General features: G+C 37.7%; 4 protein-coding genes across 9 annotated transcripts; 2 read left to right on the top strand and 2 right to left on the bottom strand.

The window, feature by feature from the left end:
* Nucleotides 1-25,305: 25,305 nt before the first annotated feature.
* LOC104113158 (uncharacterized) lies at nucleotides 25,306-38,545 on the top strand. 2 transcript variants are annotated; one of them, XM_009623263.4, is made up of 10 exons: nucleotides 25,306-25,886; nucleotides 26,629-27,385; nucleotides 28,307-28,925; nucleotides 29,862-30,033; nucleotides 31,630-31,990; nucleotides 32,794-32,904; nucleotides 33,968-34,328; nucleotides 36,127-36,352; nucleotides 36,956-37,177; nucleotides 37,818-38,545. In XM_009623263.4, exons 1-10 carry the CDS (start codon nucleotides 25,354-25,356, stop codon nucleotides 37,969-37,971), a joined length of 3,516 nt encoding a protein of 1,171 aa, XP_009621558.1. In that variant the 5' UTR covers nucleotides 25,306-25,353; the 3' UTR covers nucleotides 37,972-38,545. The 2 variants fall into 2 exon arrangements, with proteins under 2 accessions (XP_009621558.1, XP_009621557.1); XM_009623262.4 differs by having other exon boundaries at nucleotides 33,944-34,328.
* Nucleotides 38,546-38,751: 206 nt separating this feature from the next.
* On the bottom strand, nucleotides 38,752-51,430 carry LOC104113154 (tubulin-folding cofactor B-like). Its single transcript, XM_018776680.2, has 8 exons — nucleotides 51,324-51,430; nucleotides 50,905-51,056; nucleotides 50,617-50,735; nucleotides 49,442-49,503; nucleotides 42,393-42,434; nucleotides 41,362-41,495; nucleotides 40,096-40,165; nucleotides 38,752-39,242 (listed from the first exon to the last, which is right to left on the bottom strand). The coding sequence occupies exons 1-8, from the start codon at nucleotides 51,423-51,425 to the stop codon at nucleotides 39,195-39,197; spliced, it is 729 nt and encodes a 242-aa protein (XP_018632196.1). The 5' UTR covers nucleotides 51,426-51,430; the 3' UTR covers nucleotides 38,752-39,194.
* A 465-nt stretch (nucleotides 51,431-51,895) lies between these two features.
* LOC104113156 (uncharacterized) lies at nucleotides 51,896-58,948 on the top strand. Of its 4 annotated transcripts, XR_001972670.3 has the most exons (8): nucleotides 51,896-52,241; nucleotides 52,336-52,434; nucleotides 52,683-53,025; nucleotides 53,495-53,629; nucleotides 55,987-56,069; nucleotides 56,595-56,664; nucleotides 56,791-56,889; nucleotides 57,916-58,021. XR_001972670.3 is itself a non-coding variant. In XM_009623261.4 (7 exons), the coding sequence occupies exons 1-7, from the start codon at nucleotides 51,952-51,954 to the stop codon at nucleotides 58,215-58,217; spliced, it is 1,152 nt and encodes a 383-aa protein (XP_009621556.2). In that variant the 5' UTR covers nucleotides 51,896-51,951; the 3' UTR covers nucleotides 58,218-58,948. The 4 variants fall into 4 exon arrangements, 2 of the variants coding, with proteins under 2 accessions (XP_009621556.2, XP_070053471.1); XR_004511346.2 differs by having other exon boundaries at nucleotides 56,595-56,889; XM_009623261.4 differs by lacking the exons at nucleotides 56,595-56,664; nucleotides 56,791-56,889 and adding an exon at nucleotides 58,122-58,948.
* Nucleotides 58,949-59,282: 334 nt separating this feature from the next.
* LOC104113153 (NAC domain-containing protein 54) lies at nucleotides 59,283-63,265 on the bottom strand. 2 transcript variants are annotated; one of them, XM_009623256.4, is made up of 3 exons: nucleotides 63,008-63,265; nucleotides 62,539-62,819; nucleotides 59,283-59,931 (listed from the first exon to the last, which is right to left on the bottom strand). In XM_009623256.4, the coding sequence occupies exons 1-3, from the start codon at nucleotides 63,162-63,164 to the stop codon at nucleotides 59,638-59,640; spliced, it is 732 nt and encodes a 243-aa protein (XP_009621551.1). In that variant the 5' UTR covers nucleotides 63,165-63,265; the 3' UTR covers nucleotides 59,283-59,637. The 2 variants fall into 2 exon arrangements, with proteins under 2 accessions (XP_009621551.1, XP_009621552.1); XM_009623257.4 differs by having other exon boundaries at nucleotides 62,542-62,819; nucleotides 63,008-63,255.
* Nucleotides 63,266-71,788: the final 8,523 nt, after the last annotated feature.

The raw sequence follows: 71,788 nt of genomic DNA, 5'->3' as shown, positions 1-71,788 counted from the left end.
TAGAGGGAAATAGGGGAAAGGGTGTGCATGTAGCCATAAAAGGGGAAAATGGAAGCGGGGTGTTCATGTAACGATAAAGAACAAGGAAACACATTCATCAAAGAAGACTAATTCATATAGACCAAGTTCGCTATGGTAAGAGCCTAAAAATATCCCCAGCAGAGTCGTCATACTGTCGCGCCCCTTTTTCTCGCGAAATCGGGTTTCGACACGTGACAACTCTTTTAAGGAAGCTATTAAAAGAAAGAGTCACCACCTAACGGGTTTGAGGTGCGTTAGGGCACCTATTTGCAAATAACTCTGGTTTAACCAGTTTGTATCACCAAAGATCGGGTAAGGGCTCAAATTACCTCGAAGAGAAGGTGTTAGGCACTCTTCGAGGTCCACAACTGTGGGTCCCGGCCGAACTTGAATTATATGAATTAGTCAAATAGTCGGAGAGAAAAAATAAGAAGTTTGAAAAAAACACGTTATTAGAAAGTCCTTGAGTAAACACAGATAATTGGTTTAAAGACAAGATGGGGTGGGGGGGGGGTCCTAAGTTTTTTAGCCTAAAGGACCACCCCGTGCAATATAAATAATACTTTGTAACTCTCTCAAGGTGGGGTGTTAGTCGTATTATTCAGCGGGCACAGACTATCATCTCCTGCTACCCGATTACTATCTTTAAGTTTTTACCTAAAGCGCACTAGTTGATTCTAAATCATGCCCTATGTGTGCACTACCCGTCCCATGCCTATGGCCTAGGAGGCGTTTGGACCTCTATTTTGGATGGTTTCTAGACTTAGCTTAGGTTGCTCAGAAATGATAAAACTAGGCGACATACAAAACAAGTTGGACTTCATGTAAAAGCAATTAAGGGCTCAAGTTAGCCTCCACACTAACAACAGATGTACGCGAACAAATTTTCACATTAAACATTAGACAATTTCAGGATTGAGGCAAATTAAAGCCATTAGGCCCTATAGACATAGTTTTTATGTGACCTTGGGATTCAAACGTACAGGCAGTTTCAGATGCAAGATGCTACCTTTATAGACGTGATTTCTGAACAACTATACATTTTAGGGAATCTGGTATTGCGAGCTGATTGTTGAAATTATAGATTACAAGTGGTTAAACCTATATACATGATTTCTAGGTGATTTGCATAGTAGTTGGCAGTGATAACTATTAAAAATACTCAGAATTACCCAGTTTGATCCTATAGGCATGCTTTCTAATAGCGGCAGAGTTAAGCAATGAAACAGTGTTGAAAGTTTAATTTTAGCACTTAAAGCAAGATTTCTACGATTAGCGATTGAAACTGATTTTAGCTCCTATAGGCATGTTTCCTAAATGAGCAATTATAACAATAACACATTAACTAATTAAACCTTATAGGCATGATTTCTAAAATGCAGATTTGGTAGAATATAAATTAACAGAACCCTATGGTCGTAGCACCTAATGAATATATTGTAATGCACATTGAGACATTAGTTATTTTATTTTCTATAGGCATGACATCTAGCATGTAGAAACAGAATATATTAAACAAATTAAATACCTATAGGTAGGTTATCTAACACACACAATAGCAGAACATGTTCGAGCAAAGTAAACACCTATAGGCAAGATTTCTACCTATTTCATGCAAATATTAAAATAAACTCCTTTTCCCAATTTTACTAACACCCCAATTGTTATTATAACATTATTACAGGCCCAATGAGTGAAATAATATCTGAATTACAGAATAGCTATAGTGGGTCTAAGGATGGCCCAATGTATACCTAGTCCAGCCAGGCCTTCAATTACATATCCAACCGGCTTCACCACAGCCCAGAAGTCATAGCCAATCAAACCTAAAAAAAATAATCTTCATTTACACAAAATGTCCAAAATCCAGTAGCCAGAGCTGATCAACAACCATTTACACAAACCAACTGGTTTGTCCAGTAGGTAAGAAGAGGGGGAAAAGTTGAGCAATTAGGAAAAATGTGGCAAAGAAACTTGGACCCTAGTGTGTCAGAGTTCCCAAGGGCTTCAAGAACCCAGGGCAGTACTCACACTAGGGAGGTTGATAGAGGAGACTTAGGGGGGGGGGGGGGGAGGCTTTGGCTTTCAGCCTGCCCCAGAATTAAACAAGAAACAACCAGCGAAAATAGTAGTAGGGTAATAGGTTTGGAAAATATTTGCAAACTTGTAAGATAATCATATAATGAATTCCAAAAGCAAATTAACATACTAGGCAGGGTGACACATGATAAGGAACAAGGAGGCTGGGATTGCAAGTTAACATGCAATGGTATTAGACTATTAAAACCAAGTAATGCAATTAATTTAGGACTTAAGGGATCATATTATACCAAACACAAGAGTTAAGCATTATAATACAAAAAGGATCAGGTAACATAGAGAGTGTCAGTTAAGGCAGACTGGTTTTAAAGGATCACAAGTTGTGAGAGGTACAAATTGGATATGGCAAGAATACATAGGGTGATAACCATAGTCATAAGAGTATATAACATTCAGAGTAAAAGTCTTAAACAAGTTAGGGCATACTAATAACATCAAATTGGTCATTAAAAGTTCAGAATTAGGCAGAGAACATAGATTGAACCATATAGTCAAAATAGATTTTTCAGGTTATCACAAACTAAACTAAGCATGCTTCATTTTGTCTAAATTAATTAGGCTAGGTGCAAAGCATTATTAAGCTAGCAATCACAAGCAGAATTAGGCAGAAAAGAGTCAAAGAAATACATTAGATCATGCAGTTCAGAGAACATGCTAATTAGTACATAATAAATATTGCGAAAGTTAGAAACTAACCAGTGACTGTTCGATAAACAAGAAAAAGATTGTTGTAAGGACCCAGAGTCTTGAATGTGTCAAGTTCCAAGGGTTTCAAGAACACAGGCAGTGCTCACACCTAATAGAGGTCAGAAAAAGTAGAAGTCCGGTGGCCTTGGCTTTCAGCCGGCCAATAACCAAACAGAATCGAATAGTGAACAAGTATAGAGTAGAAAACTTCAGTTTTTAGTGAGAGAATAGTGATTCCAGTCCTGTCCAGAAAGGGGAAGGGGGATAGGTTTTTATAGTAGTAAAATTAAACGCACATACAATGAAAAACAATCAATCAATCTTAAAGAAAAAGGAAAGAATAGCATGCAGAACTAATTCAGAATCAATTTAGGAGAAGTCAATCAAACCCTAGTTTTTAGGAAAAATAAATATCAACGGAATATACACAAAAACGGCAACATAGGATGAATATAGACACAAATAGTACTAAAAGTCGGAGAATCGAACCAATTTTGGTCCGATTTGAAGAAATCTGAAAACCCTAGTTTTAGGGTAAGTAAGAATCGACAGAAAATACACAGAGATTCGTACCCATAATAGAACAAAGAATGAATATAGACGAAATAGCAGAAAGGACAAGGATTTAAATCGATTTTCGTTCGATCATGATGAGATCTGCTTGCCATGTTTAGGCAAACAGTATAGAAGAGTAACCAGTACCAGGGAGAGGCCGTATATGGCAAAGAATAGACATAGAATCCCATTTTTTTTTGGGATTATGAGAGATTTTAGGGGGGCGGCGGCTAGGGTTCTTAGGAGGGAGAAGGGAGGTGAGGATATGAGGGCGGCGGACGATGAGAATGAGGTTAGGGTTAGGGGGTTTGGGGTAATAAAAAAAGGGGGAAGTTGATGTGGGCCGTTGATCTCAGAGATCAACGACCACGATTAGAAAGGGGTTGGGTCGAGTTAGGTTTGGACGGGTCGCGATCGGGTTGTAGGATTGGGTTAATTGATTTGGGTTGTGGGTTATTTGTGCTAGTGTATTAGGTTTTGGGCCAATAATTGATCCGAAAATAGGTAGGATTTTAGGCTAGTTTTTTAAATACTCAACAAATAATTTATAAAAGTAATTAATAAATAATAAAATATTATTTGTGCACTGAAATGATTAAAAATAATTACTTAACATTATAAAAATATAAAGTGTCATTTTCGCATAAATAATGTAATTATACATGAATATGGGCTATTATTGCAAAAATATACAATTAGCCCTAGAAATGCAAATGTAATTAAATAAATGCACTGAAAATATTTAAAACATTATGTTGGTGTAAATGATAAGTTTAGATGATTAAATCATTATAAAAATAATTTGAAGGATAATTACTGGGTATAAAAATACGGAAATAAATCGATTTAAAGCCTTTACAAATTATGAAAAATACTTGTATATGCTTATAAACTAAATGATGATGCATATGTACTATTTTGAAAGTATGTATATATATATATATATATATATATATATATATATATATATATATATATATATATATATATTTAAAATATGAGGGAAAATTGGGTATCAACACCAGTTCTTGCCACTTGCGGAGTTTGCTTACAACAATAGTTATCAGTCTAGCATTCAAATGGCACCGTATGAGGCTCTATATGGTAGGCGGGGTCGGTATCCAGTGGGATGGTTTGAGCCGGGCGAGGATAGATTATTGGGTACAGACTTGGTTCAGGATGCCTTGGAGAAGGTTAAGGTGATTCAGGATAGACTTCGCACAGCCCAGTCCAGACAGAAGAGTTATGCGGACCGGAAGATTTGTGATGTTGCATTCATGGTTGGTGAGCGTGTCTTGCTCCGGATTTCGCCTATGAAGGGTGTTATGAGGTTCGGGAAGAAGGAAAAGTTGAGCCCTAGGTATATTGGGCCTTTTGAGATTCTTGAGAAAGTTGGGAAGGTGGCTTACAGACTTTCCCTACCACCTAGTCTCTTTGCAGTTCATCCAGTATTCCATGTTTTCATGCTCCGGAAGTATCACGGCGATCCGTCTCATATGTTAGACTTCAGTTAAGTTCAGTTGGACAAGGATCTATCTTATGTTGAGGAACCAATGACTATTTTGGGTAGGCAGGTTCGAAAGATGAGGTCAAAGGACATTGCTTCCGTGAAGGTTCAGTGGAGAGGTCATCCGGTCGAGGAGGCGACTTGGGAGACCGAGGAGGATATGCGCAGCCGTTATCCTCATCTTTCCACCACTTCAGGTATGTCTCTATGCTCGTTCGAGGACGAACGATTGTTTTAAGAGGGGGAGGATGTAATGACCCGGCCAGTCATTTTAAAAGTTGTATCCCCATTCCCTTATTTACTGCTCATTCTGTGTTTTATAACTGTTATGTAACTTGCCGGGGTAGTCGGTTCGGGTCCGGTGAGGTTTTGGAATAAATTGGAACACTAAGTTTCAAGTTTTAAAGCTTAAGTTCAAATAGTGATCGGATATTGACTTATGTGCAAACGACTCCGGAATAGAATTTTGATGATTCTAATAGCTCCGTATGGTAATTTTGGATTTAGAGGCGTGTTCGGAATTTTATTTGGAAGTCCGTAGTTAAAATAGGCTTGAAATGGCTAAAATAAGAATTTAAGTTTGGAAGTTTGACCGGGGAGTTGACTTTCTGATATCGGGATTGGAATCCAGTTCCGAAATTTTTTATAGCTCCGTTATGTCATTTATGACTTGTGTGCAAAATTTGAGGCCAATCGGACTTGATTTGATAGGTTTCGACATCGAATGCAGAAGTTGGAAATTCTTAAGTTTCATTAAGCTTGAATTGGGGCGTGAATTGAGATTTTAACGTTGTTTGATGTGATTTGAGGTTTCAAATAAGATCGTATGATGTTTTAGGACTTATTGATGTATTTGGTTGAGGTTCTGAGGGCCTCAGGTGAGTTTCAGATGGTTAACAGATCAAAAGTTGGACTTAAACAATTGCTGCAATTTTCTTCTGCTGGAAATGCAGAAATCGAAGCCCAGAAATCCAGCCCAGGGTCGAGGGCCATGATCGAACCCATAATCGAGGGCCATGATCGAACCCATGATCGAGGGCCAGGATCGAGGCAGGATTGTGGGCTGCCTGGGCAGAATTATAAAACAGAGGACTTCGTCCCATTTGCCATTTTTAACGAATTAGAGCTTGAGGAAAGGCGATTTTTGATAGATTTTCAAGAAAAAATATTGGGGTTAGTGATTCTAACTCGGATTTGGTCAATATACACGAATATATCATTATTTTCACCATTTAATTAATGTTTTGAGATGGAGGTTTGGAAAAAATTTAGAAATCTCATAGGAACGAATTTTTGAGATTTCAGTGTCGATTCGGAGTCGGATTTGAGTGAAACTAGTATGGATGGACTCGTAATTGAATGAGTTATCGGATTTTGTGAGTTTTGCCAAATTCCGAAATGTGGGCCCCACGAGCGATGTTTGAGTGAATTTCGGTTTTTTATTGAAAATTATAGTATTTTCTTATGAAATTGATTCCTATAATTTTTGTTGACTGTATCGAATTATTTTTGGCTAGATTCGATCCATTCAGTGTCGGATATTCATGGAAAAGACATTCTTACCGATTGATTGAGCATGGTTCGAGGTAAGTGGCTTGCCTAACTTTGTGTGGGGGAACTCCCCGTAGGATTTATACTGTTTGTGATATATGAGCGCCCTGTACGTGAGGTGATGAGTACGTACACAGGCTAATTGTGTAAAAACCCGATTTTTCTACTAAGTAATAACCTGATTTCCTTCTTATTTGAGTTCCATCAGCATGTGTGGTATCCGGCTAAACTAGAATAGCATACCTACTTGCCTTAAATGTTTACTTGAATTACGTGCAGCATGTTTAGTGAATTTACCTGTCTTTCCTTAACTGGTACTTAGGTTGAACTGTAGAATTTCGTGTCGTAACTATTGAATTCTATTCTTTGGCTGCATATTTACTTTCGGACTACGGAACGGTATTCCGGGAGATCCCTATGTATTGCATATTTACTTTGGGACTACGGAACGGTATTTCGGGAGATCTCATGTCTTGCATATTTACTTTGAAACAACGGAACGGTATTCCGGAAGATCCCCCTACACATTTACGTTTAGGACTACGAGACGATCTCGGGAGATCCCTTGTTGTTATCTCTATGTATTGAGCTGTTATCTTCTATGATTTTATTCTTATTAAATTTCAGTCTTTATTTTACTGCGGTATTTCATTTTATCTTATGTTATTATATATATACCAGTAGGGCCCTGACCTGACCTCGTCACTACTCGACCGAGGTTAGACTTGGCACTTACTGGGTACCGATTGTGGTGTACTCATGCTACTCTTCTACACATATTTTTCGTGTGCAGATCCAGGTACTCTTTATCAGCCGCAGTATCAGTGATCCGGGACAACTTTGGAGACTTCAAGGTAAATATGTCGCGTCCGCAGACCTCGGAGTCCCCTTCTACTCTTCCCCATATCCATTATCTTCTATATTTTCTTTTGATAGACTCTGATGTATAGAGACTAGATTTTCTTTCTATAGTTTGTGATTCATGATGTTCCGGGTTTTGGGAATGTTGTGTAATATATTGAGGAGTTGGTTATTGTACATGATAAGTGGCATGGTACTCAGTTATAGTGTTATTGCTACAGTTAGTTGTTAAATTTATGTTTTCATTTCATTTATTCTGCAAATATTAGATTTACCTAGTCAGAGAGACTAGATGCCGTTACGACGTCATACGGAGTGGAAATTGGGTCGTGACATTATTCTGGTAACAACCTTTTTAACTGTTCAACGCGCAGCCTATGCGGTACCGCTGTGCTCCTTTAACAGCGTTTTGTAGTCTTATTTGCATTTGCAGTTAGTCACTGAGTGGTGGCGAGGGCAACACGGTTTGAAGCAATATTTGCTTATTCTATTTCTTGAAGTGAATCCATACTCTGTTAGGAAACAACTTGGTCAGCAGACAAAGAAGGCACGAAATATCTCTATGAAAATAACAACGGCAAAGTTCCAAAAATACCTTTGTACTTTCGAAAATGGTCTAAGAATATTCATCGTTATACTATTGGGTTATCTTTATCCCTGCAATCATACTTTGAGTTCATATATACCCCTCATTTAAACGGAGGGACACGTGTCATCGTCTTGTTGGCTAATTCTAAATATCTCATAATTAATTAAAAAGACCCATTATTCGGTATCCGAAAAGTAATTTTCTAAAGTAATTTTTTTTTTGAAAAAACTGGAAAAAACTGATTTTTTTTTTACTAAAAACTGAAAAAAATGAAAGCAATATTTTTTTTTTAGTTTTTAAAGCAATATTTTTCTAAAAACTGGAAAAAAATATTTTCGATTTTTTCAGTTTTTAGTAAAAAATTATTCTGTTTTTTTCCAGTTTTTAGTTATTTTAGAAAATTATTTTTCAGTTTTTACAAAAACATTGTTTTAGAAAATATTTTCAATATTTTCGTTTTTTTCAGTTTTTAGTAAAAACAAATTCAATTTTTTCTAGTTTTTACAAAAAAAAAAAAATTGCTTTAGAAAATTACTTTTCGGGTACCAAATAATGGGTCTTTTTAATTAATTAGTAGATATTTAGAATTGGCCAACAGGACGATGACATGTGTCCCTCTGTTTAAATGAGGGGTATATTTGAACCCAAAGTATGAGTGCAGGGATATAGATAACCCAATAGTATAACGAGGGGCATTCTTAGACTATTTTCGAAAATACATGGGTATATTTGGACCTTTGCGGAAATAACAAACATCTCTATGACTTGTTAGGGGGAAAGATTTCTAAAAATAAGACATTAAATTTGAAAGGACTAGCTAATCTTGACCTTTAGTATCCTTTAGGACATAGAAACAACAAATAAACTACTAAATTGAACTGAAACTAACTAGTACCTTCATTAATAAGTCGTCTAAGCTCATCTAACGTTGCAGTAATAGCTAACAGATGTTTTGTGTGGACTGTGTTTGAGATTGTCTTGTGGACACTGGCTAACGTTGGTTGGAAGGAGCACATGTAACTATTAATGATGTAGTCTTTGCTTAAGACACCAGCTCTTTTATACCCATTGATCTCAGAATCATACACATACAAATGTCGAAGCTGTTTTAGGTGACTATCTTCCAGCTAGGAGAAGCACATGTTTGCTGTCAATCCAGATAGGGAAACCAACAAAAATGTCATGCCTCATTAAGTTGTCCAAAGTGTGGGAAACTCTCCAATTGCTGGTTACATTATCATAAGCAGCAACGACTATGGATTTCCTGAAGGTGCAAACAACGGTAAGTAAACCTTGTGCCAACCCTAACCCTGTATCAAAATCGGGATTAATTTTACCATTGATGGGATTAGGAGTGGCAAAATGGTTAAAAGAAAACAGTTAATCACCCATATTATCCACTAAAAAATGGGCTGGATAATGAACTTTTTAAAAATGGGTCAAATATGGATAAGAACCATATTATCCATTTAGAAAATGGATAACCAATGAATAACTAATGAGTTTAACTTTTATATCTGTTAAGCCTCAAATTGGGGTTCCTCAAGTTTGGGAGACTAGAAATTCTTCCAAAAGTGATCATATTCATGAAGTCATGGATAATATGGATTATCCATCGGTTAACCTGTTTTTTTATCCGTATTAAATATGGATCGGATCGAATAATTTATCCGTTTTTTCATTACTCGTTTTCGACCCGAACCATATCCAACCCGCCCCGCCTCGCCCCGTTTGACACTCCTAGATGGGATCATGATGACTGATGAACCCAGGAAGGTCAAGATTCGTAGCCTTTTCTCTTTTTGTATTAAAAACAAGAACACGACCCTCAGTTCTGAGCCAATGCAAGGAATCATTCACGTAAACAGGTTTAATACGGAGAGCCAAATTGCTGAAAGTCACTCTAAATTGGACTACATGCCACACACCAGATCGCTCGGATGAAAATACATAAAATTGATACCCTTGTTGTTTATCCAGCTTCCCAATGATTACCAGTTTATAATGATCTGAAGTGGGTTAATCAACGGCTAAGCCTGCATTAGCAAAAATCATAAACTCATCTATAGGCTTTGGGTATGATATCAATTGGTGCGCCCCAGTTATAGGATTGAAAACACAGAAATTCCTACACTTATAAAATTCAAAGAGAAGTAGACCCCTGCATGATGTCGAAACTAAAGAGGGAAAAGGTAAAAAAGATGTCTCATAGTGAGTGGTTGGGAAAGGAGGGTTTATATATGGAGATTTTGTGTAAGCGTTTGGGTCCATATGAATTATAGACGAATAGTGTTGAAGAAATCTTTTGATGTGGAAACCAAATTTGAGAAAATTTAAGATCAGAAATCCTAGTATTAAAGTACTTGTTTACAACTTTACATTGAACTGCAAGCTTCGAAGGCAAATAGGAGATGATTTCCACAACTAAGTCATCATTCAGTTCCATAGTCCCAAAATTATAGTAATATTTTGTTGCGTTGCTCGCCGTTTGTCTTGTACTTGATTTCTTCTTCTTCTTTTCGAGTATAACTGCAAGGAGGAAATCATATACAACAATAAAATCCTATAGGTCGGCGGAGGTAGAGGAGGAAATCATATATAAAACCTAAAACTTCTCTGTCTTCATTTGTATGGACCTTAGCAGCACGCTATACTTTTTCCGTACACAGTTAGGTAACTTTAAAGCCTATTACATGTATAAAGTTTGAAGTATTTTCACTTTTTAATATTTTCATTATGAACAAGGAATATAGTACCTAATAGAAGGTAACTTGGACTTTACTTTTATTCTACACAAATTATGACCTTGTCTATCGTTGTTGGGATTAAAAGATTGGTGAATGGGAAATGGATGAAAGAAAGTGAAGGAAAATTGAGCTCCTTTTTGCTTTGGAAAGAGCAAAGTGTTCCTCATTGGTCGTGAAAAAAAAATGTGAATGTGTTTATATAGAGAAAACACTTCTCTTGGTGTTAAATGGGTTGGAAAGAAAGTAAGCCTTGCGCCGTCATCGCTCGGCTCCGGCTTCGACTTCGGCCAACGATTGGTTGATTAATCTTTTTGGACAAAATTTCTTTTAATTATTAAATTTAATTAATTAATAAAAATTCAACCTGGAATAACCCAGGACCCGCGACACGACTCGGTCCGGTTCTTTCTCGGATTATTTTAAATCCCTTTTCCCAGAATATTTCAAACGTGAAATGTTCTCACCTGTTCCAACAGCCATGACTGTTTCTGAAAGCTTGCAAACCTTTTCAGAAACAGTGCCAGAAAATGGCTATAAATATGGCTTGATCCCAGAATCTTTCCTTACGAAATTTTCTGATCTTCTTCTTCTTCTTCTTTTGCACAAAAATTTCCAGTGTGTTTTACAACCATAAGTGGTTCACAGTTCATCAGAGTTTTGGTACCAATACACTAGTGAGTTAAATCGTTCTATCCTGGGAGGATAATATTCCAGCACCTCGGGTACTTTAGGGGAATAATTTCCTTAAGGACACACTGTGCATTCAGTGGTCTCGATTTATTCCGAAATTATTTTCAGATATTATTTCGATATTCTGTTGCTGCTAACTTTCTGTTTCTGTTTTCTGTTTCAGAAAGTTTACTATTTCATTGTTCATTATAGTAATATAGATTGGCTAACAATCTTAAGGAAATTACTTTTTTAAATTATAATTTGTATTCTGTATTTGAAGATTAAACCTGTGTGGTTTTCTACTTCTTCTTAATTTTTCTATTCTTATTTGAAGATATAAAAACTTCATGAGAGTATTAAAATTTAGAAACGATTTGAAGAACATAAAAACTTCATCATTTTCTGTGAAATAGTATATAAAAATTTCGGTTTTTATTTATTAAATGTATTATTTATCATTAATTACAATACTATTTACTGTTTAATTTTTTGCCATTAATTGAACTCTTCTGTTATTGACAGTGAGAAATGGCAATTGATAATGGAAATCCTTCTGCGACTGTTGCGGCAACGACGATAGCCTCGTCAAGCCGAACTACTATGCCACCGGCCGAGAAATCGGGAAATGTTTCTGGAGCCAACTTCAAAGGATGGCAGCAAAGGGTGTTTTTCTGTCTTACCACGCTTGGTACGCAGAAGTTCACAAGTGAAGACCCTCCAGTGCCTGCCGCCAACATGCCAAACAATGAGAAGTTTATGATTGTTGAGACGTGAAAACAGGTAGACTTCTTTGCAAAGGTTACATCCTAAGTGCTTTGAGGATGACTTGTACAATGTCTACAGTGCTATGAAAATTTCGAAAGAATTATGGGACGCACTTGAGAAGTAGTACAAGACTGAAGATGCATGTTTGAAAACATTTGTGGTTGCCAAGTTTCTAGACTATAAAATGATAGACAACAAAACTGTTGGAACCCAAGTTCAAGAGCTTCAACTTATTTTTCACGACCTTATTGTTGAAGGTATGGTAGTGAATGAAGCATTTCAAGTGGCTGCAATGATTGAAAAATTGCCTCCTTCATGGAGAGATTTCAAAAACTATCTTAAGCACAAGCACAAAGAAATGAAGTTGGAAGATCTTGTGATTCGTGTCAAGATTGAGGAAGACAACAAAACAGCCGAGAAGAAGTCTCGTGGAAATTCAACGATTATGAAAGCTAAAATCGTTGAGGAGACTGCTCCAAAAAGTAAGAAGAGAAAGAGGTCTTCTGGACAGACTAAGGAGAAGAACAAGAAGAAATTCAAGGGCAACTACTACAATTATGGAAACGCTAGTCACAAAGCCCCTGATTATTGTCTCCCAAAAAAGGATAAGAAAAAGGGACAAGCCAACATAGTGGATAAGAATGATGACATCGATGATCTGTGTGCAATACTTTCGGAATGCAACCTAGTTGGAAATCCGAAGGAGTGGTGGATTGACTCTGGAGCCACTCAACATGTTTGTGCTGTCAAAGAAGCATTTGTGACTTACTCTTCTGTTGGTCCCGAAGAAGAGCTTTCCATGGGAAATACTGAAATAGCCAAGATTGAGGGTTATGGAAAGATATTCCTGAAGATGACTTTCGGTAAGGTGTTAATGCTCAACAATGTTCTTCATGTTCCTACTATTAGGAAGAATTTAGTTTCAACTTCTTTACTTGTTAAGAATGGATTCAAATGAAATGTATGTTAGAAAGGGCTACCTTACAGAGGGCTTTTTCAAACTCAATGTAATGGTTGTTGACAGTATTAATAAAATTTCATCTTCTTCTTATTTATTGAAGTCAAATAATTTATGGCATAAGTTAATTAATTTAGAAGTATTGCCTAAATTCGAGTGTAATAAATCAAAATGTCAAATATGTGTTGAATCTAAGTTTGTAAAACATCCTTATAAGTTTGTTGAAAGGAATTCAAATCCTTTAGACTTAATTCATATTGACATTTGTGATATGAAGTCGACGCTATCTTGAGGTGGGAAAAAATATTTTATAACTTTTATTGACGATTGTACTCGATATTGTTATATTTATTTGTTTAATAGTAAGGATGAAGCAACCGAAGCATTTAAGCAATACAAGAATGAAGCGGAGAATCAATTGAATAAAAAGATCAAAATGATTAAAAGTGATAGGGGTGGAGAATATGAATCTCCGTTTGCAGAAATATATTTGGAATATAGAATTATCCATCAAACTCCTGCCCCCTACACACCTCAATCCAATGAAATTACGGATAGAAAAAATTGGACATTAAAGGAAATGATGAATTTCTTATTAATAAGTTCTGAATTACTGCAGAGTTTGTGGGGGGGACGCTATCCTTACAGCTAACCGAATACTCAATAGAATACTCCACAACAAAACGCAATCTATTCCATATGAAAATGGAAAAGAAGAAAACCCAACTTGAAATATTTCAAAGTGTTGGGGTGTTTAGCAAAGGTACAAGTACCTTTACCCCAAAAGGGTAAAATCAGACCAAAAACTATGGATTGCATTTTCATTGGATATACTACAAACAATAAAACATGTCGGTTTTTGGTTCATAAATATGATAATCCCGAAATTCATGTTAATACGGTAATTGAATCAGATAGTGCTGAATTTTTTGAAAGCATTTATCCATATAAAACTGAATGTGAGTCATTAAGTGAAAGATCTAAAGAAACACGGGAATAACCAAAGGAAAATACTTCAAGTAAAGAAGATCCAAGGCGTAGTAAACGTCAAAGAACATCTACTTCATTTGGACTAGATTTTGTGATATTCTTGCTTGAAAATGAGCCTCAAACTTTCAAAGCAGCTATGTCATTTTCTGATTCAGCATTTTGGAAAGAGACAGTCAATAGTGAGATTCAATCAATTTTGGATAACCATACATGGGAATTAGTTGATCTTCCTCCAGGAAATAAGCCTTTAGGTTCGAAATGGATCTTTAAACGGAAAATGAAAGCTGATGGCACTATTGACAAATATAAAGCAAGACTTGTTGTCAAAGGTTATAGACAAAAGTAAGGCCTTGATTACTTTGGCACTTACTCGCCAGTAACGAGGATAACATCTATTAGGGTGTAGTGGCACTGGCGACCGTGTATGGTCTTGAAATCTAATTGGAGGAAGAGATTTACATGGAACAACCTGAGGGTTTTGTGATTCCAGGTAAAGAAAAGAAAGTGTGCAAACTGGTTAAGTCGCTTTATGGACTTAAACTAGCACCCAAACAATGGCAAGTTAAATTTGACCAAACAATGTTGGCAAGTGGGTTTAAAATCAACGAGTGTGACAAATATGTTTACATTAAAAACACTTCATGTCATGAAGTCATTGCTTGTTTATATGTTGATGACATGTTGATAATGAGCAAAAATATGGCAGATATAAATGCTACTAAGTGCATGTTGGATAGAAAATTTGATATGAAAGACTTAGGAGTTCTTGATGTGATCTTAGGAATCAGAATTCACAAGACTTCACAAGGTCTAGTATTATCACAGTCTCACTACATTGAAAACGTACTTGACAAGTTCAAATATTTAGATTTCAATATTGCCAGACTCCAATTGACGTGAGTTATGCACTTCAAAAGAATGAAGGTGAAAGTGACTCACAACTGGACTATGCAAGAGTATTGGGAACTTTGATGTATATCATGAATTGTACGCGACCAAATATAGCATGTGCTATTAGCAAACTGAGTCGGTTTACAAGTAATCCCAATCAAATACATTGGATGGTAATGAAACGAGTTTTGGGGTATCTGAAACATACCCAAAATTATGCTTTGCATTATAACAAATATCCCTCCGTGATCGAGGGATATAATGATTCAAATTGGATCACCGGATCATCTGAAGTTAAATCCACAAGTGGATATGTTTTCACAATTGGGGATGAAGCAGTGTCTTGGAAATCAGCCAAACAAATGTGCATCGCCCATTCTACAATGGAATCTGAATTCATAGCTTTAGACAAGGTCGGTGAAGAAGCTGAATGGCTTCAGAATTTCTTGGAAGATATTTAATTTTGGCCCAAACCTTTGGCACCTATATGTATACATTGTGATAGTCAAGCGGCAATAGGCAGGGCAGAGAGCATTATGTATAATGGAAATTCTCGTCACATTCGACGGAGACATAATACCGTTAGACAACTACTCTCTAGTGGTGTTATCATGATTGTCTAAGTCAAGAGATAACGTATCGGATCCACTTATAAAAGGCCTATCTAGAGAGGCAGTTGAAAGATCATCGAAGGGAATAGGGATAAGGCCTAGGACAAGTCACCATGGCTGTAACTCTACCTAGCAGACTGGAGATCCCAAGATCTAGGTTCAAAGAGATCAAATAAAGTTATGAATGACGGTTGAACATTATCAAATAACTCAACCCATTCTCGTGATAAAGACAATGTTCAGAAATCAGGATAAAAGCATTAAGGCTTTTTGATGAGTCAATAAAACATAAAGCTTTTTAATGATTTGCTAAGTCTGGCAGGAAATGTTCAGATAGTGTGTCTATAGGATTACACGATTAGAAATCACCTATGTGAGTGTGAAGTGTAAGCCACTTCAAGGGGAATGAAAGTAAAGCCCATTCTCTAGGCACTCATGAAACCAAGCGGTGTTCATGACTGAAACGAACTCAACCGTGAGAACCATAAATGATTAAGAGTTGATTGTGTGACTTATGTTGTGTAGGTATATGACACGACCCAAATCAGAGGGCCACGCCTGGCACACGATACCTACTCAACCGAGCGCCACGTACCTTATATTTTTTTTTTTTATAAGACTCGTCACGGGCCATGATAGGCCACATCTATATATGTAATTAACAATATTAGAACTTAACTCACATAACTAATTCAAAAATATTTATATAGATACATAGGGGCCGACAAGGCCGTTGACATGTCATACCTAAAGCTATACACATGACACTGTTTGCAAAATCTCTAAGAAAACATGACTATAACATATAAGTCGGGACATGGTCCTTGACATCCTCATAAAACAAAGTAACATATATAAAACGTGACTCGGCAATACTCCAGAAAGATGTGGAGCTCACCAACCAAAAGCTGATATCTGGAGGCAGCCTACAGTGGATGGTCCTCACCTAGCCTATCTACACCTGCGTGGCATGAAACACAGCGCCCCAGAAAAAGGGGCGTCATTACGAAGAATGTACCGAGTATGTAAGGCAACAATGAAACCGAATAATAATAAGATTCTATCTCGGGGAGAGATAAGAGTCAACTTATAACTTCTGACTTGTCACTGAGGGCCGTAACATATAGAATAAAACCCATATCGTATATATAAATAAAACTATAATATAATAGTTCTAGTTACCTCATTTTCGTGACGTTAACTGCCCAACTGATTAGTGGTAAATGCCCGACCGGCCGTAGCTCGGTGGTAAATGTATAACTGCCCAATCGGTGGTAAATAATGATACATAACTGCCCAACCGGTGGTAACTGCCCGATCGGCCGTAGCTCAGTGATAGATGTATAACTGCCCAACCGACCGTAGCTCGGTGGTAAATGCGTAACTGCCCTACCGACCGTAGCTCAGTGGTAAATGAAGATGAGTATATCACAATACTATTAATATTAATATCTTTATAAAATACCTCAACAACGAACTAGAAACATACTTAGACATGCTTGAATATCGCTTTACAGGAATGAATAACGTAGACATCCTTAACTGTTAAGAGTAGAAACACTTATGAAATAGCATTACGTTTATGTATCGTTACTTGGATCATGCCAAAATAAAGGATTAGCCTTAATATACCCGGAGGAGGAATAAATCCGTATGATACTCTTGAAAAAGATTACACCGTACTCCCTTAATATTGCAAAATCTCAAGTTAATTAAGAATGGAGATGTGATTCTCATGTTGTTTAGACATATAATGCTTCTCTTTTACTAAAATGATGTGCGGCTCAAGCTAGACTTCTGCAACAGCCTATCCAATTCCAACAAAGATGTATGATAGTAAATCGTAAACAAACAAAAAGTAGAGGTAATAATTCATACGAATGATCTTGAGTTGAGAGATAGACTTTGGTCTAATGATTTGTATTGAACTATAAATATAGAGATCTCCAGATATAACTCACGTTATATGAATGGATATGATTCTTATGCCTTTAAGACATATAAAGATTCTTTTTTTAAAAGTCCAATTGATCATGCCACAAAAATCCCTTAAATTTTGCCACCTAATTCCATGAAATAATGAGTCATACTTTGGCTTTGATGAAGATTCATTGTGCTGCCACGTTTTGGATCATTACCCTTATCCAAAAGACTTTAATTACTCAACCATTAATTATTAATTAACTAGTTAGTTCCCCCATTACCCACTAATTCATATAATTAAGGATTATCTTAAAATACTACTCACTTTTAATACACTTTATATATCTTACTATCACGATCATAGGGTACCTTGTATGGTACTAGTCCATAAATATCGAGTATTATAGATCGGACCGTATGTTATCCCAAAATAACAAATTTCGGCGATACTCAATTTCTTCGATTCGTTAATCCTCTGACCTTTATAACACTTACTTATCACTTGTTACAAATAGCATAAATGCCTATGGTCTCAAAATAATCTCATTCCTGAGTCTACGTCGATTAACTTATGACGAAACTTTAACGTACGAAATGCGGGATGTAACATCCTTCCTCCCTTAGAAACATTCGTCCTCGAATGTTTAAACTTGCAAGATATATATACATACTCATCAATTATAAATGTATATATCTTCCCGGGCTATACTCCAATGAAACAAATATCAGGCTCTCACGGGGCCAGGACGCCGTCCCTCCCTAAAAATACTTCCTAATCCATTCGTCACCTACAATTCTGTTAATCTATCTTCTAGGCGCTGACACCTACTAGTTGTAATCTTAATAACCGGGTTCATACTTTGCTTTCAAGCTAGCCTTGGTTTCCCTTAACCCTTCAGACGTAATGCCAACTCAATCTTATATTAATCATATTAACTGGACAATTTGCGTTAATAAGATCGAATATTACCCATAGTCACAGTACCTCACACAACATCTGGTGCAACCTCTGGGTCCTGATGACCTGCCAAAGCATATATGCGATTCTGACTACCGCCGGAGCTGGATGCTCCACCCCTGCTTCTACCTCTACCAGTTGATGCCTGAGGGCCTCGCTCTTGATGGCGTACTAAAGAGGAGGAGACTGTTATAGATCTGGTGGGCTGAACCATCCCGCTTCTGTCATTTATAGGATAATCCCTCATGTAATGACTAGGGTCTCCACAGGTATAACATACATTAGACCACTGACGACATTGTCCAGAATGAGCTCTACTGCATTGACTGCATCGCGGAGGGGGCGCCCTTATTTGCGCTGAATCCCTCCGATTCTGAAAACCCAAAATTCTCGAGCCTTGACCTAACTCAGAATAGATAGATCCCTCATAATACGGCTTCTATAACTGTCGGACACTTTCAACAGTGTATGGTGACATAGGATCGCCCGAAAAATACTCAGGTCGCCTAGTAGACTTAGCCTTCTTACGCTGACCCTCATCACGATTCTCGTATTGTTGTCATTTCCGATCCTCCAAATTCTGAGCATAAGCCTGGATGCGGGAAATATCCATACCATCGAGCAGAGCGGTCGTGAAGCATTCATTAATCAGGTGCGGCCTAAGTCCTACCACAAACCGATGCACTCGATCACTCATTTTAGCCACAATCGAGGGGGCATACCTCGCCAAGGAATCAAACTGGAGGCTATACTCCCGCACACTCATATTTCCCTGTTTAAGAGACAAGAACCTGTCTACCCTTGCCTGACGAATCTCTACCGGCAAGTAATGACGCAAGAAAGCCCCTGAGAACTCTTCCCATACCGCTGGAGATACATTTGTCCCTCTAGACAATTCCCAAGTTTCATACCACTGAACTGCAACATCCTGCAATCGGTAAGAGGCCAATTCTACTGACTCAGTGTCTGATGCATGCATCACCCTCAAAGTCCTCTGCATCCTATCAATAAAGTTTTGCGGGTCCTCATCCTTATTGGATCCGGTAAACACTGGAGGGTCCAGGTTGATAAAGTCTCGAACTCTCGCGCTAATAACCCTGTTAACGTGACCAACACCTGTACCTACCTGTCGCTGAGCCTGAGCGGCTACCAATCTAGTCAACAACCGTACTGCACTCCGCATGTCCATATCCTCATCCTGAACAATAGGTGGGGGTACTGGGTTCCTCCTCATCTCCTCGGGTGCTGGCGAAATCGAAGAACTATGCGAGGGTGTCGTATTTCCCCTCGGGGCCTCACTTTGGTCCTCACTAAATATTGGTACTTTACTCATGCCCTCATATGCCACTACTTTACCCTTCTGACTAGCCGTAGCTTTCCTGGTCATAGACATTGCTGCATATATAAAAACAAGTTAAAGGTCAAGGGCTTTATTCCATATGACTCTGCTCTATTGCACGATTTAATGTCAAGAAGGAAGGGTAACCGGCCCCTAAATGCCCTGTAGTTTCTTGTTTATACAACGTGGTGCACAACACATTTATAAATAAGACTCTACTAGACACGGCTTGCAGACAACCCTAGGACAGAACTGCTCTGATACCACTTTGTCACGACCCAAATTAGAGGGCCACGACTGGCACCTGATGCCTACTCAACCGAGCGCCACGTACCTTATCTTTTTTTTTCTATAAGATTTGTCACGGGCCATGATAGGCCACATCTATATATGTAATTAACAATATTAGAACATAACTCACATAACTAATTCAAAAAGATTTATATAGATACATAGGGGCCGACAAGGCCGTTGACATGTCATACCTAAAGCTATACACAGGACACTATTTGCAAAATCTCTAAGAAAACATGACCATAACATATAAGTCAGGATAGGGTCCCTGACATCCTCATAAAACAAAGTAACATATATAGAACGTGACTCGGCAATACTCCAGGAAGATGTGGAGCTCACCAACCAAAAGCTGATATCTGGAGGCAGCCTACAGTGGATGGTCCTCACCTAGCCTATCTACACCTGCGTGGCATGAAACACATCGTCCCAGAAAAAGGGGTATCAGTACGAAGAATGTACCGAGTATGTAAGGCAGCAATAAAACCAAATAATAATAAGATACTATCTCGGGGAGAGATAAGAGTCAACTTATAACTTCTGACTTGCCGCTGAAGGCCGTAACATATAGAATAAAACCCATATCGTATATATAAATAAAACTATAATATAATAGTTCTAGTTACCTCATTTTCGTGACGTTAACTGCCTAACTGATTAGTGGTAACTGCCCGACCGGCCGTAACTCGGTGATAAATGCATAACTGCCCAACCGATGGTAAATAATGATACATAACTGCCCAACCGGTGGTAACTGCCCGATCGGCCGTAGCTCGGTGGTAGATGTATAACTGCCCAACCGACCGTAGCTCGATGGTAAATGCGTAACTGCCCTACCGACCGTAGCTCGGTGGTAAATGAAGATGCGTATATCACAATACTATTAATATTAACATCTTTATAAAATACCTCAACAGGAAACTAGAAACATACTTAGACATGCTTGAATATCGCTTTACAGGAATGAATAACGTAGACATCCTTAACTGCTAAGAGTAGAAACACTTATGAAATAGCATTACGTTTACGTATCGTTACTTGGATCATGCCAAAACGAAGGATTAGCCTTAACATACCTGGAGTAGGGATAAATTCGTATGATACTCTTGAGAAAAGATTATACCGTACTCCCTTAATATTGTAAAATCTCACGTTAATTAAGAATGGAGACGTGATTCTCATGTTCTTTAGACATATAATGCTTCTCTTTTACTAAAATGATGTGCGGCTCAAGCTAGACTTCTGCAGCAGCCTATCCAATTCCAACAAAGATGTATGATAGTAAATCGAAAACAAACAAAAAGTAGAGGTAATAATTTATACGAATGATTTTGAGTTGAGATTTTGAGTTGAGAGATAGACTTTGGTCTAATGATTTGTATTGAACTATAAATATAGAGATCTCCAGATATAACTCACGTTATATGAATGGATATGATTCTTATGCCTTTAAGACATATAAAGATTCTTTTTTTAAAAGTCCAATTGATCATGCCACAAAAATCCCTTAAATTTTGCCACCTAATTCCATGAAATAATGAGTCATACTTTGGCTTTGATGAAGATCCCTTGTGCTGCCACGTTTTGGATCATTACCCTTATCCAAAAGACTTTAATTACTCAACTATTAATTATTAATTAACTAGTTAGTTCCCCCATTACCCACTAATTTACATAATTAAGGATTATCTTAAAATACTACTCACTTTTAATACACTTTATATATCTTACTATCACGGTTATAGGATATCTTGTATGGTACTAGTCCATAAATATTGGGTATTATAGCTCGGACCGTATGTTATCCCAAAATAACAAATTTCGGCGATACTCAATTTCTTCGATTCGTTAATCCTCTGACCTTTATAACACTTACTTATCAATTGTTACAAATAGCATAAATGCCTATGGTCTCAAAATAATCTCATTCCCGAGTCTACGTCGATTAACTTATGACGAAACTTTAACGTACGAAATGCGGGATGTAACAGTATACAACAAAGCTCGACGGTTCAAAGATATCAAATCTACCGATTGTCCGAGTACATCCGATATAAGTGCACTACGGAAAGTTCAAAGGAAAACCTATTTATCGAGATGCAATTAATCCTTGCATGTAAATCACACACTCGTTCGTGCATTCCTTTGTCTTATAGCCATTCCCCATTCATGTGGGGGATTGTTGGGATTAAAAGATTGGTGAATGAAAAATTGAGGGAAGAAAATGGAGGGAAAGTGAGCTCCCTTTTGCTTTGGAAAGAGCAAAGTGTCCCTCATTGGTGGTGGAAAAAAAAGTTAAAGTGCTTATATTGAGAAAATACTTCTCTTGGTGTTAAATGGGTTGGAAAGAAAGTAAGCCTCGCGCCATCGTTGTCACTCGCTCGGCTCGACTTCGGCTTCGGATTCGGTCAAAGATTGATTGATTAATCTTTTTGGACAAAATTTCTTTCAATTATTTAATTAATTAATGAAAATTGATAACCTAGGACCCGCGACACGACCCGGTCTAGTTCTTTCCCGGATTATTTTAAATCCTTTTTCCCGGAATATTTCAAACGTGAAATGTTCCCAAGGTTGCAAACCTTTTCATAAACAATGCCAGAAAATGGCTATAAATATGGCTTGATCCCAGAATCGTTCCTTATGAAATTTTCTGATCTTCTTCTTCTTCTTCTCCTGCACAAAATTTTACAGTGTGTTTTACAACCATTGAGTGGTTCGCAGTTCATAAGAGTTTTTGGTACCGATATATTGGTGAGTTAAATCGTTCTATCCTAGGAGGATAATATTCCAGCACCTCGGGTACTTGAGGGGAATAATTTTCTTAAGGACACACTGTGTATTCAATGTGCTCGATTTATTCTGAAATTATTTTCAAATATTATTTCGACATTCTGTTGCTGCTAACTTTTTATTTCTGTTTTCTGTTTCAGAAAGTTTACTGTTTCATTATTCATTATAGTAATACAGATTGGCTAACAATCTTCAACACCATTTAAGCAACTACGGCTTCTTCTCGTGAGGCACTTTCTTTAGCTTCAAAATTCTCTAGTGTTATCTTTAACATCACCATTTGAATTATATGAATTTTCTGGATACATATTGTAATTCTGATTGTAAGATTATGAGTAGGCAGAAAACAATGCAATCTTCTTCTGGTGATCTATTTGTGATCTATTTTGACGATTGTGCTTCTTCAATGGCCGCAGACGCAAATCTAGTTTAACATTTTGTTATAGAATGTTATTGATGTAATAAACAATTAAATTTTCTGAAAAAATAAAACAGAAAGTTAGTAATACTTGTTTAACGAAATAAATTTTGAAAAAATAGAATAGGAATAAATCGAACCCCCTGAATACACAGTGTGTCCTTAAGGAAATTATTCCCCTCAAGTACCCGAGGTGCTGGAATATATCCTCCCAGGATAGAACGATTTAAGTTATCGGAGTGTTGGTACAAAAACGCCGGTAAACAGCGAGCCACTCGAAGGCTGTAAAATACACTGGAATTTTTGTGCAGAAGAAGAAGAAGAAGCAGCTCAGAAAATTTCGTAAGGAAAGATTCTGGGATTCAAACTCTATTTATAGAGTTGCTGGCATTGTTTCTGAAAAGGTTTGCAACCTTTCAAAAACAGCCATGGCTGTTGGAAAATGGTTGTTTGAAATATTGCGGGAAAAATATATTTAAAATAATCCGAAAAAGAAAACGGGCCTGACCGAACCGGGGGTCATGGGTTATTCATTGAATTTTTCGTTAATTATTTAATTAGATAATTGAAAGGGATTTTATCCAAAAAGATTAATCAATCAATCGATCTTTGTCCAAAAAGCCGAAGCCGAAGCCGAGCGACGACGACGGCGCGGGGCTTGCCTTTTTCTTAACTCTTTAACAGCTAGAAGAAGAGCAATTATATATATACCCATCAAAAACCTTTTCTTCCTCCGATATGAGACAATGTCCCTTTGCCAAGGGAAACTCAAATATTTCATTTTCCCTCCATTTCTCATTCACCCTCTTTAAGTTACACAAGCTTAAAATCCCAACAAATTTTACTTAATGATGATGTTGGGCATAGATTGATCAATATTTTTACATTTTGGCTTTATAAAATTTCTTCTTTCAAGGTCTTAGTAGACATGCTTCAAGTTAATTAGATCACACTTTTTTAATTATTGTTTACCAAAAAAAAACAAAAAAATTCTCGTCTTCTTGGTTTTCATCACTGGTCGGTTTTAAGTATTCTGTTTACTTCAACACCACAGAAGCAATCCTGGGTTCTTGTGTGGCACTCTCTTTATCATCTGTAAATCACTATTTGACTCACATGCAACTACTTTTTTTTTTGGTTTCACTTCCAGTATTCGGTACCTGCATTGGGGCCGACTAAATTCGAATTCGCGCCGGAAAGTCCCACATTAGGGATAAATCGCTCCCTAACAAAGGCGACTCCATACCAGGGCTCGAACCCGAGACCTCTGGTTAAGGATGAAGGAGTAGTTACCACTCCACCACAATCCTCGTTGGTTATGCAACTGTGAATACATACCGTAGTTGCTATTGTATGATTACGGGCAGGCAGCAGCATATGGCTCAATAGTTTATGGTGAAAATAATGCATTCTTCTTTCTGGACTTGGATGACTACGGTTTTTGAATGGTGTACTTACCCACACCAAGCTTAGTTAAGAAAAACTAAGGTCTACTAGGAGTTAGTAGAGTCATAAAAACTAACGTTACGAAGTTAAAGGGTTGCAATCATCGTCTTTATTTTATTTCCTGCTTTGTTTTGCTGCAACTTTTGTTTCATAATAATAGTTCTCACTTAGTTTGGACATCACTTAGTTTGAGCAGAATAAGAGAACTAGCATTATTTAATTCTCACAATTCTTTTTCCAAGTAGCACATTGCAGTTCTGATTATCTATAGTAAGATTCAACTTGGTAAACCCACTTCAAGTTGTATAGATCACAACACGCTCTAGATTGGAATTGAAAGGGCTAGAAATGTAAATTGAAAATTTAAATTATGCTATTTAATATACTTAATTAGATAAAAAGACGTAATAATTTTTCAAACGTCTCCATAAATTATAAAATAATATTAACAATTATCTTAGTTAGAAGAATATCTATTTAAAACTAAAGAATAATTTCATAGATCTCCCGTTTTGGCACACTAATATCTCTTGTCTTATTTTGATTTTTTGTAATAATTATTTTAATTAATTTATTATTAATAATTTTTTCTTTGTATATTTTCAGTAGTATGACTTGGAAAATACGGGGGGTTTATTTAGTAGTAGTTATAGAAGAAGATTGAAACAGAATCCGCCATGGAAGAAATCGAAACAGAAGAAGCACCAAAAAGTTCATCGCTATTTCCCGTTTTCCCCCAATCTCAGATATGTGCACCGCTCAATCCCTCCACCTCACACGACGCCGTTCCTGAATGGCTTCGCAATTCCAGCTTCACAACCGACATCTCCGTTATAAACAACACCGTTTCAACGAACTACAGTAATATCCAGTTCCCCCAGAATCTAGAAGATAAAGAAGGAGAAGATATAGAAAAGGAAAATAAAAAAGGAGAGGGAGCACGGTATGAGTTGCTGGACTCGTCCGCGTCGGAGCGGGGCCACTCGTCTACTTCTGATGATGAAGAAAGAAAGAGTAAGAAGAAGAAAAAGAGGAGGAAGAAAAGGCAGCGACTGAGTAATGAGGGCCCAAATTATGACTATGCACTTTCTTCTTCTAGAAAACGTGATGTTCGAACTTGGGCTTCTTCTTCAGCTACTGATAATGTTAAAGACTATTACTTTGACTCTCGTGGCGATCGAGACAATTTAGCTTTTGGTACTCTCTACAGGTGCGAATGCTGCTTTTCTATGCATTCTTTTAAGCTACGTAGAACAAGTAGTCAGAATAAGAGTCGCGATGCAACTTGCTTATTTTTTCTAATTTGACTGTAATTTGATTTTGTTAGCTGTCAAGAGAATTTAAAACTACACATTATTGAAACTTATATGCGAATTGCAGCAGTTATTTGCTCACTATGGGCAATGCAATCGTAAAACATAAAGAGAGGTTTTTTCTCAACATCTAGCACAATGAGGAGCAATTTGAAAATGTTAGAATGGCGATTCAACCAGTTAAAACGGTGGAATTGTCATCTGAAAATCATTACAATGCAAAAATTTAAGTTAACCTATTCGTATTTGCAGCAAAGTCGATTAATCAATCAACTACGTCTCAAACATGGATCAGTTGTGATTTCCTTTTTGTGTGTAGTAAAAAAGAGTTAATGAGGTTAGTGTCCATTGTTATCATAGGGGCATGCACTATGATTTTATGAGTTACACATGGACACAGTGAACTCGTGCTTTCTTTTCTATTATGGTGAAGGTAAATAATGTATGAGGGAATAAACTGACTTTATGTAATTGATTTTTTTGAGCTTTCGTACAATCATACTTGATTTCATCATTGAGGAGAATGATTTTTAATTATGTTTACACAAAAAGGTGCATTTGACACACCTAATTCGCATTAGTCCTTAGCTTGATTCACTTTGCTTTACTAACTGTAGAATATTTTCTGCTGCACTGTAGAACGGATGTTGCTCGTTACAAGCTTCATAATTCGAGGAAAAACTCTGAGCTCAATTACTATAGGTGGAATGATAAGAGATCTTTTGAAAGAGAAAGCGATATTGATGCATTGGACAATAAACTAAGGTCTGGAGGTCGCTATTGGTCTGCAACATATGCTGCAATTGAGCACCATAAGAACTTGAAACGTCTAAGATTTTTGTCTCCTCTCAAGCCAATGATGAGCATGCCAGCTGATTTCATCTCATTGCCAGATGAAGTTAAGTCAGATGAAGGAATCAGAGGAGATACTGTTTCAGGTAATGCAGTGGTCGAGGAATCTTGGGAGGATGAGGTCTTTCGCAAAACAAAGGAGTTCAACAAGATGACAAGGGAACGGCCACATGATGCGCAAATTTGGCTGGCTTTTGCGCAATTCCAAGATAAGGTAGCAAGAATGCAGCCACAGAAAGGTGCCCGTTTGCAAACACTTGAAAAGAAGATCAGTATTCTGGAGAAGGCTACTGAGCTGAACCCTGACAGTGAAGACCTGCTTCTCTCTCTTATGAATGCTTATCAGAGTAGAGATAGCATTGATGACCTGATTAGTCGATGGGAGAAGATACTTCTCCAGAACTCAGGTAGTTACACATTGTGGAGAGAATTTTTGCGGGTTGTTCAGGGCGACTTTTCAAGGTTTAAGGTTACTGAAATGAGAAAAATGTATGCAAATGCAATCCAAGCTTTATCTGGTGCATGGTCTAAGCAACATAGGCAGGTCCTCACCTTTGACACATTATGCTCTTTTTTTTTGTGCATAAGATATTTATTAATTTGAGCATACAGACTTTCAGTTTTTGTTGCTGTTCTGAAAATTTGATCTTTGTGTTGGGTGCTCGTGTGGCTTCTGATAAAGTCCTTATCATCTTGTACAATGTAAATGATAAAGATGATTGTGCCTTTCTTGGTCAAAACTGATGGTATCATTAACAGTCAAATAGATGAGAAACTGTATAGTAATATCCTTCTGCTTGGCCATGGATCCTTGAAAGGGCATTTGTCCTAAGAGCACCTTCTCTGGACTCTTGGGAGAGAGTGTATTGAAATGTTTATGAAGGATAATTCCATGAAGTTGTTGGGGAAGGGTAGGGTGGGTAGTAGTTTCCAGCATGAACTTGGCGAGGACCAGATCAACAAATATTGGTGTGTGCATATCCTAGAACTTCCTTATTTGGTTGCTGAAGTAGGATAATAGTGAAAGATTTCCAAATAAGAAGCTGCTAAGTGAGGCCTTGAATGGCTCAAGGGTGAAACTGTATGATCATTACTGAATTTATACATGTTAGTGTCCATGTATATCCAGAATATTGGATTCATTCACAACTTAAAGATAAAAATTTACTGTAGGCGCAGCACTACCTTGTAAAAATGAAATTTTGCATGCATCTCACGAGCATTAAGTACTGTAAGTTTCCACTGTGTTATATTTAGAAATTAATTGTAAAGCAATTTTTAAAATTTAGATGAAACTAATAGGAAGTAATCCTTTAAATAGTTCAGTATATTCTCTTTGATTTTATGTATGTGAAATCTTGCAGGGTTAGCAATGCAAGAGTTTAGAGTTACTGACAAATGAATTCATCTTGATCTTTTCCGTCACCCTTCCATTTGCTGATGGAGATGTATTTGCTGGATACAGGTTTCCGGAGGTGCTAATTCGCCTTCTATGGATCCTGCTATTGTAAGACTTGAACATGGTCTGGTTGATATATTTCTCAGTCTCTGTCGGTTTGAGTGGCAGGCTGGGTACAGAGAGTTGGCTACTGCCATGTTCCAGGCGCAGATTGAATACAGCTTGTTCTGCCCTTCTTTACTTCTTAGTGAGCAAAGTAAGCAAAGACTATTTGAGCATTTTTGGAACAGTAATGGTGCCAGGGTTGGGGAAGATGGTGCACTCGGCTGGTCAAAGTGGCTAGAGAAAGAGGAAGAGCTGAGGCAAACTATGAGGGAGGAGCCTTCACATGATTCTGAAAAAGGTGGTTGGACTGGTTGGTCAGACCCGTTATCTAAAAGTAAAGAAAATAATGACGCTATAGAAAATATAACAGAGACAGATAGTGCTCTTGACGAATTAGAAGATGGATCTGAAATGAAAGATGATGAGCAGACAGATGATACTGAAGCTTTGCTGAAAATGCTTGGGATTGATGCTGCTGCTGAAGCTAATGGTGAGATTAAAGACACAAGAACTTGGACTAGGTGGTCAGAAGAAGAGGTAGCAAGAGACTCAAGCGAGTGGATGCCAGTCCATGCTAAAAGTAATCCTCTTTCTCCCGTCCCTTTTTCATTACTCTGATCTTTCTTTTCCTTATTAAGTTTAATTACACTTTTTTGGGAAGAAATATCAAGCGAAGGAATTGATGGAAGAGAGGCCATCACTAGCTAAATCAGGGAAAAATATACAATTTAGGATATAGACTGAACAGAGGGATAACAAGGCTGGCATTTGTATTATTGCCACTCCCCTTCCCCAAGAAAAAAAGAAGCAAGGTTGATCTTTCTGCCAGGGAGAACTGTTCTCTGGATGGTTCACTCGCTAGGGTGGAAAGCTGAAAAAATCTCTGTACTAAATACTGTCTTTGTCACTTAATGGACCTTTTACTTTTCACTCCTAATAAAAGGACTGTTCACTTCTGAACACTTAGGGTCAATTTCTGTTTCAATGGCTTAGCTTCTCTATCTCTTTTCTTTAAAAAGCTTGGCAAGTCTATCTCTTTTTACTGTCTCCAAAGGCTAATGACAGTAGACATGCCAATAAAGCGGCAGTCCAAAATTATTTATCATGTGACTGAGTCATGAACAATAGTAGTTTTCTGGATAAAATTCAGTATCATGCTCTCTACCCTGTACTTATAATAGCTCCAGTTTCATTTTCATTTTCGCTGTGTTGTTAGCAGCATTCACCTATCATGCTTAACTCCACCCAGTCTTTTCTATCCATTGCCATGACTATGAAAGCTATTATTTTGATTTTGGGGCTAATTTTATGCTTAAGAATGTTTTGCTTTTGCAAATGGAGTGTGATAGGCTAGTTGTTATTTTCCTTGTAAAGATTTTGAACTGACTGTTCTAAGTGTCAGTGTACTGCCTGTAGTTTCCAAGCAATGAGTTGCTCCCTGCCTCCTTTTTCTCTTCTTGTCTTTGCAGCTGTTATCTGGTAGAGAATTAATTTCTTGCGTATTTATGTGAAACAGCTGGGAGTTCTCATAGTGAGGATCCTGCTGATGCACCGGATGATGAGCAGCTTTTGAGAGTAATAGCATATGAAGACGTGAGTGACTACCTGTTCTCGATAAGTTCTGAAGAAGGACGTTTTTCCCTGGTATCGCAATTCATTGATTTTTATGGCGGGAGGATGGCTCAATGGTTCGTCTTCTTAACTTGAATATTAGATTGATTTCACTAGTGCTCACATTGATTTTACTAGATAATAGAGTTAAACATGTCATATTGCTGCAATAAATAAAACGCAGAGGTCCATGTCACACATTAGAGTAGTTCATGCTTGAGGATCTAATTACTGTGTGAATGTCTCTGGATAGAAAAAGGTGGTGTTTTTCTAGCATACTTGGGAAGGATCTCATATGTTAAAGTTATGAACTTTTTAACTCTGAGAACTAAGTCATCCTGTCACATTTACAAGTAGGGTTGGATAATGCTATCTAGGTTCAGCTTGGTTTAGGAAGTGCCTGAGCTTGCTATGACTTGGTGAGCCTAAACTTTTGGCACTTGTGCTCAACTAGCTGGGATCATCCTTTTTATGTCCTGATACTTTTTCCACCTTGAATGATTTTAAATTGTTAAATTATGTGTGTTGACTGTTCTACATATTCGCATCTAGCATTGGCTAGTTAATGCTTTGCCTAAGAATATAAAGAACGTTGTTTTGGTTAAAACCCTGAATTTGCCCTGCTTTACCTTGACCTATGTTGCGCGGACTCTCCAAAACATTGTCGCACCCGTGTCGGATTCTCCAAAAGTACACTACTTTTGGAGGATCTGACACGCACCCAGAGACACTTTTCGGAGAGTCCGAACAACATAGACCTTGACAGTTTAGAAGGGAAAGGGTCAGTTTGTTGAAGTTAAAATCTTATGCAGAAAAAGGATTTTGGATAGTTCTTTGAACTTTTTAGGCTTAACTCAACTAGTTTCTCTCTCTCTCTCTCTCTCTCTCTCTCTCTCAGGATATAATTGACTTCCATTTAGAGGTTAAGGGAACCTAGATGGAGAGCTGGAAACTTCTTAATCTACACATTCTGATAATCGTTTCCAAAATGCAGGCCGCAATATGAAACCAAATATTCAGAGAAGATCTAGGAGAAGGATCGACTAAAAACTTGCTGCATTAAAAAGTTGTTTCCTTGTGACATTCAATTAGGTCTTCTTTTTCTTGGTTGCTGAGGATTTTTTTTTTTTGATAAGTAAATATTTACAAGTTGCTGCGAGTGAGTTGTGATTTAGAGATTATTACTTATATTTTGGTTTCTTAATCATGTCAAAATATATGGTTTGATGTGTGGCTTCTCTGTGTTACTATGGTTCTTCTTCTTTGACAATGGATACTGTTAAATGAGAGAAGCCACATGGAGGTGCTTGGTAAACTATATAAGGAGGGAATGGAAACAAGAGTAATATACTTAGTTGCATGGACAGAGAGGAATAGAAGATGTTTTGATGGCATCTCAACTCCAAATCACTCTCTTAAACAAAATGCCTACTTGAACTTTTTTTGCTGGACAAAACTGTCACCAGTACTTAGTACTGGACATTTTTTGGACTTTGTTAATACTCTTGTCCTAGATTGACACTTTGTATAGGGCCTAACTTCTCTCTTTTGTTTTTGTCTTTTGTAACTAGGCCTCCTGTAACTATGCATCTTCTTGATGCTTTTTTTGATGAAACACCTTCATAAAAAAAAAACTTGGTTGTATGTAAGTTACTTCCTTTTAATGCGTGCAGGACTTGTACAAACAGTTCAAGTTGGGCTGAGAAAAGCCTTAGTTTGGAGGCAATGCCAGATTCTCTCTTTGATGAACTAAGAAGAGTGCACTATGTTTTAACCAAAAAAGGAAGGAACCAGATTGATACAAGTTTGGAGCAAGTTTTTAGTAGCTCCGATGATATCTCTATGAGGACTAGCATGATGGAATTTGTTCGAAATGCTACATTGCTTTGTTGCACTGTGTTTCCCCAAAATCACATTTTGGAAGAAGCTGTTCTTATTGCGGAGGAGCTATCAAATACAATGATGAATACTTCTAGTTGTTCAGTAACACCATGTCGAACTTTAGCAAAAAGCCTTTTGAAGAGTAACCGTCAGGTATATCTTTTATTCATCTTGTTGGTCAAGTATTCTACGTGTGTGGTATATTCACATTGTTTTCTAAAATAGTAGAGTACGTCTTTAATGTTTCATATTGCACGTCACTTTTTAATAAGATAATTGCTTTGCAAATAAATAGAGAGGTAATTTGAACAATCAAAGAAACAGAAACTCGCTCGTGGTTATGTTATTTCATGAAATCTTTGTGTAAGAACATCGACGCACAAAAAGTGCTCTCATTGGTGACAATAAGTTATTGAGGTTTTGCAAGTCCTCATCAGAATGGTGCTTGTTTGTTTTACTGAGATGTCAGCTTTTCTCTTTCTCGCTCGTTTTCTTTTTTTAAAAGCTTGACAGTAAAATAATGTGCACCTTTTATGGTCTTCTGTCAATTCCTCTGAACTTTATTGAATATGTTGGAGATTGATCAGGATCTCATGTGATTACAGCTGCTGCATAATTTGTTGATCAAAACTCAACTTTGTAGTTTACCTCATTGCTCTTTAGGTGCTTAGAGACAGTAGCAGTGTAATAGGTGTTAGAGACTTGATATTGATTTGTATCCTCGAAAACTATTGGTGTACACTTCTCTTGGCCCCTGCCCCTCCCCAGGATTGTCATTTTGGTTCATTTGCTTTTCGTCGTCCCTGTTCACCACGAAATTCTTTTTATTAAGTTTGTGTCATAAATGGATATGTATTATAATTTTTATGTGCTTCTGATGCCTCCATTGGGTTTTTGCTTCTGATGGCTCAACTTGAAAGTCACTTGTTTGTCTTTTACCTTTTTTTTTCTCACAGGATGTATTGCTTTGTGGAGTTTATGCACGAAGAGAAGCAGTATTTGGAAATATTGACCATGCTAGAAAGATTTTCGACATGGCATTGTCTTCAATAGATGGACTTCCACAGGTATATTCTATTTCCTGTTTAACGTGATGTTCGCGTGCTGTATCCCTTCATTGGGAGAGCAGCACCGCTTCAACGGGCTCTGTGATTTATAAGAGGCCTCTTCTAGATAGTGCTTAAATCACCATTTCCTTCACCATGAAATAAGGTTTTCCAGCCAACATTTTATCTGGCAATCTCAGTCAATTACTGGTCTTATTTCTTGTTGGTTAGTTTTTCTTCACTACCTATACAACAACAACCAGTTTGATCCTATAAATGGGGTCTGGGGAGGGTAGTGTGTACGCAGACCTTACCCCTACCTCATAGAGATAGAGAGGCTGTTTCCGATAGACCCTCAGCTCAAGGAACAGTGAAGATAAAGCAACCAAGTAGCAAAGAATATTAGCAACAATGTAACATGGTAATGGGCGTGAATGCCACAACATGCATAATAAAGAACCATAAATAGGAAATTACAAAAAATAGTCCTAGTAGTACTGGTCGGCCTAGGAGGAACACACTACTATCTGTCAACCTACAACCCTAATCCTCGACTTCCACACCTTCCTATCGTGGGTCATATCCTCGGTAAGCTGAAGCAATGAGCGCAACTTGTCCTCCACATATGCCACTCCTACCTTGTCCCTAATAACTTCATTCCTAATCCTGTCTTTCCTAGTATGCCCACACATCCATCTCAACATCCTCATTTCAGCTACTTTCATCTTCTGGACATGGGCCTTCTTGACGGGCCAGCACTCAGCTCCATACAACATAGTCGGTCTAACCACCACTCTATAGAACTTGTCCTTAAGTCCAGGTGGCACATTCTCATCACACAAAACCCCCGAGGCGAGCCTCCATCTCATCCACCCCGCTCCAATACGATAAGTAACATCCTCGTCAATCTCCCCGTTGCCTTGCATAATAGACCCAAGATACTTGAAACTATCTCTTCTAGGGATGACCTGAGTACCAATCCTCACTTCCACTTCTTCTTCATGCATCCCATCATTGAACTTGCACTCCAATAAAATTTTTTTGTCATTTGATGTTGCAGTGTTACTTTTTATTGAATAAGCAGGATTTTCAGACAAGTGCATCTCTCCTATATCTCTGGTACGCTGAAGTGGAGCTCGAGAATGGTTCTCGTGGAGGCTCTGTATCTGCGGAATCATCTTTACGTGCTATGCATATTTTATCTTGCTTGGGAAGCGGTATGAAATACAGTCCATATAAATGTAAACCATCAAGCCTGCAACAGCTGAAAGCACACCAAGGATTCAAAGAACAAGTGAATATGCTATGTTCATCATGGACACGCGGTTTAATTGATGATCAATCAGTTGCTCTCATATGTTCAGCTGCTTTATTTGAAGAGATAACAATTGGATGGACTGAAGGTGTTCAAAATTTAGAGCAAGCATTCACGATGGTGCTTCCTGGTAATCAGTTTTTCGTTGCCTGTCATTTTCTCCCTTTTAAACCTGAAATTTCATGTCCTTTGGGTCTATTGTAGCTAGCTGCACCTGTTTGCATACCCTCGTTCAGTTTGATATTTCCAAGTTTTGTTCGTAATACGTTTATTTCTGGATCTCTAAAGCTATTGCATAATTCATTTTTCAAGCACAAATGGTCTTACCTAAAGAATGTTAAGGGTAAATTATGTTCTTTCGTGATGCTAAGGATAAATGTAAACTGTGTTAAGGGTAAACGGCATTCTTGGGTGATGCTATATCTCCATGCTCCATATTATTTTACTATATTACTTTTGCTTTCCTTTCTTTCATGAGGAGTATTAATTGGTGAACAATTTATGTGCCTTTATCATGTCATATCACATATTATTGTTATTATTGTATACCGTTGTAATTGGTATTTTAATAAGAAAGAGAGTTTAATGAACTAGACAGCAAATATGAAGCAGGGGACTTGTCCCTAAATTAAAAAATATTTCATTATGTTGAAGCGAAGCCTTTTAATCCCGTTGGAGATTAATCAAGGGGGATATGGATATCATAGTTAGACCTTCATGGCATTCTAATTTCTTGATTTCTTATTGTTTTTCTGGTTGAATGTTATGAATTTTATTGAAAATGTGTCTATATAAATGTTTAAACTGGGTGTTCGTTTTCTTTTGCCCTTTTTTTTGGTTGTTGTGGGGTTGGGGGGTGGGGGGTGGGAGTATTGATTGTTGGAAATTCATCTTGCAGTTCCATGAGAATTTTGATTTCTCTTTTGGATAATGTTTTCTTAATCAATGCAACTAGTAACATTTTTATCTAATGTAACTTACCTGATGTGTGTTTCTGAACAAGAAGCCGAAACCAATGAAAAGACAAATTTTGATTTGTTTATTATGCTATTTGAATCAAGGGGTTATTTTCTTTTCAGATTGTGATCATGGAAGTTATATATTAATTAGACATCTGAATACTGGTGTAATATGCGTCTGGAACCAAACTAATTTTCTCATTGGGTTTTGCTTTATAGGAGTGTTTAAAGGTGTAGAGATTGATTTTGTACATTTGAGGAGTAGCCTCTTATCTCTTATTTCTTTTTGGTGCATCGATTAGGTTCCTTTATGTGTAGAAGATTGGTTGTTGTTCGGAGAAAGCCATATCTTTGTGTAGGGTTCTACATTCTGATATACTTCTTGTATACAAGCATCATTAACAAAAACGTATTACTTTATCAAAAAGAGGTCTTCAGTATAGCTGCTAGTTGGATACAAGTCCACTATTCGGTGTTCAGAGTCTGTTTCAATAGAGTAGGACTATATTCAAATGAAATTCTACTAATACTCAAGAGCAATTCTGGTGTAGAATAAATACTTTGTATGTTGTAGATGTCCATTTAAGTAGATGAGTTTAGATAGTTGAAGAGAGGGGAGTCATATCTGAGTTGCTCCTGCATTTATGTAAATACTGCTAGACCTAAAAGTTGTACTGACAGTACTAACTATGTGTGAATCCTCCAAGCTGCATTAAGATTAAGTTATCCTTGTCGGGCATACCTTTCTCTAGTTATAACTTATTCTGTAGTTTGGAATCCTCTCCTCCACGCCCTCACAGCCAAGAATTAAAAGAGAGGAACAGCAATATGTTATTTGTTTTTTTTTTTTTTAGAAGTTGTGTTACTAATTGATAATCTATGTACTTTACCATTGTCTTGAATCTCACACATCTCTTCCCGATGGAATATTTCATCTTACTGAGGGTTACTGCAATGACCTTGCTGTAGAAAGGAGGCGGAACAGTTATCATCTGGAGCGCTTGTTCAACTTTTACATGACGATGCTTTGCAGACATCATCAAGAAATGAAGCTGTCAAAATTTTGGGAATATATAGTGAAAGGATTGGATATATATCCATGCAGTCCAAATGTTTACAATGCATTAGTTGAAATTGGCCATCTGTATGTGTCCCCCAATAAGCTGCGGTGGATCTTTGATGAAAATTTCCAAAAGTATGACCCTCTTAACTTTTCCCCCAATTCTATGTCAGTAGTCAGTCCCTGTTAGTTCTCTTATTTTTTGTACTACTTCTCAAGCGGCTAAGTTTGCGAATCTTACTTTCAAATGCATGTTTATACATGCGTTTTTCTATCTGAGTGCTTCTTAAAAGTATTTAATCTGACTTTCAAATGCATGTTTATACGTGCGTTTTTCTATCTGAGTACTTCTTAAAAGATCTTTCTCTAAGGGCTCTGTTTGTGGCAGGCTTTAGGAATGAAAAGCTGTGTCAAGCATGTATTATAGAATGTCGAGTTCCCCCTCTTTCATGTCGGAGAGCCTTATAATGGACAATTAGATCTAATTTCCCTCCTCCTTTAATCAGTAAATTCAAAAATGAAAATAAAACACGAACAAGAAAAGTTAGGATGACGCCTTTTTTGACGGTATTATAATCTTTCTTGGTTTGTATTTGAAATCTATCCTTTTGAAAGAAGATGCAGAAAGCATACATACCCAAACATGTAGCTGTTTAAAGCTGTGTTTATATTGTTTTGCATCTACTGGATTCAAAGATTTATTCTCACTCTTTCTTGTGTCCTTGCTTAAACTTCCAGGAAACCATCGCTTGTTGCTTGGCTCTTTGCATTATCATTCGACATGAGCAAAGGTGGTACAGAGCATAGAATACGCAGACTTTTTGAGAGAGCATTGGAGAATGTGAAGCTACGTAACTCAGTTTTAATCTGGCGCTCGTATATTGCCTATGAAAGTGATATAGCATGCAACCCTTCTGCAGCTAGAAGAGCTTTTTTTCGTGCCATCCATGCTTGCCCGTGGTGAGTATATTATTCATGATATGCTTTAACAGTGAAATGATTCAGGATAAAAAGGAATTTCATACTTTAAGAGGCCAAGAAGGAAAGAACTCGACATAATATTATTAAAACAAAAAAAAAGAAGAAAAAAGAGAGGAAATTGTTACTAGAGCCGGGTTCACGGGGAGAGGAAGGGAAATCAAACTCTTTATTTCTAGTCATTCCCCTCTTCCAACTGTTGGACAATATTGATGTACTTTGTATTAGAGCTTCCCATTTCACTTCAGCAGTTAAATGCCCTTGAGGGAGTGAGCCTCTGTTTACTCGTATCTTGTAGCCTTGGTGCAATTTCTATCGAGTCATGGATTTATTGTATAACTTTTTGTTTGCCATGGATGGCCTACCATTTTTGTCCCTCTAGCACTATGGTGTCGATTCCTACATTTCCCAAGTTGTCTCCTTGCTTACCATAACACAAATGTCGCTCAATTGTAGGGTTTTCTTACTCTCTTATTTTAATATTTCTTTAGCATTGACCTAACCTTAAAACTGTAGTTTGCAACCCTGAAAGATTGCAGTATATTCATTTTAACACCACTCAGTTAATTTTTATTGCTGTGCTTTGTAATAACCTCATTTCTGTTGCTCTACATTTTCACAGGTCAAAGAGGCTCTGGCTTGATGGTTTCATCAAGTTAGCTTCTGTGCTTACAGCAAAAGAGTTGTCGGATCTCCAGGAAGTAATGCGGGATAAAGAACTCAATTTGAGGACTGATATTTATGAAATACTATTGCAAGATGATGATGAATCTTAAGTCGTGAGAATCAAGATTTCGTCAGTTTGGGATGGGTTACATGCCTGTTATATGGCAGTGTCACATTCTGCTACATGGCTGTTGTCAGGGCTTAACTATGAAGCACCTGCCCTTGGTTGGCTTCGTACAAGGGCGTGAGTGATGCCTTTGCTCTTAGTACATGCTGATTACTGTCATGTTGTGAGTGGAAAGAAAGATGTTTCTTTCCATTGAAGATAACAGAAACTGTAGATATTGCGTGTGTATTACTTGTGTGGTTGTATGACAGCCTGGTGATGCCTTTTCTGTAATCATTCATCCTAACGTGATTAAATCAGCAGCTAGTAGTGGTACATTGGTAACTTGGTAAGTGGATGGTTGATGTTTCAGCTACCCTCTGATGATATGCTTCAATGTTCTACCAACAACAGAAGAATTAGCCAAAAGAAAAGATATTGTCTTGCGAAGGATTACGGGAAATGCATGTCCTTTCTCTTGACCCTGAGGATTTCTCTGGTATCTATTTCTCTATGTTATGAGTGACAATAGCCGCATATTTACATTTATCATTATTTGAGCCTCTGATTTCTTGTTTCTTTCATTTCTTCAGCATTACTTCTAGGTAGATAACCACTACAATAGATAAGTATACACTGGAACAGCCAATGCCACATGTTCTTGCATTCACGTCATTCCATTCAATAATCTTGCAGGTTTGCACCCTCTTGGAGAGGCTGAAAGTTAGCTATAGTTTCCTATCTGAATATTGCGACCACATAAATGTTAAAGACAGTAGGACACTTGCAGTAAATGATTTGAAAGGGATGAATATATGGATACAAGTGCTAAGGAGAATGTTTCCCGAAGGATGAAGTTTAAAAAGGAGACTATCCTATACGATATATTTCACTTTGGTTGCTATGTCACCCCATCACTAGCTTTTGTCCACTGAAATAAACATCTCTGAAACTTGCTAACCGATTTGTACTTATAATCAACAGTAAGAACACATTCACAATCACAATCACAATAGCAATTGGTATACAACTGCCGAGTAAATGTTATAACTCACTCAGGTTTTGTCATCGAAGTGAAAATTTTTCTGAGTATTACCGTGACTTTCAATTAGGTAAGCTTGCTCATCTTTTCTGCTCAATTGTATATTTAAAACCGGCATCTCCTATCTATTAAAAGATTAAGCAAAGCAAAGCAAACGGAGCAGCAGACTGGCGATTTCTTGAAATTTAAATTTCCTCTTCCTCAAAGGGGTCTTTTTCTGGATAATCTCCAATCTGCAACGCAGAATTTAGAGCTTGTCAAAAGGCCAGATCTAATGTAATTTACAACACTAACACAACTGTTTTCACTTTTGCATCCCAAACATTTTTCTTGGGGAAGTCGGTCAAGGTGAATAGGGGTGCACTTGTTTTCCGGTAGCCATTTCTAATTTCTTGACTCCTTTATGAAAACGAAATTTCAAAAATTGTAGTTTTAGATCAGCCAGAGTATGTGAAGTCAACCACACATCCTGTTCTGTATCCCCCAAGATCACAAAACTTAACAGTTAACCCACCTTTACATTCTCCAATACAGCTTGACTTCTATTTTATCTACTTAAAACTAAAAAGGTAAGCCATGAGTCCTCCATGTTCCTCATTAAATTATCAGTCATTTGAATTAAAATATACAACTCTGACTTTTTTTGAAAAGGATATACAACTCTGACTCTTCATATCTTCATAGCATGCTCTTAAAGGTGGACATTCAACTGAGCAACAAGATTGTATAGCTTGAATTGCATTAGATGTCCCATAACTAATATTGAATGCCTAGTATTAACAACTGAGAATAATCTCTTCATTTTATAAATCACTAAAGGCACAGTGGAATTGGATGTTTGTTTACGACATTCTAATCACAGCATCTCCAACTTCTCACATTATGAATATTCCCAAATCAAGATTCTATGACTTGTAATAAGTGTAAATATATTCATCTCAAGAAAGATAAACCATATCACATTTCAGCCCAAGCATGAAACAGATACAAGCAACATTAACTGACAAAGACAATTTTTTTATCAGAAAATTATCCGGCAAGTTTATTAGGGCATTGAAATATGGCAACGATACCCTTAATACAAACCTTTACTTTGTCTGGTCGGACCATTGCACCATGAAGGGGAGGGCAGTCAAAGTAACGTTTCCCTTTCACCCTGTTAAACATATGAGAAGAATGAGGTTTAGATGCAGCAATTATTGTAGGAACCTTTTGAACAGTTTCCCAAATATAGCATTTCTTCAGAAGTGAAATCGCAAGTGTGGAGTATCAGAGTAAAAAAGAGAGCACTTGTGCGGTGTGTCAATACACAAGGCAAGCATTTCTGGAAAAAGGAATCTGCAGCAATAGACCTTTAGAGAACACAGGCCAAGCATTACACTTTATAATGCAGCAGAGCAGATACATCATTTGCTGCTCATGACGGGTGAGTTCCATATGACTTGTTACCTATCAATTGCTATCCCATTATTCTAAAATTCCCAATTTTCTGTTGATAATCATTTTCTTCACATAAATGAAACTTATCCCAACCTCTTGTGAAGCAAGATCTCGAGTAGATTATGCACCATCCGTGCTTTGGTAGTAACTCTAAGTTATAACTCCATCGGAACTGGATATATTCCACTCCTATATATATACTGTAGCACCCCAATAGTTCAAATACAATTTTCCAATTAATTTGGTGAATGCATATACCAATAGCTATTTACGTGCACCATTACCTGCCCACCCACCCCACACCCCCACCAGAAAAGAAAATCACATTTCTAAAAAATTAGTATGTTCTCTGCCATAAATTTGTGTACACCAACTTTAGGACGTGAAACTAAAGTAGTAAATAACTCTAGGCTAGTAAAAGAATTTACAGTCAATTGACTAAATATTTGGTTAGACCTGGAGAAGAAGAAATCTAATGCTGCTGTTTGAAAACAGGATCGTCAACACCAGATTGAGTTCAACCATAACAGAAGGAACACGTAACTAGTTTATCATCTGAAATCTCCTTCAAAATAATTAATGCAAGTAAAGATCGATTAAGCTTGTGGATGCAAGGGTAAACTTTTTCTGACTATAATAAGCACCAAGGGTGAAGAATTGGTTAACGCATGTCCTACAGTTGAAATTGGACATGTAAACATGGCTAAAGTTTCTAAAATAAGGATTGGTGCAAACGAGCCAATACAAGCAAACCATACGATCTTTCACCGGTAGGCAAGTCATTCATAAGAGACATGCATAACACATGCTTCCTCACAGAGTAAACTCTCTACTGCTAGTTACTACCAATAAAATATATGTATAGCTACTTCAAACTAAGATTTAACTAGGAAGTTTGTGTTTCTGACATACATGCCGTCATGTTTTCCTGCTGGTTCATCAAACTGCACTCCAACCCAAAACCCAGGTGCAAGTGTTTCTGCCTGACCAACAAATTTGACCGTCCCTCTTCTCTCTCCAGGTTCCACTTCACATCTGTCCCCTATCTGCGATCACGAAGATAACAAAACCGGAACCAAACAAGTTAACCATAACGCTAAATGATTATTCTTCTGAAACAGAAAACGTTAAGTTGCAGAAAGAAAATTAAGGAAAGAAGTGTCCAGAAGAACATTAACTCCTGCACCCCCACTGCGAAAAAAAAATATCTAAAAAGGGGAAGAGAAAAACATAAAAGAGAAGGAAGAATCTTAACAAATTTAACAACAAAAGTACTGTATATGAACTAAAGAACCTATCTGTTGTGTTTCAGGTCAGGTAACAAATTGCAAATTTAATTCCATTCAGAAATAGAAGCACTCGAGGTATAAATGGTTTTGTCATAAACATATTGATGGCCTACCATCAAGTATCAGTAGTGACAACTATGAAATGAAAAGTGTTACTACAGATTATGTATCTCCACCCTTAGTTACAAGTCAAACTATCAATGATCCAATCAAAGAACAAAATTAATCTACAATAACTCACTAATTTATGCTAAGTTAAACCTTTCTCTTTCTATTTATTTGAATGTATATATTTTCTAATTTGGGTTGGAGGCACTTTTAGTCTCAGGAAAATACATTGTTGCAAATTGTTTAAAAGTACATATGCATACAAGGAAATTTCTTTGGGTACTTAGGGCAGGTATATTAGTCAACTATTTCATTTTGTAAATAGCATCTTCTCTGACAATCAGCAAACAAACTCTTTGCTTCAGCAAGAGATAGCGTATACCAAAATAATGTACATAAAGGCAAGCCTCAATAACTGCATATTTAAAAGGCTCACGTGAGAAAACTGAAGTATGGTCAAGAATGTATATACTACTTTAATATGAGAATGCAATAGACATATTACATAGCTTGAAAGAGAACTGCAATAGAGATAGATCAACTAACCTTAAAATTAACACATAGATCTCCCATATAGTTGTCAGATATCTGTTAGAAAAAGCAAAGTGAGGAAATGAATAAAAGACCTAGCATCGCAAAATATACCAACATGACACAAAAATGACAAGTAAATAGTACTTTCAGCAACTGGTATTGTTCAGCACCAAAAAGCTCTTCCCAAAAAGTAGTGAGGCAAGGAACTTGCTATATTTTAGTGACAGTGATTCACTTAAACGTTGCAGCAGTTCTATAACCACCTGACTTTCCCTTCCAAACATCCACTCTAGATGGCATCTAAATTTTAAATAGCTTTTGTGTTAAGAAACTGAAAGGGAAAATGCTCTCAGGCACTTTCCCCGAGACACTTCTCCTTCATGCTTCCTAGGATTGCATCACCACCCACCAAGAGCCAAGCTTCCCGCAACCAAAACCCAGTAAAGTTCTCCGGCGTACGACCCCTCATGCGCGGCCCAGCTCCAGCGAGATCTCAGCCACGCGCCGGCGCGTGTGGCTTTTTCCGGCCAGATCTTACTTTTTCTTCTTCAGACAGCCTCTTCGCGAGGCTTTTCCGAGCCTACCCATCCCAGTTTTAACAAAATCCGAAGACTTTCTTTTTCCGGCGACGCGTGTGGCTTTTTCCGGCCAGATCTCACCGTTTCTTCTTCGGACAACCTCATCGCGAGGCTGTTCCGAGCCTACCTATCCAAGTATCTCCAAAATCCGACGTCTGAAACTATTTTTCGGCGATGGGTGAGGCTTTTTCCGACCAGATCTCACTTCTTCTTCTTCGGTCAGCCTCTTCGCGAGGCTTTTGGGACAACCGAATTTAGATATGATGGATTCTACATAGAGAAGCTCCTACTTCTCTCTAGAATCTAGAAAATTGAAAAACATGTCTTCCATCAAAGCTGCCTCTTGGCCAGCCCTAGAACTTGGGGGAAGATGCCATCGAAAGCTCGACGTAGGGCAGGAGCCGCACTTCTCGCTGTCTGAGTAGCACACTCTCAGGCGCAAGGGTTTCTTGGAATCTTGTCTGATTGGGTCTTTCTCCAAATGGGTTGGTTCTCCAGAGGATGTTAGGAACTAGGCAGCAGAGGTATGGAACGTCAAGGACGGGCTGAAAATATCGCAACTGGGGGACACGCAATATCTTTTTCGATTTGTTGACGAGTCTCAAGCTTCAGAAATTCTTGTCAGAGGCAACAGGTGGTTCAATGGGAACTTCTTAAAGCTAGACAGATGGGTGGAGCACGATGGGTGTCTCGACCCTCGTTTCTCTGGCGAAACATTGGGGGTCAACATGGTGGGTCTCCCGGTGCATCTTTGGTGCCTTGATCTATTTAAGAAGATTGGGGAAATCTGTGGGGTTTTTTATTGATGTCACTTGCAGCCTACACGATCTCTCGCGAATGAGGATTGTGGTGAGGAAAAGGGGCAGAATCCCTGTCTCCACTGTGGTGGAGGATGGCTACTTGAGTTATAGGGTTTGGTTGAGCCCTGAATTTCGCCCTATCTTTATGCCTGTAATAGTGGCGGGAGAAAAGGGAAGGTCAAATAGAAGGGAGATAAGGGGAAATCAGTCTCTGAAGGGAGGGGAGGGCTCACTGGATCAGTGGACTAAGCCGGAATCAAACGTTAGATCGAGAAGAGACGGAGGGTTTGAATTTGGGAGAAGACGACAAAATTTTATTAGGAGGAAAAGACGTGAATGTCCTTGGGTTAGTGATGAGGGCTGGAAAGGCAGAATGAGACGGTCCTCTTTTAATTATCATAGGGCCGATCAAGATTTCAGCAAGTATAGGCCTGGGCTTCCACACATGGGCCCCACAACTTTTCCCAATTCTAATAGAATTGATCCTAAGGGCCCCTGATTATTTCAAGCTGCGTCTGATAAGGCTCCTAAGCATATGGGAACAGTCGTTCCTTCTTCTGCCAATGGTGCTTCACACAGTGGTATTTCTTCACCGAGCTCTAGTGACCCGCGCCCCTCTTCGATGGCCCCTGCTTCAAGGGCAGCACCGGCTAAAGCTGGTGGTGTTACTCCACGGCCTCCCGCCTCTGATGGACCCAGCTACATCGCCCCCTCATATTCTCCTATGCTTAGCTGTGCTGAGGTTACACTTCAAGCTCCTTCTTTTTCTGGGGAGATTGTTGCGCCTGCCCCAATTGATGTTAGTGCCGGACCAGTAATTCCAGTTAATATGCCGCCAAGGGTTCCATGTTCTCTCCCTTCCCGCTACCCTGCTGGTGTTTCTGGTCATTCCTATAGCAGCGGGGTGTTAATTTCAGAGGTTGGTGCCTCTCAAGGAAATGGTGAGATCCTTCCGGCACCTAAAGTTCCTATTGCTAGCAATGCTATGGTCTTGTATTCCTTCCGTAGGAGCAAGGAAATGGTACATACAGAAGACGCCTGTCCAATTTCGTCACGGATTGGAGGAGAGGATATGTCCTTCTGGATGGAGGATAAACTATTAAACTTTGGAAAGTTATTAGGTGTTTCTTTTGAAGGGAAGGAAAATAGGGTGCTAGAACTGTTGAGGGAGATTGAGCAAACAGTCTTTTTATGATGGTGCAGGGAGGGAGTTGGGTCAAGGTGTTAAGCAAAATAATTTAGGGGATGTAGTGGTGTACCAGAGAAGGGGTCGGGTGTGTGAAAGGGAGGAAGGGAGCTCGGCTAGGGGGGTGGGGGTGGGAAAAAGAGGGATATTGTTACTTATGGAAGTTAAGATTCTTTCATGGAATGTGAGGGGGATGAATGGCCCAAACAAAAAGGCCATCATCAAAGTGAGAGTTAGAGAGTGGGGTGCCAACCTAGTTTGTTTTCAGGAGACCAAAATGGAAATTTTGTCGGATGCGATTGTGAGGAGTGTCTGGGGAGGTAGTTGGGTGAAATATGACTGAGTCCTAGCAGCTGGAAGTGCCGGGGGCATTCTTCTTATGTCTTATGACACTTATGTGAGATGATAGAAGCTTGGAGGTAAAGGAGATTAAGAAGGGAGTTTTTTCTTTAGCAGCTTTTGTCAAAGATAGAATGAGTGAGGTGGAGTGGGGATTTGGGGGAGTGTACGGACCGGTAGGAGAAGGGTCCAAGGTGTCTTTCTGGGAGGAACTGGCCAATGTTATGGGGGAATGGGACATTCCATGGGTTCTAGGGGGAGACTTTAACACTATTAGATTCCCGGAGGAGAGATTATGGTGTAGTTTGATTTCGAGGGCCACGGAGGAGTTTTCTGCCTTTATCAATGATCACTTTCTCAATGATCTTCCTCTGTCAGGGGAAAGGTTTACTTGGGCCAGGGCGGAGGATTCCAATTCAAGGTCTAGACTTAATAGATTTCTGATATCGCCCTCCTGGGATGAGCTGGTGTCGAATGTGATGCAGATTCCTTTACCTAGGCTGATTTCGGATCATTTGCCTATCTTGCTAGATGGATGCAGAGGGAGGGGGGTGCGTGCTCCTTTCCGATTCGAGAACATGTGGTTGAAAGTGCCAGGATTTGGTGACAAAGTGAAAGAATGGTGGACAAGCTACGGCGTATCAAGGTCACCTTCATTCCGTCTTTCGAAGAAACTTAAATTGCTCAAGGGAGATATTATTAGGTGGAATAAGGAGGTTTTTGGGAGGGTAGAGATTAAAATGAGGGAGCTTATGCATGAATTGGGGGAATTAGAGAGAGGGGAAGGGGCGAGAGGGCTAGATGAATCTGAGAAAGCGAGATTGGGGGAGATTAAGAGGGAAATAGTCGAGTTAGCAATAGCTCAGGAGACTAGTTGGCGGCAAAAATCGAGGGCGCTCTGGTTAAAGGAGGGGGATTCGAATACCGAGTTTTTCCACAGGGTTGCAGTCGCAAATCGAAGGAGAAACTTCATAGAGTCCTCAGTTGTGGATGGGGTGAGGATTGAGGGAGAGGAGGAGGTAAAATGGTCGATAATGGGGTTTTATGAGAACTAATACAAAGAGGAAGTTAGTTGGAGGCCTACTTTGGGGGAATAGAGTTCAACCACATAGGGGAAGGAGATGGCGAGTGGCCAGAAAGGGCTTCCGAGGAGGAGGAGGTGCACGAGGCTGTGTCGAGTTGTGCTGGTGATAAGGCCCCCGGGCCTGATGGTTTCTCCTTGGCCTTCTTCCAGCTCTGTTGGGACACCATTAAGGGGGAGTTGATGGAAGTCATTGAATACAAACACGTGAATGGTGTTTTCGAGAGAAGTATCAATACTTCTTTTATTACTATTGTGCCTAAGAAAAAAGGTGCATCTTGTATCAGAGGCTACATGCCTATTAGTCTCGTGGGGAGCATTTACAAGATTATTTCTAAAGTGCTCTCGAACAGAATCAAGAAGGTTCTTGACGTGTCTGTTTCGTCATCCCAGAATGCATTTGTGGAAGGTAGGCAGATCCTGGACACTGCTTTGGTGGCAAATGAACTTGTACTCTCCAGAAGGAAAAATAGAGAACACAGCTTACTGTGCAAGTTGGACCTTGAGAAGGCTTTCGACCATGTCAATTGGGAGTTCTTGGATTTCATTATGATGCGGATAGAGTTTGGGGTAAGATGGAGGGGATGGATCAAGGTCTGCATTTCCTCAGTCAGATTCTCTGTCCTGGTTAATGGTAGCCCGTGTGGTTTCTTTGGCAGCTCTAGGGTCTCAAGCAAGGTGACCCCCTATCCCCATGCTATTCATTCTAGTGATGGATGCTCTGAGTAAAATGATGGATCGTGCGGCGGGCGGAGGCTTCTTGAGAGGATTCTCAACTCCGATCGGGGTGCTCAGTGCCCGAAGAGTCTCTCATTTGCTTTTTGCGGATGACACCCTGGTTTTCTGTGATGCCGATATGGATCAGTTGACCTACCTGAAGCAGGTCCTGCAGTGGTTTCAGATAGTATCAGGACTCAAAATCAACCTCGACAAGTGTGAGGTTTTCCCGGTGGGTGAGGTTGCTAACATTGATGCTTTGTCTCATGTTCTCAGATGTAAGGTGGGCTCTCTTCCCACTACTTACCTGGGTATCCCATTGGGCGCTTCGCATAAGGATACTATAGTTTGGAATCAAATGATTGAAAGGGTTGAAAAAAGATTAGCAGGCTGGCAGAAACGGTACTTGTCAAAAGGCGGTAAGGAAGTGCTTATTAAAAGCACTTTATCGAGTATGCCTACCTATTACTTGTCCCAGTGGCAAGCTCCTGTGAGCATCATAGATAAACTGGAGCATCTTCAAAGGAATTTTCTTTGGGATGCGGCGGATGAAACTAGAAAATTTCATCTAGTGAATTGGCAGACAGTCACTTCCCCAAAGAAGTGAGGTGGACTTGGAGTAAAAGATCTTAGGGTATTCAACAGAACTTTGTTGGGGAAGTGGTTGTAGAGATTCAGGGTAGAAGAGCATGCTCTATGGAGGGAGGTCATAGTAGAAAAGTATGATTCCACGGGAAGGGGTTGGAGGACCAAGGCAATCACAGCACCTTTCGGGTGGGGCATGTGGAGGAGCATCATGAAGAATTGGGAAGCCTTCAATGGCAACATCACTTACAGGGTGGGAGATGGAAGGAGAATCAGCTTTTGGAATCACAGGTGGTGTGGAGAGGATACTCTGAGGGTCTCTTTCCCCCACGTCTTCAGAGTTTCAAACCAGAAGGAATTGATGGTCCAACAGATTCGCAAGGAGCATGGATGGGGGTAGTATGGGACCTCTCATTTAGAAGGAACATGCAAGATTGGGAGATTGCGGAGCTCCAAGATTTGTTGGCACTGCTATATGGGCAAGACAGGCCCCAACCATCTTGTGATTCTTGGAGATGGGGGTTGCGTGGCGATGATTTGTTCACCGTAAAGTCCTTTTACCAGAGTATGTTGGTGAGAGATGAGGCTACTTTTCCATACTCCTCGATCTGGATTCCTAAGGCGCCCACGAAGGTGTGCTTTTTTGCATGGCTAGCGGCGAGGAGAGTGATCTTGACCGCTGAAAATCTACGAAAGAGAGGAATTACGCTTGTTAGTTGGTGCTACATGCGTAAAAGCTCAGGGGAAGAAGTTGATCATCTTTTATTGCATTGCCCTGTGTCCTCAGGTTTGTGGAGGGCAATCCTGAATCTTTTTGGTGTTCAATGGGTGATGCCAAGCACTGTAAAGGAAATGTTATATAGCTGGGCCGGTTTCCGTAGAAGAAGCAAGCAAAAGGCGTGGAAGTTCGCCCCGTTAGCTCTCATGTGGATAGTTTGGGGGAGAGAAATAGGAGAGCTTTTGAGGGGATTGAGTCTCCTTTTTCACATCTTAAGAATAGTCTTTTATCTTTGATCGCTTTTTGGTGCACTCATATAGCCCCTACTTGTGTAGAAGATTGGGCGTTTTTTGTAGAGAATCATGTTTTGATGTAAATTCTCTACTTTTTGGTATACTTTTTGTATACGGGAGTTTTTCTCCTTTTTGATTAATACAATTTACCTTATAAAAAAAAATGGCATCTAAATTTGGTATGATGCCAAAAAATGCCCTTCATTTAAGGGTGAAGTGCTGAAGAGGTGGGTATAAGACAAGATATGTGGGAGGGAAAGGGTGAAGTGCTGGGAGCCTGGGAGGGTTGTGAGGCTAGAGCTTGTCAAGTGAAAGTGGATGCTCTGAAGATGGGAGTGGGAGACTAAATATGCTGGGAAAAGGGGAAAGGGAGTGATCCAGTTAAAATGAGCCGGTTGAATTAACTGTTAATCAGCTAAAGTTTGAAAAACAGCCCTTTCATCTTCTTTTTATTTATACAAATCAGGATAATTTTATTGCCATTGTTGCATCAGGCTGCTGCCAAATATATGTACAAAATGATCTATCAACATAGTAACAACCTTTTTCTCTTACTCTCCACCATATGTTAATCGGATTGGAGGGTTAATTTGGAGATAAAGTTGAAAATTTCAAAACAATTTAGCCATTTAAGGTCCTAACTAATAACATAGTAAACTAAAGGGGAGATCCATGATATTTTGTTAAACTTGAGCAGAAGTCTAAGTAATTTACCATAAGTTTTTAACTTTTTATAAACATTGGAATATTAGTAGAAAACTTACTTTAGATTCTTGACCAGGCGGTTGCTTAAGCGGCAATGTATCCTTGAATTTTCTGAAAGTACCTAGAAAGTCACAGCAAACTTGTCACCTCTAGGACCCATCCCAGGAAGAAAAGACATAGAGCATGGGACGCCACCCCAGGAGCCATCATGATTCATGTGGTTCTTGTGGAAAGAGAGAAATATCAGAGCTTTTAAGGGGACACAAAATAAGTTCTGGTATAGCCTTTTATACTTAGTTTCTGGCACCCATGAAATCCATGTTTGCTTACAAGATTGAATGTCATTTGTAGAAAGCCGTATTATCATGTAGGGTATCTAAATTTTGGTGCACGACTTATATGCTCGAGTACTTCCACATTTATAAAAAAAAAAATTACTTTATCAAAGAAAAAAGATATTTTCTAGCATATGGCAGCATTTGGTCCTCCAATGAAATCATGTTAATTTAGCGACTGAAAACATACTATAATCCATCGTGAAACTGTCATTTGAATGTATTTTCTTCTACAAATGGAAAAAAAAAAAGAATTAGTCATACGGCTACTTCTTTGCATCTTCAAATAGACTGAACATGCCTCCATTTTAACTTCATGGACCATGCAGTTGGATATTAAGACATAAGTCAACCAGTCAAAAATTACAAGAGTATCATTTGTAGGTTAGGAACGTGATTAATTAGATAAAACTTGCACCTAGTGTAATAGCAAAACAAAAGATGTTTGATTGGACAAACAAATCTTGCTACAAAATCTATATCCTTATTTTTTTTGGAACGGGTAAAGTGTGCTCTAATATATATAATCATTTGTACCGTGTGGCTCCTTCCTGGTTAAACCATAATAGGTAACTTGTCATGTAAAATTAGAAAGATGTCCATAGTGACTTACGTCAGAAAAATGGAGGAAAACCAAAGATCTAAAGAGTATGAGTGTTCTACAGTCATCTTAGAACCACAAGGGCAAGAAACTGAAGCAAATTCAGGAAGATCCAAAGGCTCTACTTCTCAGGGAATTATTTTTCAAATTATGTCATCCACTAATAAACCCTAATTGTCGGGAAACAAATTGAGGATTAAATTGACTTGAAGAGGCATTGTATTCGAGCCAAGGATAAATAAAATTAGAGAAGACATTTATAAAGCAAATATGCCAAGTGAAACTCGTCAGCATTTACCGCCAAGTTTCCCATAAGCCTCTTCAGAGATAGTGTACTTTTCCACAAGTGATGTGTCCTCAAGCCAACCTCCAGAAGTCACTGATGATGGATCAAGATCAATAACATGCAGGCGATAACTGCAAAGGCAGACTGGTTAATCCAAATACATATCTCTGTATTAGTTCAAGTTCTTTCTGCACAAAATGCAGACAGGACATGATTTCAATACATAATACAGAGAGTTCATTGTCTAGAAAAGGACAATTAAAATATACTAGGTCTTCGGACAAAAAGAATTTTACTAACCCGTCCAATGGGGAATAAAAACCAAGTGGTCTTGCATTATCACTTAGGACTGAGATTTTAGCACCAGTTTCATCATAGAGCTCTAGGGACATTGAATTGACGGAAGTACCACACTTTTTCCAAAGCTTCTCTTTAACGGCTTCCACTGTCATCTGAAAACAAAGAGACAATGGACTGTAATGCACCGCACAAGTACATTCAAAATGCATTACGAGCCTCAATCGTTACTTCTATTATATCAAAGATGAGCCATTTGAAAGTCTAACTAATAAACTCATCGAGAACAGATGTAAAGCCGATTATATGTCTTTGCAGATTTAAAATTTAAGTTCCAATTATATAATTGATCTAATTATAGTAATCGTGGAACCTGCATAACTGATACTACCACTAAGCAAAGGTGAGAAACTTGCGAGTACCTGAAGAGAAAACCGGATTTCAGGGGAAAAGCTCTTAATATTGGAATGAGTGACCCGTACAAGTACGGATTCATCTCCTTCAATCTGTAACCGAGATCCCATTATCCTTCTATCTGTAACGAGAGTAAAGCTTACAGGTGAAAATCAGATAGACCAAAAGTACACAAACCAACCACATCTATTAGAAAACATCAGAAACCCGATTATTACCTGAAAACTGCCGTTAGAATGCTGATTTTAGCACTCTCCACAGCACCCAAAGAGGTCTGCAGAGAGAGAAAGCGAGTGAGGGGGAACACTGATTTTGGAAAGAGAAAATCAAGGAATATGAAAAAGGAGAAATCTTTAGAGTCTCTAATTTTTGTTTTTCCTATTTATTTCCTTTTGTTTTTCTGTGATGTGGGACAGAAAAATAGCATGATCATTTAGGGCACAAAAAGAAAAAGGAATTAGTGTAACGTGGAGAAGCTAGTACGAGTAGTATTTAATTTTTGATAATTATCTTTTATTTAAACTAAACAAATACAGTATTAAACTGTGAATTTATGAGACAGTGCTTTCCTTAGACCTTTTGAGAAAAAAGAGCTTTCTAAACCGAACGGCGTTATTAACCTAGAACTAGAAGTGGATGTTCTGCTTGTGTAGACATCATAGAGTTCCCAGTTTGATTTCCAAGTTTAGGACTACGACAATTGCCTCAGTACCTCGTATAACAACAGGAAGCGGCGTTAGCGTTACCAGCAACTGTTCCCGAGGAGAAACAAAACCGCCGCCGTCAACCCAGATGAAGAGACCCGCAGTTCTTTACCATTACCCCTGCCCCGATGGAGCTTTTGCTGCTTTGGCCGCTCACCTTTATTTTTCTTCCATACACATAACTCCTCTTTACTTCCCAAACACCGTTTACTCTCCTCTCAGGTAGATAGATATCTCTCTTTGTTTCTTTGCACATTCCCTTTTAAGTCACTGTTAAAGGGTTATTTTTGTTTTCTAACCATCTTTTTATTTATAGGGCGGAAGACCTTCCTCTAAATGAAATTGATCATGTTTACCTCTTGGATTTTGTGGGTCCATCTGGTTTTGTTCCCCAACTCCACTCTAAAGTTGACTGGTAAGTCTTTTGTCTTCTCAGTTTTCTATATTTCAGCATGTGGGATTTATGTTTACTAATGCCTTCATAAATGTTTGAACACGGTTGCAGTGGCAGTTTTTTTCAAAATCAACTATCTGATTTTTCTGTGGTTAAAGTTCATTTTTTGGGCAAAAATGTTTGTATTTCTGTATGTATTCGAGAAATTAATGGAATCACAGTTTCTATGCTCATTGCTTTTTTTCTTTTTCCTTTTATTTGGTATGCAGTGTTGTTGTATTAGACCATCACAAGACTGCACGAGAGCTGTTAGGTGGAGGGACATATGTGAGTGAAAATTTGATTAAAGTGATCGACATGGGTAGAAGTGGGGCTACGATTGCTTATGATTATTTCAAGGAGAAGCTCATAAATGGGGGGGACAATAACAGAGCTGCCGATGGCAATGCACTAAAGATTGGTGAATTTGACAGAGTGAGGAGATTATTCGAATATATAGAGGACAGAGATTTGTGGAGATGGAAACTTCCAGACAGTAAAGCATTCAGCAGCGGCTTGGATGATCGTAATATTGAATATGATGTCAATTTTAACCCCTCCTTGTTTCAACAGGTTGTTCCTACTGGCTGTGTTATTTTCTAATGAGCAACTGTTTTGTTATTGAAGTGGTTATAAACCCAACTAATTGAGAGTCCTATTGAAGTGCAAATGATAATTAAAGTGTCGATTTCGTGGCTGATGTATTCATGCACACAGAATATACCCGTGGTTGAATAGGTTTTCTTAATAAAGAAGTGTTAGTTATATCACATGCCAGAATTAGATCCACTTGAAGTAAGGAACTGATGCAGCAACTCAGTATAGCTCCGACCCTTTTTGCTTCCGTAAATAACTGAGAGGCTTAGAAGTTTGGGGAAATTGGTGATGTTCTTTGGCACAAAGTCCAGCAGATTCTTTGAATTTTTGAATCCTGGTTACATGCACCAATTTCATATACTTGAACATAATCAAAGCAGTTTTCTATTGCCCAAATTTGTGTCTTGCAGGCTGTTCCCTACTCTAATGATTTCCTTTCCTGCAGTTGCTTGCTTTGGATCTAAAATCTGTTATTGAGCAAGGAAAGATAAGTTTGTCCCACAAGCAGAAACGAATTGATGAGGTCTTTGAGAAGTCATTTGAGATAGCACTTGGAGCTGGAACATTTGGTTGTTGCCTGGTAAAGATCCAAGACTTGTTCATCTCGTGACCATGGAGGTTTTTTGTAATGAACTTTTGGTTGTTAAATAGGCAATATGCCATCATATGCATTTAATTAGCACGAACACATTCTAGGCTTTATGGCTTGCTCTTCACACATGGATAAACAAATGACTTTGTGCTAACTCCCAATGCTCACGGAAAATCTATTGATTGCTGAAGGACTCACACCGGGTTTTGAATCCTTCTGAAGAATGATGAATGCACAAATGCAAGCGAGTATTTATTTTTTGATTGTTAAAAGCGAGTATTGTTATTCTTATAACCCATGATACGCCTTTCATGGCTTTAGAGCTTGTGAGATCATCTTAATAGTACTAGATCACTTTTTGGAAGTTGTCAATGAGCCAAAGACTAAGTTGCTGCCATCACTTGTATCCCGATGCCCTTTCAATGATATTATCTTACTTCATCAAAAAAAGTTGCTGCCATTACTTGTAATTGGAATTTAAGCTTTCAAATGAAAAATGATGTGGGGGCCCGGGGGGGGGGGGGTTTCTAGGCTTGTGGAACGTGTATAAGGTATGAAAAATGATACTTTTTTTCTTATTTAAAAAATAAAGTTTACAAGGTGCCTTATGTATTCTACATCAGTGTAATCAAAGGCGAAAAGCGCAAAAAAGCTCTAAGGTCCGTTGGGGCTTTAAGCGCAAAGTGCAAATAAAGCGTGGGCTTTAATGAAAAAAGGCGCAACGGGAGAAAAAGTAAAAATATGTATATGTATTCCAAGACTAATAATTATAAGCATGAATAACAAATATTACTGGGTTGTTGTTGTTGTTGTTGTTGTTAAATAACAAATATATGGACAAAGAAATTTAAAAAAATTACGATAAAGTGAAATATCAAATGTTTAATGTCGCATTTTCAGGATTACACTCATTGACAAGGAAAAGTATGCCTTAGAGCCTTGATGCGACATTAAAGCGCCCACAAAGCGAGGCGAAGCGCTCAACATGTTTTGAGCCTCGCTTCACGGCTTAAGCACGCCTTTGACAACACTGTTCTACATCTGAATATCTTGGGATGTACTTAATGACTATTTCTTTTTGAGGAGGGTGAATGAAAAATTGAACAGCGTATAACGTGTTGCCCTCCAAATTTTCAAGCTTCTACGATATAGGTTATGTGTCTGTTACTTCTTGTTTTCATATGAGAACAACTCTTTCAGGAGTCGACTCTTCAAGCTGTGTTAGAAGCTTAGCAAAATAACTAGCCAGAAATCTTTTGTTTTAAAGTGTACCCACAGAAATGTGCACATGTACATTTTCCCGAGTGATATGAGAAGTTGTTATCATTTACTGCACAAAGGTCTACGAGACGAACAATGTGCTAAATCATCAAGGGCAGGGAAAAAGTGCAATATATTCCCCGCGCAAAGCTAGAAAACATGCTATGTTGCTTGCTGAGGTTTTCCCTAAAAATAGTTCTTCTGTACATTTTGTGCGATCTATTGGCTCATTGATAATTGTGTGCTTCACTTAGAGCAAACACAGGCAGGAGATTGAGTTAATCTGTTAGAAATAATATAAGGTCTGTAGTAATCATGTGAGGTTGCTGTTTTATGTCTTATAATCATCATACTTAATGTCAGTCACGTAATATAAGGTTTGTAGTTGAGTAGATTAAATTCTAGATTGCCTTTATTTACCCCTGGAAACTCCTGTTTTGTGTTTATCCCACTCATGTCAAGAATTCCTAAAGTGTCATTCATTCTTCTATCAAGTGGAAGTTGAATCTTAATGTGTCATTTCTCCCTAGTGGTATCCTGATTATTGAAAGCTCCTGCCTGTTTAAGGTATGTGAATTTAACAATTCAAAGGTGTGCATGGGGATGAAGTCATTTATATATCTAATTCATTCGAGGGTATGGATATCAGTGTCTATTATTTGGACGCTGTTTATGTCTCCAATTTTATAAGATGTCCCCGAAGGACTATGGAGGCTGCTTATCTGCGAATGCTCAATGGCTCAATAAACTACTTTATATGTATCTGGTGCCTTGGAAGAAATGAATGAATATGCCCGGTGTTTGTGGCTGACAAAAAAAAACTTTTCAAGTGTACGTTAAAAGATATAATTCCTTAGCAACAAGCAAGCTATGCTTTCCCTGATACATGAATTCTTTCTAAGGGTGCTCCTCTAATTTCACTTAATACTAATATACCTTATTTTGGGCACAATGCTTAAACTCAGAAATTATCAGCAACCAGATGTTATGGTTTGGTGCAATATTTACTATAGACTAGATTTTTAAATTATTTACGTATTGCTCTGATGATTTGAGTGACAAGATGATTCAATCTGTTTCTGCAGGCAGTTAATGCAGATTCTTTGTCCGAGTTAAGAAGTGAGCTTGGGAACCAGTTGGCTGTTAGAAGTCGTAATATGAAGTTGAGGTTTGTACTTCCCAGCTTCTTGTATGCATTGCTCATGATATAAGTTTGACATAAAGGTTAATATTATTTATTGCTGATCTTATAGTTGAAGCAAGCACTTTTGATTTCATGAACATGCTTTATTCAAAGAAATTGTGATGTAAATGCACTTTCAATTTTTTGAAGTATATGATCACCTTATCGAAAAGCTTAAGTTGGTAAAAGGATGATACCTTTATTTATTTAATTATGTCTTAACATGCTTCTAACATGAAGCTTGATTTTTTTTCCTTGGGTCAAGGACGTGGAAATGCTTTTTGATAGTTGGTAGTGGTGAAACTTGAATCAAGGATCTCTACCTGCTCAACTACCATGTTGAAGTACGTGATGACCTCATTTAGAAGATAAATTGGTTGGATAGAGGACACATTTAGTTATGTGTTAAGTTCTTAACAGTTTATAATAGTCTAAAGCGATGAAAAAGACGGCTTTCTGCATGTCGAAGTTGCAAATTTGTTTTGCTAATGGCACTCATTTCATTTATAGGTTGGAAGTTGGATCAATGGGGTTTGTGTCAGAAAACTATAAGGCATTTACCTTGAAAAGTAGATTTCAGGTGGCTACTTCAAATATACTTATAATCTGAACCCAGATTGCTACTTGCATTTTTTCTGTTTCTGTTTTTGTAATTTTTGATAGGTTGGCTGTTGAAAGATCTAAATGAGCTGACATTGTGTATTAGGCAAATGAAGAGTTCACATGACATAATAAGCAGAACTTGGTATATTAGAGAGTACAAAGCAGTGTGGTGTTACTCTCTTGGCATACGATGATTGTGTTGGTCAGTGTTTACAATTTTTTGCATTTGGCCCAGTTCATTCATAGAAATTCATATCGACGTGACTTATTCTGGCATAGTTTATTAAAGAATTTATATATAACAGAAGGCTGAATAGATCTGTTTTGACTTGCATAAAGTTGAGGACTTGCTGAAAAAAGTTGAAAGAGCAGCAATTTGAGTATTTTGACCCCAAAGATGTTCACAGATCAGTAGATTTGATTCCGATTTACATGTAGTTGAGGACTTGCTTAAGAAAGTTGAGAGAGCAGCTGTTTCGAGTTTTTTGTCAGACAATAAGCTGTTAAAAATATTGGAGGGTTTATGCAAAATATAGAATTGGACAGTTCAAAGAAAGTTGGCTGAATATTATGTTCTAGGGATAGTGAGAAAATGAAAGAATGAGTTGATGCTGTTGAGTAAGCATGCTGCAAGTTGTCTTTGCTGGAGGTCCTAGAATGCTGTAATTTTGGGAGATGGTCAGGAACAGTGTGGACTTCTGTATGAATCTTGTCTTAATGTGCAGGAGAATAGCAGAAGGGAGGTTACAAGAACTATAACAGAAAAAAAAGGGTCTTCATTAGTTCTAACTTTTAAAAAAATTATTCTTCATTACCACTGCAGCTAATACCTCCAATGCAACAGTAAACTTGTTCTTTGTGTCATATAAAAACCAAGACTTGATTACTGAATATATATGGTATAGGGTGAGTGACAAACTGACTCAATGTCGCTCGGTCATATAGCCCAAAAAAAGTGGATGATCATGATATGATGATGAAAGAAGAAATTGGTGAATAAAAAAGAAGATAACTTTTTATCCTTTCGTGAAAAATAATGATAACTTGAACTAATTTTAAAGAAAAATAGTCATGGTTTCTTCTTGAACCATACTTTTGAATTTCGATAATCATATCATTTCACGAAGCTTCAAAATCAAGCTAGCAATGATCATTAATCTTATTTAATTAATTGCTGAATGATGCTTGTAGAAATAATACTTCATTGTTCTCGTGGGCTGTATGTCAGGGGGATTGGAGCTGTTGTTTATAAGGTACCGGAGCTTGAAAATGATCAAATGTTAAAAGTTAGTCTGAGGAGCATTGGTGATGAGGATACGACATCTATCTCTCAGGTTCTTAGGGTCTTCTTGCTTTGTTTACTTTTCTTATCTTTCAATGAGTAATAAAATATAGTTTGTCGTAATATATAATGTATTTCTTGGGATTTTGCAGGCATTTGGTGGTGGTGGGCATCGAAATGCCAGTTCGTTTATGTTAAACTCAGCTGAGTTTGAGAATTGGAAGGTTTCAAATAGAACTTCGACATAGGTGAAATATTACCCTGAATGTTTTGAAATGCCAGATCTAATTGATGTTTGACCCTTGGTCTTGGCTATTTACTGTCTGGCAACTAGGTCTTAGGAAATGCTAACAGTCAAAACTGAATAATCCAGAGCCTACCCATGCTGCACTTTTTTTCCATATGTGCACATGATCCCTACTTGCTATCTGCATACATCTTTTGTCCCATGACAACAGAAGTAGCATAATCTCTTGGCAGCAAATGCAGTCGGGATTTATAGGATTGCTTGTTCATTCTAGAGCTAGACTTCAAACCTTCTACTAGTGTCAGTCTTAGAGTCAAAGGTGGTCAATATAGCTCTATGTTTTATGTAAAAACTTTACCAGTGTGACGTGCTGTGACAACCTCCCTGATCTAAAAGAATGTGGAGCACTTGCTATGCTATTTACTGCTGATGAATTGGAATTAGTTGAATTCTGGAGAATCATCCTTTTGTGTAGTGGGATCTACTTTTGCAAGGCATGCAGTGGTCCAGTCTCTGGTGGTTTTCTTTTGGACAAAAATGGACAATTTTTATTGATTTCAGATGATAAAACACAGAGAAACTAAGAATGCCGAGCATCTTCTCACGTCTAGGTAGTGCTGATTGGTGCTCTTTCGGCAATTACTTTCTTTTAGTAGTTGGATTGCATTTCAGTATGAACCTTTATTTGCTTCCGCGTGAAATATTGGAATACAGCATCCATATTGCCACGAACATCTATTGTTTTATGGTTGGCGCAACTTTTCCAATTACATAGCTGTTTTTGCTAATACTGAAATTCCATTATCACATTGATTCTATAATCTGAAATATGTTTAAGGATTGTCACATCCAGGTCAGGAGTCTCGTTGAGGAAATATGGTCTATAGACATTGACGCATTTTCCATTTTCCATATAGCCTCTGGCCCATCATTAAGCTAGACTGTGCTATAAAATTAGGCCCCTACCAATTTATCGACATCGGTTCAAGTATAGTAGAAACAAGAAAGGCGAAAAAGAGATGATGCTCATTACAAATGTGTATAGAGTAATTGCTGATTGCGATACTATCGACAACCTAATATTACCTTATGGTAGTCAAATTTCCATACAATTTGTGTACTGCTCTCAGAAGAATTGGAAAAAGAAGAACGAAATAAGAAGAAGAAAACAGAAAATAACAACCCATTACCCTTTATTTCACAAGTATAACACCATGACAGCCTCAAGAAAGAGGCCAAAATCTGAACCTGTAAAGCCACAAGATAAACTGGCCGGCTGTATAGATATATAATTTAAAAACCCCTAAATACAATTAGTGAAATCATTGTCCATAATCAAGATAAACAAAAGTTACAAACTTTATCAAATAATATGGATTATTAAGAAGAATTATATGTCATCGGTCACAGAAAGCTCGTGTTTAGTTTGTGAAAGCAAGTGGAGAGATCTCTTCGCCTTGAAAGGGAGAGTTGGAAGAACACCATGCATCTTCTGTAATGAACTGCATCCAAGAATCATCCTTTTCTTCTTCTTCTTCTTCCATACAGGAAGATGATGCTAATGGTACATCAGGCGATGTCGTTTCGTACTCATGAACATTAATGCTTTGGGTTAATGGGTACTCAAATGATGGTACAGTACTAGGTTGGCCTAGCTCTTCTATTTCAGAACAAACACCATTTTTCTTGAAAACACGACACAATGCATATGAATCCTGCTCGCATAACAACAAACAAATAAACAAACAAACAAGAATGTCAATTAGGTATATTGGTACGAGTTTGATTAACTTCTATACAACGATAATGTAAAAAAAATTATACTATAATGTCAGATAACTAAGTAACTGTAACAAAAGTGATATTAGTATTATGTATGAGTTGTCAAATCTAGCATCTTTATTGTTTTCAGAGAGAGAAGAAAAGATTTTCTGCTAAATGAGAACATAACAAGTACATTTGCTGACAACAAAAGATTGAGTCATAGACTTTGTACTAGTCAATAATTGGGGCTGCTGGATTTTGATTTGATAAAAATAGCTAGCTCCCTAGAAGAGATCCTAAAGGAGGGACAAATGCTGAAAAAGGGAAGATCATTCGCTTCTCTACTTCTATGTAAAACAAAGTATAGTTCACAGATTCTTCTTGTCCCTATTCCTTAATTCTCCCCTCCCTCTTCTCTCTCTCTCTCCTTTGCTATCCAATCTTAATTAGAATTTAAAAGTACAATTTCACTCAACTTAAAATGCCAATAATAAGCAAAACAATTAGAATTTAAAAGTACAATTTCACTCAACTTAAAATGCCAATAATAAGCAAAACAATGGACACTAACAGAATGGAATCATTTTATTATTTAATATTTTCTAATTAAGGGAGTTCTAACTTCAAATCAAGAAAGTTTGAACAAAAAGGAGAATTCAGTTCTATGGTTAAGGTCATTGTTAAATGTATACGTTGGGGCAATGGCTAATAGTGAACATCCATTGGCTTATTCAAGTAAACTGGAATAAAGTGAAAAGCAACCGACACCTTAGCTTCTTACAAAAAATGAAAGTGAATGGAGGGGTGGCCCCCCTGTGCTTTTAGGTAAAAACCAAGGGATAATGATTTCAGTTTTTTGTGGAAGAATCTTTGATTGCGAGATCAGAGTGTTTTTTAATCAATGATCATGAAAGATGAGGAGAAAAATCAACAAAAAAATAAAGCAAGTGGAGTACTTGATGATTGGAGGCTATAACAGATTCAGTCTTAGGGAAGGATGTTACTTTTGTCTTACTATCCAAAAGACAAAGTGAAACTATACACTTTTGTCACTCAAGTAACGAATATGTCAGCTAGCTATTTGTTCATATAAAATTAAAATCATCATAAGAGAATCTTATCATATATTATATAATATAACACAAAATAGTAAAAAAGAGAAAAAGAACTAAAGAAGGAAAGAGAAAGTTAGTGTTAGTAAGAGACAAAAGCCCTAGCTTTCCATGCAATGCCATGCAGTCCACGTTCCTCTATCTCTTTTACTATCTCCTTATCAAATTTTAAGTTGTACTATCTTAGCTTATGATCTGAGAAAATGGTTTTTACACCCTTTCCCTTGCTTTTGTATGAAAATAATTTTTTCACTCTTTTGATGTTCTTTTACTTTCTTTTTTTCCCGTGTTTCTCCCTTGCTTTCTCAAATAACTCTTGAGTTGAGAGAGAAAGAGGGTAAATCAAAAGCCAGATAACATGGGGCACATGGTAAAGACATTTAGACATTTAATCTTCTTGCTTTTTATCCATCCTTTAAGTGTAAAAAGAGGATTGATGAGACATATCGAGAGCTAATGCTTTTTTAATTTTCCAGCAAATTACGGCTTACAAAATCCATGCTTTTAAAGTCAAATGCTGACACCTGCGCCTAAGTGATGTTAACGAGTAATAAAGAGAGGCCTGGTTGGTAATTTTTCAAAGAGATTAAAAGTTTTGAAATCGTAATTAACGCATGAGAAAAGGTACTAACAGGGAGGGATTGTAAAAGCTAAATGTAAAAAAAAAATGATTTAAATAAATGTAGACTAAATGATCTAGATCAAATTTCCCATAAACAAGAAAGCGTTTCTTTCTCTTGAATTTTAAAAACAAGACTTAGTGTGCTGATATTTAAACAGTGAAAATTTTCGTACTTGCACAGTATAAAATATATTTACATGATCAATTCACTTGCATGTATCTCTTGAAAAACTAGCATTATTTGGTAATCTCATAAAAATGATAACTAATCTAACGTCACATATTAAAATCCACTTATAGTGTATAAAATTTCACATTATATACAGCTTAAATTCTATGAGTAATTAGTTCTTTTGTAATTTTTTTTGTTTGTTACAATCTCTCTACACGCATTTCCAACTATTTGAATGCTCCAAATATTAACGCAGGAAAATCATCAATAGATAAAAAAAAATGAAGATATGGTGCAGAAGAAAATGCAGGAAAGTCGATAATGATGTACTTAAGGAGCCAAATCATACTGATCTCGCCAAGCAATCTTTCAAAACACACATGGTACAATCTGTTTTAATGATTACCTTTCTATTCTGAGTATATTACGAAAAGCAGAATACAGCTTGTTGTTAGTATATAAATAAGAATCACAAAAAAAAAAAAATTAAAAAAAAAAAAAAAAGAGAGAGAGAAAGAGTAATGAAGATTTTTCATGGATTATTAGATCGACATTTCAATCAGGACTGCTGTTAACTAATTAAGGTACCTGTAATGATCCCAGTGATTAAATTGGTATATTAATTAATTATAAATTAGAATCACATACGAACTACCTGAATGCTGGAGATTTCGTCGCATTCTTTATCATCCAGTCGATATTCATGCATTACCCAATCAGTCCTAATCCCCTGAGGTGCTCTTCCCCTGTAGTAAACCAGTGTTTTCTTCATTCCAATTGCCCTATTCTGTGAACTTACTCTCCGATCTTTCCCTGTAGATTTCCAGTATCCAGCTCTTGTCGCTCTATTCGTTCTGAATCCATTTGGATATTTCCTGTCCCTTGGACCAAAGAAATACCATTCTGGATCCCTACTTGGCAAAAATGATTTCTCTGCAAAAAGAAAATGTTGCAAGGTACTTTAATTTAATGAAATGATTACATTGTCGATAATCATGACATATTTGACGAAAACTAAAGGGTAGTCAAAAATTAAAGTGCAGCATTAATTGAACTAATTAAACAAATCTATCGTTAATACTGATTGAAAAGGGAGTGTAAGATGTGGAAATTAAATTAACCTGCTAATTCCCAAGGCTCACATTTGTAGAGATCAACTTCAGGAATAATATCAAGTTCAATTTCTTGACCATGAATTTTTCTCTTTAGATAATAATTGACAAGCTCTTCATCAGTGGGATGGAACCTAAAACCAGGTGGTAGTCCAACGGGTGCCATTATCTCTTAAATTCCTCCGCCGCCGTCAGCCACTGCCACCACCGCGAGACTCCCTATTGAATTCAGGGACTTTAGTTTGCTTTAGGATTAGTATCCATCATACAATAATGTATGTCTATATATATATATATAAAGAGGGATTCAAAGTCCCTTGTCTTTGATTGAGTCGTTTTTTTTTTCCTTCACTTTATCTCTTTTCCAGATTCTCATAAAACGTTTCTCTCAAGCACTACTAGTACTGTCTTCTTTCATACTACTGGTTGGTTAACACTACGTACTACTACTTCTTTAGTGGTTATTTCTGCAAAAACTAGCTCTTTTCACTAAAATATAAAAACTGCATGCGGCAGAGAGGCCAGTCAGCCACCCTTTGCTTTATCTCGTGATGTTTAATGCCTAACGCAAGGAGAAAACATGAAAGGTTATTCAAATCGGCTGTCTCTAATCATGTGCAAATTAATTAATACAGCCTATAATTAAAACTTTAAATCTAGAGTTGTTTCTTTTTCCTTTTTGGTTTGAGCTTCATTACTATTGTTAAATTAGTATAGTGATTACTGTCATGTGTCGTAAAACGTGTTGGTGTATCTCAAGTGACAAGTGAATTCGTGGACATATAGAGCAATATGTGAAGATAATTAATCAACTTCATTAATTCGGTTCAACCTACATATTGTGTTTTAGGCACATAAATACGTATGGCACATATAGTTTTTGCTCATACCATGTATTTTTGCCTAAAAAATCATTAAATATATATAAATAATAAATTTTGAATCCATTAAATTAGATATGATACGGTAAAATTGTAAATCTGAACTCATAAAATTCAAATTTTGAATCCGTCTCTAGACATATAGGTGTTATAATCGAAATAATCAAGTGTCATGCGGAAGCTAGTAAAGCAAACCTTGAACGATGATAAATCAGACAACAAAATATAAATATACCAAAAGAGACACAAACATTAACGTGGTTCGTTCAATCGATCTACGTCCACAGGCAGAGATGAGCAATCCACTATATAAAAGAGAGTACAAAATATCGAGAGAACAACCTCACGAAGATACAAATACAAATGGGAGGCTAACACTTGTCCCCAAATTCTCCCTCTAAACAAAACTCTCAAACCTCATATGGCTAGATTGTGGATGTTACCGAATAACAAGGAAGGATCCTTAATTTATAGAAGTCCAAACATTTTCCTACAAGAAAAGAGACTAGCCAAATATGAGAGATTTATAATTTCCTTCCAAGAAAAGAAAAACTGAATTATGGTAAATATGTTGTCCTTTCCTTCAAGAGGTAGAAAAACGAAATATGGTAAGAAAATCAGGATAAACACCTAACAATTCTCCCCTTGGCCTGAATTTTCCTATAAAATAAACTTGATCCACCTTTTTCACATAACCTTAAACAGGTAGCATCTTCAAATCTCCACCACAAAATTTGTCTCAACGTAAGTAGCATTTCGATCAAATTTCTCAGATAAAAATTATGATTACCGTTAAATAGATTGCGGCTAGAACTAAACCCGCCAAGATGAACCTGTCTTGAACCTTGCTCTGATACCATTTGTTATGATCGAAATAATCATGTGTCATGTGAAAGTTAGTAAAGTAAACCTTAAACGACGATAAATCAGACAACAAAAGAGAAATATACCAAAAGAGATTGTCACGACCCAAAATCACGTGGCCGGCACCCGACACACAATCCAATCCGGGTGAACCAAACCGTACAAGAATGCCCATCTATATGCAAAATAGATACATACGAAAGCCTTTTTGAAAACACAATCATTTGAAATGATAAAAACCATACATGAAACAAAATCTTTAAATCCATCATTTTTTTTATAATTGAAAGATACAAAAGAATAATAATATTTCTTTCATGCATGCCATATGAATTACTCTCGATTACAACTCTAAAAGAATAACATTTGTGTATGGAATCTCTAAGACACACAGATGGAATAAATACTTGGGATAAACCCCAACTAAAAGTAATTAAGATTAACATGAAGGCTACCACGGAATAGAAGTGGTGCCTTGCTATATGCCTCGAAAAGAGAGTCATCCAAGCCTCATCTGCCCATAAGGTACCACGTCTCATCCTGAAAATATGTAAAGTAAGCGGGACCCTGGAGAGGGGCCCCTGAGGGCTGAGTACACCACCACGGTACTCAATAAGTATCATAAGCTCTCTCTAACTCAAGTTCTTGGGACAAGGCTTTACAAAAATAATGCAACCACTATTTGATATAAAACAATAATAATTATATCAATTCATGTTCTTTAATTTATCTTTCAAATAAAAAGATTTGAAAAATGTAAATCATGATACAAAATTTTAAAATATTTATATCGACCCATGATTCTAATAAAAATCATGTAAAACCATTTCAACTTCATTAAGTCATTGAAATTCCTTTCGGCTCCTTAGGCCTAAACATAACAAAATTATCTTTTACCTTTTTACCAGGAGTACTATGCCATCACCGACACAAGAAGGTCAACTAGGTTATGTACCTAGCGGCAAGTATCATATACCCTACTTGCTTAGGTCGTCTCATTGCAGTGCCGTACGAATTGAATCATCCATGCTATTAATAGCACAAAATATCACCCTCTCAAGGAGGATACTTTGTCGTAGTCTATACCACGAAGTGACCATCTACGCCTACACCGGCACGTGTAGTTTCCTGACGACAAATACGATATATTTGAAGTCAATTTTGGCGAACACACGTAACTCCCAAAATATTTGATACCCAAAAATAGATTCATAGAAAATAGACTCAAAGTATATATTTTATCAAACCATGACGTTTACAGTCAATCCAAGCCTTTTGAACAAAATAAAATGAAATCTTTTCTTATTTCATATTAATCAATTAACAAAATGAGATTTCAATCCTTAAAAATTTAACAAGTGGTACTTCGAAATATAAATATTTTAAAAATATTATATTTCTCATTTTATAAAATAAAGGTAACAATAAAACTCAAATGTTTAATCCCTTTATCATCAACACAAGCTCTTTAATAAAACTTATAACGCTAGTCTCAAGCGTCATTTTATCAACCAATATTTAAAAAAAAGTTTTTAGAAAATAACATGAAACTTCGTATGCAATATAATATGTTAGTACATGGAGATATCCACATCCGCTTGTCCCCATAAGTACGGACATACATGTAATACATACATACATACATACATACATACATACATACATATATATATATATATATATATATATATATATATATATATATATATATATATATATATATATGCCCTTAGAGAAAGTCCCTCGAGAAAAGTAAATTTAATCAACTTACCTCAATTCCAAGCTCCAAATTGACTAACATACTCAAACATTGCCAAACAAGCCGATATCTACATAATGAACTCATATACATCAACGATGCGTTACGGCAATACCAACTAAGTCAACTAAGTGTTCAATACTTAGGTCCAACTTCACAAGTCTAGTAAAGATTCATATTCTCATCATAGATGTCGATACTTGAGTTGTTAACTCTAATTCTCTCATTTTGAGGTTATTCAATCATGAATTGCTCACAAATAAAGAATAGTATTTAACTCATTTTTACCAAATCAACACTATTTATCGTTTTCTTCGCTTAGCTCAACAATGGTGAAGAATTATATATTTTAGGTCTTGTTCAATCCATGGGATACTTTAGTATTTTTTAACTAAAGAACCACCAAACAACTTAACAAAGTTCACAATTTTATTATTCACCATCTTTCTCTTTCAAGAACCCTAGCTCACAATACCCATTTTCAAGACTCGTGTAATATTCCAAAGAAGTAGCATTTTCTAAATCACAATCTCCTCCATATACATAATCCATAATTGTATGCAAGTATAGAGTAGAAAAATTACCTCTTAAAGTCAAAATCCTAACTAGGGTTCACTTGGTGTTCTTGAAGATTTGGATCAATTCCTATGAATTTTAATCCATGTAGATGTTAATACTAGTATTAATCAATGTTAATCCATCATAAAAATATCATGAAACTCACCTTTTAAGTGTATTTGGGTTGGGGATGCTCCACCTTCTCTCTAGAACCCAAGACTTAGCCAAAAATATCATCTCTTTCTCTCTCCCCGAACTTCCCCTATTTTACAGCACATGCGTCTGGGTGGGCCACGCATCCTAGCCAAGCAGCCTGTGTGGGCCACCTAACCCGGTCACGTAGCTTGAGTCCTTTCTTCTACTCTTCCTCCCTTCTTCTGGAATAGGCCACGTAACCTGTGTGGGCCACGCAGGGCATCAATGATTTTCTGATCCTCTTTATTTGATTTTCCAAAATTACTTTCTTAGGCACTTAACTTAGGGACCTCCGGCCCTGATGATCTTCATATCCGAGTATTCCAATGGACTTGTTCCACTCGTGCTAGCCTCGCGTTATATCTAAATTATAATCTTTAAGCTTGAAATCAACCCGAATCATTTACAAAAACTTACGGGGCTTTACAAAGACACAAATATTAATGTGGTTCAGTCAATTTACCTACGTCTACGGGCGGAGATGAGCAATCCACTATATAAAAGAGAGTACAAAATATCTAGAAAATAATCTCACGAAGAGGCAAACACAAGTGGCAGGCTAACATTTGTCCTGAAATTTTCTCTCTAAACAAGACTCTCAAACCCTATATGGCTATATTGTAGATGCTACCGAATGACAAGGAAGGATTATTAATTTATAGAAGTCCAAACTTTTTCCTACAAGAAAAGGGACTAGCCAAATATGAGAGATTTGTAATTTTCTTCCAAGAAAAGAAAAACTCAATTATGGTAAATATGTTGCCATTTCCTTCAAAAGATAGAAAAACTAAATATGGTAAGAAAATCAAGAGAAACACCTAACAGTTCTCCTCTTGACCTGAATTTTCTGACAAAATAAATTTGATCCACCTTCTTGACATAACCTTCAACAGGTCGCATGTCACGACCCGAAATTCCTACATTCGAGACCGTGATGGCACTTAACATTTCACTTGCTAGGCAAGCCAACGTTAGAGGATTCTTTAAACTAATTTTTTTTTAGTCAATTTCAATAGCAGAATCAATAAAGCTAAATAGATGCTAAAACCAAAATGCGGAATAACATAAAGCCCATCATATTTGATACAATGCGGATCTGGAGTCATAACTCACGAGCTTCTAAAATTTAATACAAATAGAGTCTGAAAGAAAATACAACTCTTCTGAATGAAAAGAAATAGTAAAATAAGGAAACTAGGAAGGGACTCCAAGGTCTGCGGACGCCAGTAGATCTACCTTGAGTCTACAATAAGCAGGTCCGGACTACCGAGTCTCGCGATCAACTAGGGCCGGTACCAAAATCTGCACAAGAAGTACAACATATAGTATGAGTACAACCGACCCCATGTACTTGTAAGTGTCGAGCCTAACCTTGACGAAGTAGTGACGAGGCTATAACAAGACACCCACATAATAAACCTGTGCAAATAATAATATATGTACAAGAAAATAACAATAACAGCTAAACATGTACTATTGGGAGGGGGACATGATAAAGGGGCACAAGATGTAAGATATACAACGGAAATGATTACCCGGACAGTCAACATGCTTTTAACCAGTGAAAACAACTAAACACAATGAAGAATATTACACGGCATCATCCTTCGTGCTTTTACTCTCAACCTCACAATGAAACAATAATACTGCACGGCATCACCCTTCGTGCTTTTACTCTCAGCCTTACAATATAAATCAATAGATATGGCACAGCATCACCCTTCGTGCATTAACTCTCATAACATGGTACGACATCACCATTCATGCATTAATACTCACAATGTGGCACGACATCACCCTTCGTGCATTAGTACACACAATATGGCACGGCATCACCCTTCGTGCATTAATACTCACAATATGGCACGTCATCACCTTTCATGCATTAACACTCTCCCTTACCACATACCAATGAATAAGTAATAGTAGGGAGATAGAATCAACAAGAACAAGCCTTAATTCAACAATGGTTCCACAATACCAATCTCAACTTTGGAATCAATACTCAATTTATCACAAAAGCCCGTAAACACGATAAGAACGATCAATTTAGTAAGTAACTAGTCTAATCATGGATAACAAGATCAAAGTAGGCAATAAACTACAAGGAACAAGTCCCCACCCGCATGCTTTAACCCGACAACAATGCATAAGTACTCGTCACCTCACATATACATTGTACCCAATATCTAAACATGTAGCAAATAGACAAACAAGTACTAATCCCTCAAGTCAAGGTTAACCACGATATTTACCTCGCTCCCAAGGTCCACTTCAAAGCTCAATCACAGATTTGCCTTTCAAACAAGCCTTCGAACCAATAGAATCTAGCAAATTACCAACCAACCAATTCAAATTAAGCCTTAGGAACTACCCACGATTGCAAAGGATTCAATTTAGGTCATTATTGAAAAAGTCAACAAAAGTCAACTCCCGGGGCCGCTTGGTTCAAACCCGAAATTCAGACCAAAACCCGATTACCCATTCAACCCCGAGCCCGGTTATGTAATTTGTTTTGGAATCCGACCTCAATTTGAGGTCTAAATCCCCATTTTACAAAAATCCCTAATTCTACCCAAACCCCCCAATTTCCACCATGAAAATACAAGATTTTTGGTTGAAATCTTAGAAAATGTAGTGAAAGATTGAAAGAAACTAGTTTAGAATCACTTACTAATGATTTGGGGAAGAAAGGTTCTTTGAAAAATCGCCTCTAGGGTTTCTTGTTTTGAAAATTTGAGAGAATGAACCAAAATCCCGTCTAAGTCCGATTTTGATCATTTGCAGATGTCGCATTTGCAACCTGGGGTTCGCAAATGCGAATCCCGCAAATGCGAAGAATCAATCGCAAAAGTGAAGTCCTCCCATCTCCGCTTTCATCGCATTTGCGATGACTTATTCGCAAATGCGAATATTGATCTTTCGCATTTTCAACCAAATTGATCGCAAATGCGACCAAGCCTGCCCCAGCCCCACTTCGCAAATGCGAAGTATTGTTCGCAAATGCGAACTCTGGCCTCCCCGCAATTGCGACCTCTTGATCGCAAATGCGAACTCATGCTGACCCAGGTACTCTTCGCAAATGCGAAGAATTTGCTCGCAAATGCGAAGAATTTGCTCGCAAATGCGAACCTATCAGGATTGGGGAATGTTCGCAAATGCGAACACTGATCTCGCAATTGCGAGATCAGACACCAGTTACCAGAAATTGTAGAACCAGCTGAGTTTTCTAAGTCCAAACCACTCTGTAGCTTATCTGAAACTCACCCGAGCCCTCGGGGCTCCAAATCAAACATGCACACAAGTTTAAAAATGTCATACAAACTTGCTTGCACAATCAAATCGCCAAAATAATACCTAGAACTATGAATTTAGCATCAAATCAAAGGAAATTTTCAAGAAAACTCATGAACTTCTAATTTCACAACCGGACATCCGAATCACGTCAAACCAACTCCGTTTCTCACCAAATTTGACAGACAAGTCATAAATATAGTATTGGACCTATACCGAATTCTGGAACCAAAATACGGACCCAATATCCAAAAAGTCAAATATTTCAAAGTCATTAAGCCTTTAACTTTCAAATTTCAACAAAGTGCGATAACTCGAGCTAAGGACTTCCAAATTCGATTCCGGGCATACGCCCAAGTCTCAAATTACGATACGGACCCACCGGGACCGTCAAAATATGAATTCGGGTCCGTTTGCACAAAACATTGATCGAAGTCAACTCAAATGGATTTTAAGGCAAAAATTTCATATTTTCTTAGTTTTTAACATAAAAGCTTTTCGAAAAAAATACCCGGACTGCGCATACAAATCGAGGAAGGCTAGAATGAGGTATATAAGGATTCATAGCGCAGAATTAGGTTTTAAAACATAAGATGACCTATCGGGTCATCATATTCTCTACCTCTAAAACAACTGTTTGTCCTCGAACGGACATAGAAAAGTACCTAGGCTGGTGAAAAGGTGGGGATATCTACTCCGCATGTCCGACTCTGACTCCCAAGTAGCTGCCTCGATGGGCTGACCTCTCCATTTCACTCGGACTGAAGGATAACTCTTCGACCTCAACTGACGAATCTGTCGGGCTAGAATAGCCATCGGCTCCTCCTCGTAAGTCAAATCCTTGTTCAACTGGACAGAGCTGAAATCTAACATGTGGGACAGATCGCCGTGATAATTCCGGAGCATGGACATATGGAACACCGGATGAATTGCTGATAAACTCGGTGGCAACACAAGCCTGTAAGCCACCTCTCCCACTCTCTCAAGAATCTCAAAAGGCCCGATATACCTTGGGCTCAACTTGACCTTCTTTCTGAACCTCATCACACCCTTCATGGGTGATACCCTAAGCAACACTCTCTCTCTGACCATGAATGCAACATCACGAACTGTACGGTCGGCATAACTCTTCTGCCTGGACTGAGCTGTGCGAAGTCAATCCTGAATAATCTTGACCTTATCCAAGGCATCCTGTACAAAATCTATACCCAACAACCGAGCCTCCCCCGGCTCGAACCA

This window comes from Nicotiana tomentosiformis, chromosome 3, assembly GCF_000390325.3.
Source record: "Nicotiana tomentosiformis chromosome 3, ASM39032v3, whole genome shotgun sequence".
Taxonomy (NCBI): Eukaryota; Viridiplantae; Streptophyta; class Magnoliopsida; order Solanales; family Solanaceae; genus Nicotiana; species Nicotiana tomentosiformis.
Note: the sequence above shows the minus strand (reverse complement) of the source record. Positions and strands in the feature narration are given on the sequence as shown.

Coding starts and splice junctions, on each gene's coding strand:
- LOC104113154 (XM_018776680.2), bottom strand. CDS start 51,425: ATGGGATCTCGGTTACAGATTGAAGGAGATGAATCCGTACTTGTACGG. Junction 50,736..50,904: donor TTTTATTCCCCATTGGACGG/GTTAGTAAAATT, acceptor CTGCCTTTGCAG/TTATCGCCTGCATGTTATTG. Junction 42,435..49,441: donor CGCCTGGTCAAGAATCTAAA/GTAAGTTTTCTA, acceptor TTTTTCTAACAG/ATATCTGACAACTATATGGG.
- LOC104113158 (XM_009623262.4), top strand. CDS start 25,354: ATGGAAGAAATCGAAACAGAAGAAGCACCAAAAAGTTCATCGCTATTT. Junction 27,386..28,306: donor GGTCTAAGCAACATAGGCAG/GTCCTCACCTTT, acceptor TGCTGGATACAG/GTTTCCGGAGGTGCTAATTC. Junction 32,905..33,943: donor CAATAGATGGACTTCCACAG/GTATATTCTATT, acceptor TTGATGTTGCAG/TGTTACTTTTTATTGAATAA.
- LOC104113156 (XM_070197370.1), top strand. CDS start 51,952: ATGTTCTGCTTGTGTAGACATCATAGAGTTCCCAGTTTGATTTCCAAG. Junction 53,026..53,494: donor ACCCCTCCTTGTTTCAACAG/GTTGTTCCTACT, acceptor CCTTTCCTGCAG/TTGCTTGCTTTGGATCTAAA. Junction 58,031..58,121: donor CTATCTCTCAGGTTCTTAGG/GTCTTCTTGCTT, acceptor GGGATTTTGCAG/GCATTTGGTGGTGGTGGGCA.
- LOC104113153 (XM_009623256.4), bottom strand. CDS start 63,164: ATGGCACCCGTTGGACTACCACCTGGTTTTAGGTTCCATCCCACTGAT. Junction 62,820..63,007: donor TGAGCCTTGGGAATTAGCAG/GTTAATTTAATT, acceptor TTCTTTTTGCAG/AGAAATCATTTTTGCCAAGT. Junction 59,932..62,538: donor AAATCTCCAGCATTCAGGTA/GTTCGTATGTGA, acceptor TTATGCGAGCAG/GATTCATATGCATTGTGTCG.